The following is a 60,948-nucleotide window of genomic DNA, read 5'->3' as shown; positions in this document are numbered from 1 at the left end:
TAACGTGGAAGGAATATACGAGTGGTTTGCAAAGATGTGCCAATGCAGTAAGGGCAGGCTGCCTGCCTGTCCCCATACAGCCCATCTGGTGCTGCAGAGGCCTTCCTGCAAACCAAAACTAGGCTGTTTGGTGCGGCCTGGCTTCTGCCTGCCTGAAGTGATCTTGTCTGTGGCAGGGTGTCAAGAGAAAACGACGCTCCATCACCATGTGCAGCACAAAATAAAGGGCCAGTTTCCACATGGCTGATATGGCAGCTAGGGCTGTCAACAGTGTGACTATTTACTGTCCAGGAGAGATGGGAGCAAGAAGCCCCAAGACCTGCCTGCAGTCTGCCCAGGTTTTCCTGGTAGTAAATGCTGAACAAAATCCACAGCGCATCCACCACCAGAGATATTTTGGGTCTACCCATGGCTTTTCTCAGGAAGTTTTTTATGAAATGCCCCTCCACCACATGGAACTGTTAAGTGTTGTTCCATAGGCTTGTCCCATACGCTTCAGTATGCAAGAGTTTCCTTTTGGGCTGCAATCCAAAGGTTTTTAATGGATCTGATTTCGTGTGGAGTTCCAGGATTCTACAGCTTTTTGTGCTTTTTTTGTGCATTAGTAGAAACATTTCTTTAAAACAATTTCCTTGTAAGATTATCTTAGCTTGAGGAATCATGCTGCAGGTAGCATCCATGCCTGTATATCCCACATACTTCCTACTTTCATCCCTTGCACAAAGCTGTCATTTATGCCTCACCACACTGTAAAACTGCAGTAGGATGAGGCCGAGGAGTGTTTCAAGACAAATGGCACTAAACATATAGACATGCAGTCTGCTTCCTTTCTCAGGCAGACTATGTTGTTGCTTTTCTCTCTTTGCTTTTTCTTTTCCTTTCTACTCTATTCAGCAAGGTGAAATCAATCAGTGCTGCCAGAGAAACAGAAATCCAGCAGGCAACAGCGATGACAAGACATGGACTTACATCAGTTTACATCAGCCAGGCTCACTGCTTAGAGAGCTATTTTACTTTATACTGGAGCCTCAGATCTGAGCTCCCCCTCCTCTTTCAGGCATTTGCAATGGAGGGGATCTGGGCTTAGCCCTTTTGCATTTCTGTACAGCTAAAACAGGAGAGCAGCTCCATGACGGCAAAAAGCCTGTAAAAAGCTCCGATAGTGAGCAGATATTGGCCTGTTTGTCCTGGCTCACTGTCATGAGGGTTGGAAAACTTATTATCATGTTCCTAGTCCCCTTTGCTAGTGTTCAGAAGGTAACATCAGTGATGGAGAAGCAACCCATTTGCCCACTGACAGAAGGGCTGTACCACAACATTGCTACCAGGGCAGTACTCAGCCAGCGAGTGCAGCTGGCTGTGGGACGCTGCTCACGTGCCCATGACTTTGCTGGGCTTTAACTCTCTCCTGGTAATTGGCAGGTTCCTGGGATGTGAGGTGTTGCCCTGCAGGTGCCAGCCCAACAGACATCCTGGGAAACCACACCTGGAAGACATTTGCTTCACACAGCTATACCTGACCTCCAGGCTGTGGTCAGGCACTGTCTCTCTCAGTGCTGATAACATCCTATTTCCTCTGGCATCTGCAAACAGTTTTCATGCTCCAAAATGCAAGTCTATAATGTCCAACAAATCTTGCCAGCTGAATAGCAGCTCTGGAAAGATGTGAACCTTCTCCCCAGCCATGGGGATTAAAGGGTCTTGGCACTCCTCTGGAGACACACAGAGCTTTAGAGGAACTGGGCTCGAACAAAACAGTTGTGCTATCTAGCAGTGGGTTGGATGAACTCTGTGGTGTAGCTATTTCCTATCCAGACTGCAAGGAGGAGATGAGTAACGTGTACACAACAAAAGCAGCTGGGCAGAGGATGTAGAATACTGTTCATGTGCTTCCCCTAAATGGCAGCACTACGAGGTCTTGCATTACTGCCACAAACCTCACTCTCTTCAGTATACTTTGGAAAGCCCCATTTTCTGGAAATGGCATCACCTTCTTCCTTTTTGAAAAACAAGATAAAGCAAAACAGACCTTTGTGGTATTCAGCATGTTCCAATTGAATATCTAGCACTGCTGCGATTTCTCTGAAATGAATCAGTTGTGGCAAAGGCTGTGCAACGTCACGACGTCATTTGCTGCATGGAGAGGTCACTTGTTTCCCCTGCCTGGCCTCACCGGAGAGACCTCCAAGAGCATGAAAAAGTCAAGAGCACTTTGATGAGGGTGACTAACAAATGGACTTACTCCCCTCACTAGGAGGTCGCCCATACACCGAGACCCCCAGAGAGCGGGCAGCTGTTTTTGGGAGCATGCTGCACCACAAATGGAGCCCCAGGCAGTACAGCACTGCTGGCGGCTATGAAGGCTGCAGAGGTCCATTTCACGTCCCCAGATGATCAGAGCTAGTAATAGGGTAGCTGTGGGCACAGAATAAGGAACAGGGTACTCTCTGATACAGGGGTACAGGTTGTCTCCTAACATTTAGCCCCAGGATCCTGCCCCCCTGCATGAGTACAAGGCAGCTGCCTCTGTCTGCAGCCCAGATTTGGCAAAATTTTTAGGCAACAGCTCATCTCGCAAGTGTTGCCTGCACCTCCCACAGGCTGCTCCACACTTCCTGAAGGTGACGCCTGGCCCCAACAGGGACAAGGGGGACACCCTAAGGCATCTCAAAGGGTCAGTGCTGCCCAGGCTGTGGGGGGCTGGTGCTGTACCGGCACCTCTTAGGTGGCAAAGAGACTCCCACGGCAGCAGCTTCTTGGAGAAATGGAAACCTAATTAAGCAATCCTGCCCCAGGGGTCCCGAGGGCACAGTGGGGCTGGCAACACCTCTTGCACAGGCAGCAGCAGCCACAGAGGGGGACTGTGCCAACTCTGCCAGTTACTTCTGCCTCTTCGTATTCTCTCCTCCAGTATAAAAGCTCAGCAGCAAAATCCACACCATGGGCCACAGCAGAGGCTCCACCTGTGCAGTACCACAAGGGAAAAGGGGCTATGCTGACTACTTGCTTTCAGTTGCATCGCTGACTTAGAGGGACGATGCGGGGAGCCACTCACCTCTGTTTGCCTGTGCAGAGATAACTCGGGCAGGGTTGAGTGAGGACTCATCAGGATATCCTTCCAAATTACTTCCTCCCAGCCCCAGGAAGCGGAAGAGACACATGTGCTTTTACGGGTGAGAAAATGGCCTTCCCGGCTCCATTTGCCCTCACTGCCCTTCTCTAAATTTGCCGTAAAGCCCATTCCCCCTGGCTTCTGCCTGCGGATGCTACCTGGCTCTCGCAGTAGGACGTTTGCAGCTTGCTGTGTGTATGATGTTGTGCCATGTGTCCTGGCTCGCTCAGAATTGGGCCAAATAGTTGCACCACCTCTAAGCGAAGGAGTTATTTCCCCAGAAGAGGCCTGATCTTGTCGCCCAGCCAAGTCCATCTGTTGGCAGCAGTGGGAGCTGCGCTCATGGACAGCAGTCTCCTTTGCTCTGAAATCGGGCAGGATGAATAACTTAAAACAGCAGAAGGAACCCTCAGACCTACCCCTGGCTCAGTCTAACTGGCACTGTTGACAGGTTTGCACAACCTGTCCCCATGATTTCTCACTTTCCAGGTTACACAAGGCTTACATTATACTTAAACGTCAAAGCGGCACACCTCGAGGAATGGCTGTTTGCCTTGGGCTGCCGAACCCACGCACCCCACCACCCACTCAGCAGTGCCCACGTCCCCAGCACCGCGCTGTCCATGGCACCGTGTGTCCCACAGGGTCTGCTCCCCTGAGTCAGTTTTCACCCACCCAAACTCAGCTCTTAGCAAAACCGCAGACCCAGTGATGGGGCTGTGCTCTCAGCTGAAGGGGAAAAGGGCTGGTAATGAGAAAAACAACGGTATGCAGTGTTACCAGAGCGGGCTTTCAGAAAACCTTCCTGTATTAAATAGCTGCTCAGCTATCAAAGAAACAATGCAAGAAACAGGCAAGGGAACAGTGCTATCTGCAAAGCTCATCAAAGTCCAAAAGCTAATTCAAAATCCTTTTATGGGGATTACCAGTAAATACCCAGAATAAAGATAATACTAAAGACAGCCTAGAAGAAAAACAACATGGTATGTGGCACTGGTTAAAAGCTGTCAATTTCAGTCTGCCTCCACTCAGGTCACAGCTCTGAGGTTGTTAGGAGCAAGTTATGCCACATGGGTTGCAATGATGCGCAGTGGAGGCTCTGGGTCTTCATGGCATTTACTTATGCATCGATGAAGCCTGAAGGTCCTGAGCCTGGTCCCTGCTCTCACACAGGGCAGCCACCTCCATGGGCACACAGCAAATACCACAGCAGGGTTTTCTCACTGTCCGTTGTCCCAGGCATGAGTGCAGTGCTGCAGTAGGTACACAGGCTTTTGCCACATGTGTTTCCAAGGAAAAAAAAAACATTCATCTTCCCCTGTGGCAGTGTCCAGGGGCTTTGTCCGACTTCATCAGCATATGGCACTTTCTGTGCATCGTTTTGGCGGGAGGGCAGCCACAAAAGTTTGTGCTCCTTCCTGAGCAGGCAGCGTGGCCTGAAAGAGCAAGTCCAAGGTACACGCACAATGACTTAAATCTGGAGGAGACATTTGCAAATGCAGAGACCTGAGAAATGCTAGTCTCAATAAAGGCATTGGTTAGGAAACAGCAATTATAGCTAAAAAAGACTAATTCCAAATAACACTGCTGGCAAATATGAGTATAACCATTCAAACGAGACACAGGGAGGACACATCCACTGCCTTATGCATCATTATGTCAGTCAAACCAGAATAAAGAAGGTGGAAGACACTAGATTTCAACCTGGCGGCATTTTATACTTTTCTCCTCTCTTTTGCACTGGAACAAACGAAGACGGTGAGGAATCCAGCCCTGTGGCTGCTAGATAAATAAGAAAGCTTCTCAGGAATAGGATGTACCACCTTGTGGAAAAATTCAAGGCTAAGATCTCTTGTTTGCTTGTATTTCTGTAATAGCTGGTACCCTGCTGAAAGAGTACTGTGTTTGAACAAAAGGTCTTTCTAGCAAGTAGGAATGCAAACACCTCCAGACAGCAGACAGGCAAGCATGCAAATAAAAAACTTTTTTCATTTACTAAAATAGAAATGTTGTATATTTAATAGAAAATAAAGGAGAGGAGGTTTATTAACAGCACATTTTCCATTTTTTTCTATTTACATGCACAAACTTATGTACAAACAAGCGTGCCTTATGTTTATTTAAAATCACACAAAATACATCCTCCTAAAGAAAAAAAATCAGGAGTCAATATGAAAGTCAATATTTTTAGTTTGAAAGTGAATATATTGCATATAAATACAATATGCATGTGATTAATGTTGCTTAGCTAGCTTAAAGTTAAACCTAATCCAATATACAACTCAAATTCCCACAGCTTAATACATTTTGTGACTAAGTGGCATGCTTTAATGGCCATTCATAAAACCTAAAACACTTAGCCCCACATCCAAAAACCAGCATGTGCACTGAAACCTGGGCTAAGCCATTAAAGACATCACTGTCTGAGGGTGTGAGCCCACTGCAGCTTGTACCGGTGTTGGTGCTGGCTGCTGCGGTTCCCCTCCTCCTGCCAGCCACCAGACCCTTCACTGCTAAAGCAACAAACAAATGAACAAAAAAAATCCCCCCCAAACCCAACCCTGACTACTTCCCCTGCTTTGCAACTGGATTTAGTTTGCTGAAACAGCTTTGCAAAGGGTTTAGCAGTCACTGCAGCCAGCACAAAGGAGGGGCATTCAGAAACTGTCCAACCTCCATGGCCTCTGCCCAACTGCGCCCATGCCTTGAAGCTGGCAGGTGCTCAAATTTCTGCTGCTAAGCATCTGTTTCAAGGCATGGCTACAACTTGCACAGTCTTGTCAAGCTCAGAAGCCCACACCCCATGCCTCAGCCCGCTGGAGGACCAGCAGGCATGTTTGTCTAAACCAAGAGAGTTGCACTTTTCAGGGACACACGATAGGTGCCAGACACACAGCAACTCTTTGCACCAGCTTTCTGAATGCCAGGATAGCCAGACAAAAGCACAAGGCAGAAGACACCCAGACAGCAGCTGAACCCTCTCTTTTATTCCCCAAATTGCCTTCCTCACTGCTCTGAAGCATCTCCAGAACATCCAGCACTCCATTCCAGCAGCCCCTGGCTCCACTTATCAGGTTTCAGGCAGCAGGCTGTGGCACAGAGGCTGGACGTACCCTGAACCCAGCAGAAAGCCATGCTACACCCACCACATGTGCTGCCTGTTCCCACCGCTCACCACCCCACCAGGCATGGGAGCAGTGGGACCGGCTGGTGGTCAGTGTGATGGTGTCCATCAAGTCACCACGGCTGCCTCTGCATTTGTGCTCCAGTGAGAAGCAGGCTTTTCCCACATGCAAGTCCTCCACGAGGATGCACGCTAGCAGCACATGCATGGTTGGCTTCTGCATGAACTGGTACCTCCTGGAAACTTAGGAGAAGAGCAAAGGTGGAGAGTGCAATGTTGGTGCCTGCACCAGCCACACAGAAGAGGACATGCAACTCGTTCCCATAGATGTGCTGTTGGGCAGGGAGCAGCAGCCTGTGTCTGCACTTGGCTGGAAGAGAAGAAATGGGAAGCAAGAGGGGAGAGAACAAACGTAGATGATGGCAGTGGGAAGACTGGGCAGGCGAAGGGGGAAGCCTGGCAGAGAGACGGGCGCGCTGCGGCAAAGAGGAATGCTTGATGTGAAGGACAGTTTGTTAATCCCCTCACCCAGAAAAGATGACTCTTATCCAAAATGCAGTGAATGCACTCAGAATCTGTGCCCAGATGCATACATCAGGGATATACAAAACCCATTTATTTTCTTTTTTCACCCAGTTATTTCAGGAATGAGTGATGGAGCCAGCAGTCACAGCCAATGATTACAATCAGCAATCCATTTGTATTGTTTCCATTTCAGACCGAGAAGGAGATAATTTGCCTTTGGTTCAGAGTAAGAGAATGCTTTCTTCCCTATTTATACTGAAGTAAAATAACTCCAGATTCATAATTTGAATGCTTGGGGAGAGGCTCGAACGCGGCTCCCTGGCTGAATGCACCTATTCGTTCATTAACATGTAATGCAGACATGAAGATTTGGCAGCCCTGACTACCTGCTTTACAATCCTGAAACAAACATATTCTTTACTTGAAGTCTGGGTGTAGGCAGGAGAGCCTTATTAGGGCAGCCTAGTGATGCCTAGAGTACTTTCAGTTCCAGTTCTCACCAACAGAAGTTGAAAGTCTTCAAAAGCCTAACTCCAGTCAGACCTTCAAACAGTACACAGTAGCCAGAAACTAAGTGTGTGAAATCCAGACTTGGTATTTTGTTTTGGTTTGGTTGTTTTGTTTTTTTTTAAATCTGGTGCAAAAATGAGAGGTTGCATAGTCATTGATTCCTGCTGGTAGGAAGTATCAGAAAACACGCAGCTTCTCCCGCAGCCAATTCTACCTACAGTTAATTAATTAACATGGCAAAAGCAAGAGCCCAAATATTCAGATGCTCTAAATAGCTGCTTGGGATAGCTTGCCAGTCTGGCAGACGTAGGGCACAAAGGTTAAAGAAACATAACTGAGAGACCAGTTGTGTACCCAGTCTGTACAAAGGAAAATTGTGGGTACTTAGAAGGAGCCAATAAAATAACTTGATTTTTATGGCTAAGACTTGCCATCAAGAGCACCCAAATACACTTGCTACAAAGGGTTTTTGTCAGAGATCCGAAATGTATTAGGTTATGCATTACTTTGGCATACATGCTCCCTTTTTACAGGATGCTGGTGCACGTATGACAGCCAGGAGGTCGTGCTGTCATCCAGAGGGACCTGGTCTGGCTGGAGAAATGGGCCAACAGGAACTTCATGAAGTTCAACAAGGAGCAGATCGACGTCCTGCACATGGGGAGGAGCAACCCCAGGCACCAATATATGCTGGGGGCTGACCGGCTGGAAAGCAGCTAGGCAGAAAAGGATCTGGAGGTGCTGGTGGACACCAAGTTGAATTTGAGCCAGCAGCGTGCCCTTGCCGCAAAGAAGGCTGTGTCCTGGGCTGCACAGGGACGAGTGATGCCAGCAGGTCAAGGGAAGCGGTCCTTCCCCTCTGCTCGGCACTGGTGAGGCCACCCCTCGAGCGAGTCCATGGAAATGCCACAAAGATGATGAAGGAATGGGAGAATCTGACATATGAGAAGAAGCTGAGAGAGCTGGGACTGCTCAGCCTGGAGAAGAGAAAGCTCAAGGGGATCTTATCCATGTGTGTAAATACCTGAGGAGGGTGGAGGAAAGGAGGTGGAGCCAGACTTTTCTTAGTAGTGCTCAGTGACTGGACCAGAGGCAATTGGGCACAAACTGAAACACAGGAGGTTGCCTCTGAACATTAGGAGACACTTTTGCTATGAGAGTGACCGAACAGGTTGCCCAGAGAGTTTGTGGAGTCTCCATCCTTGGAAATGCTCAAAACCTAACTGGACACAGTCCTGAGCAACCTGCTCTAGCTGACCCTGCTTTGAGCAGGGGGGCTGGACTAGGTCTCCAGAGGTCCCTTCCAACCTCAGCTACTCTGCGAGCCTGAGACTCATGCCTAATTCTTTGTGGGGAAAACTGCACTGCAGCTCCCTGACAGCAGCATATATATCTACTCTTGGATGGACAAGGGAGCAAAAGGTTCTGTGCCACAAGGATGCTCATGGTGGCCTATTTGGTGCTGTTTGCAGCAGCAGTGATATCTATCTTCCACTGAAGAATCCGATTCTCAGTTTTACTGAGAGGATCCCTAAGGCAGCATGGACCCTCTCTGGTGGGGAGTAGAAATTTCTTTGTCACACAAAGTTTTCTTACACTGGTGTCTTCTGATTCATTGCCTATGGACTTGTGGACATCTGTAGAGTATTTCTAAAGGACACACAGAAAGTAACTAAGCAAAGTAAGCCTGTCACAAAAAACCTTCAACAGACCATCCAGGAAAAAAATGTTAAGGATCTATCAATTGGGTGGACAGAGGAAAAAGGATGGCTGTGATTTAGTCAATCTGATCAAACTCAAGCAGGCAGTCATGCACTTTTCTCCCCTCAAAACAATAGGTTTCAGCTAAGTATGGAGAAAAGTCCAGGAACCTGAAACATTGCTCAGAAGATGGGTGGCAAGGACTGCTGTCGTTCACGGGAATACTACAGTGAGACTCTCCAAACAACCTGTTTGTCTCTGAACAAATGCCAAGTGAAGCTTACCTTTTTTTTTCTGGTTCTGTTGCCACCTTGGCAGAAACCAGTTCGCAGCAAGGGACTGCCAAGCATCAGCTGTGTCAGACTTACACCATCTGCACACTGTGGTACATGGAGATAACATTCACCAACCAGGACTCAAGTGTGCCCTTTAGTGCCCTCTGATTTTCATCCATTGCTAACAGCAGGGAGGAGGTGGCAATTTTCCTTTGCTTAGGTGAAACACATTAATCCACTGATTGCAGTGTTGCAGTTGGAGCAAATGGCTGTCACAGATGCAGCAGGCATCAGAAGTGGCTGCAGTGCAAACCAGGTGAAGGCACATAGCACAGAAGTTCTGGTGCAGAGCAATGAAATGGCAGAGCTTCAGTCCCTTCAGACACCTTGCCACTTCCAGCAGCCCCAAAAAAGGAGGAAAAATGTGTCCATCCTATTTATGATGACATCAGCTTCCTGGGGAGAGGGAAGCTCAAAACAGTTCACAGCCAAGAGGGGGGAAAAACAACAATGTGATGTTGGGAGTAATAAATTGACTAATTCCATAATGCTTTTTTAGAGGGGAAAGCTACTGGGTTTTGGAGGTGGAGGAAAAAGGTTAGTAAAAAGGGCCTCCTTTAGCCTGTAAGATACTTTTTTTTAGAACGTGATCTGTGTTTATACTTAAAGCAGCAGCAGGAAATGCTACTCATGCAGTGCAAAATGGCATAATTTTGTGGCCAGCAAACTGGCCTCTGTGGACCTGCAAAACAGCTATCACCACCCATGCCAGCTATTTGAAGGGCAATTTCCCCTGGGATAGCTGTAGCGCTTTTATTTTGAACAGCTCTATGGGTACACGGCCTCTGGGCATAAATCTGCCACTGGGCTTAGGCTACTTCGCTGAAACTCTGCAAAAACCAGCCTTGAGACAGACCCTATGCACAAGTGCAGCCTTTCCTGCTATACTGTCCTGGTTTTGGCTGGGATAGAGTTAATTTTCTTCCTAGTAGCTGGTACAGTGCTGTGTTTTGGATTTAGTAGGAGAATAATGTTGATAACACACTGAGCTGTGCCCCCAGCTGCTCAGGGACTGGCTGGGCATCGGTCAGCAGGTGGTGAGCAATTGCATTGTGCATCACTTGCTTTGTATATTCTTCTTTTTATTATTACTATTATTATTATTTTATTTCAATTATTAAACTGTTTTTATCTCAACCCATGAGTTTTCTCACTTTTACTCTTCCGATTCTCTCCCCCATCCCACGGGGGGCAGGGAGCGAGCGAGCGGCTGTGTGCTGCTCAGTTGCCGGCTGAGGTTAAACCACGGCATTTACAGACTTGGTTTTATTACTTTATACATTGACAAAGAATGGGTCCACTGTTCAACAGCAACAGACTGCCTGCAGCAGAAATGCACCAGCTTCTCTGGTAATGATAGAACAGAGGGCTGGAAATGCCAAATTCCACTTCTGGTGTTCATTTCAGGTACGGCTTTAAGCAAAATGAAATCATCTCTTTAGCCATCACCCGCTGCATACAAAAGCAATGTTTGACAGGCAAAGCACGAAAATATTATGCAGTTGTATTCTGGCTGCACAAAGACTGCCTTTATGAAAGCATCACTGGATGTCAAATATGACTGTTCACTCCTAGCAGAGTTATCATATTGCTGACGCATTATGATGAGATCATTGTTTGTGTCAGTCTGCATACAGACAAGATACACTTTATATTCACTTGCAGTCATCATTGACCATGTGCTACACAACTCTGCTTAATTGTCACCATAATTGCAGGAGGATGCCTGAAACACACCAACATTTTAAGTTTGTGCTATTCTAGTATCTGAAAGTAAGAGGGTCACGAGTCCATGCTACCAGGGTTAGACAAGTTGTACACACAGGACAACGCTCATTCTAACATCTGCCAGCTCCCTTCTCCCTCCCTGATACACTGTCTGCTTTAGACAAATGGACTCCCCAGGTCCCATAGCATCAGCAGGGACCCTTCACAGTAGGGAAATCCACCAGCAACAATTTCAAGAGTAAACGCTGTCATCTCAAACTGGCAGTGGAGATGGCTGCACCACTGGAGTGGCTGCAGACACTCCCAAACTTGGGGAAGGCCCACATCTGTTTGCTCGAGCTGTAGCTCCCTCCCTGCTCAGCCAACGGGCCAACAGTGACATACCATCCTTATGCTACAATTCATCTGCAGGAGTTTGAACGCGACTGAACACTCCAAGACACAGGGAGCCAAAATGAGAAGGTCTCTGAGTGGTGTGTAACCAGGCAACAACAGCTGCAAGTTCTCATGTCTTGCTACTCAGCTGCAGGGTGGGCAGCAAACCCTGCTGGCTTGCTCTCCTCCTTTGCCAGCTACAGACTTGCAGCCACATGACATAACCCTAAAGCAGATCTTGCTGAAAGCCCCATATAATTCAAGGGAAACAGGCTTATTCTAGAGAGCTAGCCTTGAGGAACATCTCGGAGGACTCAGCCTCTCTCTAAGCAAGAACCCTTAAAAAACATTTCTAAGGTTTCACCTCTGTGATATTCATCCTTATTACCCAACATGTTGCAAAAGTGCCTAGATTTGCCTGTGCTCCTTCACTCTGGAGCATTAGTCACAGACAAATTTAACACTGCATTCACTACAGTTCTCTCCCTCTTTCTGTTCTTTCTCCTTCCTGCACATTTCTGTCCAAGGGGAAAACTCCTTTTACAAAGACCTTCAGAGACAAAACAGTTGTCCCATGAGGGAAGAGCAAAAGCCAGTGAAACTGAACAGAAAGGAGGCAAGTGACAAAGCATACGCCTTGCTCAGATTTCGGGGGGCTGCTAGCTAAGGAAGCAGAGCCTCTGAATTCTCCCTCAGTGGGGAGTTACTGAGATGACCCAAAAGGCTAGATGACTAAAACAGTGTTCAAGCTTACAAGAGTCCAGAAAAAAAACTGACATTTTTTGGAGCCTTCCTCTGTCTGCTTACTGAGAGATGAAACGAAACTGTATACTAGCCTCAATGGCTCATGATTTATTTAACTTTGAGCTGCTGGCTTTTTATATTAGAAAAACATTATTTTACCTGTCTGGTCCACCTATAGAAAAGAACAGGCTTGTCAAATCCAAGGCTTCTTACAAGGTTTTATTTTGGTATTAGTACATATATAAAAGTTCATATATAAAAATGTATGCACATATAAATTTGTGTATTTGTATGTATGTGCAAGTAGAAAAATAAATTCAATTATATATACTGACAGAATCCCCCAAAGGCTTCATAGTTTCTCCATATTCTCTCCATATTCTCTCATTTCCACAGGGTTAGGGGGTCGCTTTTGAATGCGTTACTACATTTTATGTGTGTACTGTACAGGTCTTCTGTTGTCCCAGCACCTCCCCCAGTATTTTGGTATCAGAGAAAGGAAGGAGCCACTGCCACCAAAAATAAGTTACTGTTGAATATGTAAAAATACACTCTTCCAGGCAACAGGCAAGCCTTAGAAGAGGAAAAGCTACTCATCATAGAGTAAGGGCAGGGGGGGAAGACTGGCAGAGCTTTAGATTCATTTGGGCTCACTGCAACCCTGTGAGCAGATCTAAGTTTAACACAGGCCCAGAGGATGCAAAGCCCAAGTCAAGAACAGTAACTCACTTCATGCCAAAGCCCAGTGAAGAGATTTCTTTTGACAGCTCCTGTTTCATGCTCCCAGTGAGCTTACTGGCTTCCTGCACTGACCTCCCCCATTCACCCACAAGTTGGCCGCATATAAAATGGCCATTAATTCCAGCTGACACATGGGTTTGGCTGAGGCCCTTCCTTCCTGTCAGCAACGGGGAAAAAGCTGGGGGCATGTGTGGCAGGATGAGACAGAAACAACAGCAATCCACAAACTTCCATTGTGCGCTGTCTGGTTCGCACCTCAAAGTGATCATCTACAGTCACACCAACATTTAGGCAAAAATAGTTAGAGCTGATTAAGATCAAGAAGAGGAAGCATATTCTCCCCAGAAGCAGGAGCCACACAGTAAGTAGCAGTCCACTCTTGATCTGATGAGAATTTAAGAAACAAAGCATTCCAAAAGCTGTGTTGGAGAGTATTAGAAATACTACTTTTCTTTTTTCACCGTCTCTTAGTTTACAAGAATAAGCTGATTAGTTATTTTAACCTAAGCTAAGTTGGAAGACAAGCATCACAAATGTCTTCCACTGAAAAGGCTAGTTAGACACACTGCTTTCCATATACAGACTGCAGGGCTTCAGGACAGTTAGAAGAACATTTGCAAGACACTAACCTAAAACTGCGTTTGGAAAGGAAACACACTGGACATAACCTTGCAAGGTCATAGCTGAACACTGACAAAGCCTTCGGATCCACAAGGCTGGCTGGCTCGGTTGTAGCTGAACAAGATGGATTTGAAGGGAGAACTGGACACTGACCTGCATGTAGGACTCATAACTGAAACACAGCCAGCTGCCGGTAGAAACTGCTACAAAAGAAGAAACGTTTTCAGCAAAGATTTGCAATATAGTCAACAGCAGCTTTCTACATGAAACAGGTAACCAGACTCTTAACACAAACATGGCAGTGGCTAAACTGGCCTGAAGTGCTGCATTAAACTTTGTTTCCTTACTGAAAGGTTCAAACTCTAAGGACCAGACAAATAAGCAGTGAAAGTGGAATGTGGGGAATTCAGCCATAAGAATTATCACTTGTTCTCAATTGTCCGATAGCTGGCAATGGAAATTTGTTTGTGCAATGCAGAAGAGATAATGACCTTTAAAGCAGTCCAACTTCAAATGCTCAGGATCTACAGGATACACAAAGCCAGTGGGGTTTGATTCTGTGGAGTTTTTGGGGTTGTGTATTGTTGTGGTGTTTTGGGGTTTTTTTATTAAAAGCATATCCCAAATCACCAATTTGAGTTACAGTGTAGTTCTACAACACTAAGGTAGGAATCATACATGCCTTCTCCAAAGCCAACATGAAGGTAGAGATGACTTTCCTGAGAGAAGTTCTCATCTGCAGATATGCAGCACTTATTCTTGTGGGGCAGTTCTGTCATGAAATTTAGTTTATTTTAAGAGCTAAGAAAACACCTTTATTTAAACTTGTGCATTCACTCTGAATATCCAAGTTGTACACCCATGCAGTATAATCTGACAATTAGTTAGAAAATTCAGCTTATGCATTCTCAGACCCAAAAGCTGGATTAAGTTTGAAATTATTGCCATTCTATACACTGCCATCCTCTTCCAAGTGTTATTATTTAGACAAGCCTAGAGAGTATTTAAGCTGAAGTCACTTTGTGTAACTATAAAAGGTTTATCTATTGCCATACAAAACTTTAGGTTTCCTTAGCCTCAATAACCAGAATCAGTGTCACAGCTGTTGGGGGACCAGTTCAACCCAAAACAGCTGGAGCTCAAACCCACCTTAAAATTAGATGATCCAAAATCAGGTGTGAGGATTAAAAGAAGCCTTTAAGATGAATGAAACAGCTTTCAGAAGTGCTACATGAAAGCAGGTGGTTAGAAGGAGACAAAACTTTTCCAGCTATCAAAACAGACTGAGAGGAAATGGAGGTAGTCAGTAGTGTCAGGAGACAGAAGAGTGGCAATGAAAGGAATTCAAGTGGGAAAGATTTCATTTGAAAGCACAGAATAAAATCAAAACATTATTTAATAGTAGGCAGGAAAATAATAAAAGGACTCAAGAAAGGGGATTTGGGTATTGTGCTGTATGGCTGCAAATGTATTGAGCACAAAATACACTCAGGAATATTTAAGTTTCTGTAAGTAGTTTTCAAGTGATTCCAGTGGTGTTTGTTTCTGCCAGGCCTCCCAGATTCCAACAACTCTATTATACACATGGTCTCTTACTAAGTTTCACATGAGAATCTTTGTGTGCGTTACGGAAGAGATAAGAAAAAGCCAAGCCAGATGACAGAGCAAGCACAGAGTGCTTTCTTGGTAGAGTACCTCAAAGCAAAGTATCAACACTGCTCCTCAATTTTAACATGTTTTGTGGCAAAGATACCCACCTCTAAAATCTGAATCTAGGCTGACTATTTACAGTAGATACAGAACTATCTGTTCAGTTGTGAGGTTTTTATGCACTGAAGTTATTGTAAAAAACTAAGGACAACTCAAAATCAGATTTAGGCACATGTAAGTTAATTTCAGCAAAATATAAAATCCAAAACAAATGGTCCAGGTGTAAAAACCTCAAAAGAAAGGCACATCTATTTATTGCTACGAAGATTAATTAGAAACCAAATCTATCAAAACTGCCATAAATACTTAAGGCTGTCATGTTACAACATCACTGAACAAAGGGGAAAAAAAGGGTATTCCAAACAGATTGTATTCAAAATTTATTTTTTAAATAAAAGAAAAAACAAGACAATGATTTTAAATAAACATAGTATATTCCACATATCTGTAGATCAACACAACTTTACATTAGCCATTTTTAACTTTTAGAAGTTCTGTTGCAGCACCTCCTACAACATTTGAGTGTTGGTTTCCATTTCATAATCAACCGAACAATACCCAAATGAAACTATTTGCTTAAGTGAAGCTTTATTTTTCATGACCAAAGATGGCTCTACTAATACAAAAGCACCTGTTAAACAATTATCCCCACCTAATTTTTTTTAAAATGAAGTCTGTTCAGCCTTTTTTTTGGTTCTGTTCCATTGCCTGCATAGAAATCCGCATAAAGCTAAGTTGCAAGCTAAGCTTCACTTTAGCAGTGCAATGAATGGCATCAAACTTCATGAAACAAATGAAGATACAAACATTGTCAGCAAAATTCAACTATGTAAAAAACAATATTAAAACCAGAATGTTTTCGTGGATCACAACTAGACTAGCTTTCAAGTGTGCAACTTTCCTCAGGAAAAGTGCTTCTTCCTGATTCACATGAAAAGAATGAAGCATGCATCAAAAGCCTTTGTTCATACAGAAATGCCCATTAAAAGACTTCCATGGTATCATAAGGCAAAAGAGATACTAAGGTGGATGAAGCATTTTGGCCCAGAATATGCTTTACAACACATACATACACACACATTACACTTGTGTAGCATATGGCAGGTAAGGGATTGGCTCAGTAAGGTAAAAATGTCCATTTTTATAAATACATGTCATTATTGCTAATATGCTACACATTATCATCCAACTTTTAAAGCTGCTTTGTTGGCATTAGCCTTGTAATTAGCAGCTCACATTCATGGTGACAATATGCTAATTCCATCTGAAGAAAAGTAAAGCAGCATAAATACAATTATGAAAACAAAAGGCTTATGCAACATCCCTCTCTAGCTTTGCTGTGTTTTTTTAATTAAAAAGTGTTCAAAGAAAACAAGTCCAGTTCACCACAAATTAGGAAGTCTCACAATGAGGTTGGAAACCAAGCTACAGGGAGCAGAGAGGGGAAAAACACGGCATGCATTATAATCTCGTCCTTTTAGTCATACCACTGGAATACAAAAGTCCAATTTAAAGGCTAGACTAACAGTAGAAGGCAAAAAGCCAAGAGTAGACTTAGTTTGATATTTAAATTAAGATTATATTTTTAATCAGTAACAGCAAACTCACCCGGCCTTTTAATATATTCACAATATCTACTGCAGTTGAATACTTAATTATGACTAGTATAGGTATGTATGTTCACTTTAAAAAGATATTAAATACCTGCATCATGAAATTACATTCTTAAGACATTGTGTAAGAAAATAGCTCATGTGTGAAGTGTTTCTGAAATGTATTTCTGCTCCCTTCTACCACCTACTATGTCCCACACACACACACCCCCGCCGCCCCCACCCCCCATCAAAGCATTCACTCACAGGGAAAAACAAACACCCCTTAAAAAAGGATGGAAATATTGAAGGGGACCAGCTTGGCTAGTTACAGCACAGTGCTTAACGAGGTTCAAGACAGAACCAGATCAGAGTTGGCCAAAAGATGCCCACAATACATGCCTGACCAGTAATTCCTTCCAACTCATTCTATCAAACTCAGTCCACTTTTGGTTCATTGCAATGACGAAAGTATTTCATATATACATATAAACACATGACTCCAGCTTTACTTTAGTTTGTTTTTGCAAAGCATTTTTACCTTTCCATTCATTTTGTTCTGCAGCAACTACAAGAGGTAGGCATAAAGCATTTAAGAGCTTCTTTCCCAAGGTCCTGTTACTAGCTCAATTCAGTGGGATAAAACAGAAATCAGCTGTACTTCTGTGATTTTACTAGGTACAGCCTTGTACAATCCAGCTGGAAAATAGCTATGTGAACCCTGGATTTGCTAGGCTAGCACACCGTGGCAGAAGAAGCTGTTCATATCCAGGAGGATACTTTTTTTTTAAAAAAAAGAGTTTACTGCAGAGCATTCCTATAGAAAGTAGATGTCAGGACCAATTCTCTCCATTTCTATTTGTACATAGGAGCAAGGTACCGTTTGGCCAAGACTACAGATGTATTTTTACAGATGCAAGTGCCATGCAAAAATAAATTAAAGAACAGATACCAAAACATACAAGTAATAAAACTACTGAAGGTAGATTTTCTTAAAAGTATTTATATAAACAATTTATAATACTTTTCTTCCCCCCCCCCTTCTCTTTTTGACATTCACAGTTACAAAGCTGTGGCTATACATCAAGAATTTCTTCTGCAGTGCCTCCACAACGTAATCTGTAACGTCCTGTCCTCCAGCTAATAGTGGGGTCCCACAAAGCAGATAGGAAAATATAAATTGTCATGGATTCTCTGATGAACCAAGCTACTGCATAATCAAGTTTTGAAAAACACAGAGCACCACCCTAGGAATATAAAAAAAACAAGTATATCAACATACTGATTATCCAAAAGGAATTTTAAAGTAATTTAAAACATTTGTGTTACAGATAAATCTGTTCTAAAGCTTATTATACAGATTTACATATCAATAGTGTATTTTTTTATAAGCCAAGAACATCTTCCTGTTCAAGATATGATTATCCATATTAAACATGAGGAGCTCGACAGAATGACCCAGAAGGTTTGAAAAGAGATTTGTATGTAGAGCAAAAGGCAAGGAAAAGTATGACAATTTCACTTTTTTCTTTTTGAAGCTTTGTAAAACTGTGTTCAAGCAGACACTGGGTTTTTGCCACAGACGCCAGAAGAACAGCATCTGGACAGAACACTCCTGCACATTCCCAGAGGAGTGAAATTCAAATAAACAAGCCTTTGGCCTATCGCATAGGAAAAGTGGGACTACAAAAAAAGCTTATAGCCTCTCTATATTTTCTGCTCCTTTGAGAATTTCCAGCTACATGCAAAGCTGGAAATTGAAGAGGCTTCAGAAGACGAAGAGTAGGCACAAAGCTCTTTTACATGGTGTGCATGGTGAGAAAAGTAATCAGAAAGGTGACTGTTAAACTGACCTTCTGGAGTCCTACAGAATCAACACAAGGCCTAACTTTTTTTGTTTGTTTCCAATATGTGATAAGACTACCAAAAGAATATTTTTCAGTATTCTGAGAACTGTTTGATAAGTTTGAATACACAAGTAACTATGGATCAGATTTGGATGGAATATGGTCACAGCAGAAAGTAGTCCAAATAGTTCTTACAGCATTAGAAGAACAAATGCAGTTCTGATTTGTGACATCTTTCTACATTGAAAGTTTTGAGGCCTCACTTCTAGTGATGGGAAGATTTTATTTTTAGGAGTAGGCTACAGTTGTCCTGTAAAAGTTCATTACCACCAAAATAGAGTGAAAAATATACTTGAGTACATATACACCTCAATAAATACAAGACAAAGTGATAACTAAGATAAGAAAAAAAAAAACATGAAATCCCACAAAGCTGCTGTTCTTGTACTGTTAAAAAAAAGCTTAAAATTTCTGGATATGCCTAGGTAGAGCAGACTGGAAACATGAAGATTAAGGGGACAGATATGCAAACTTTCAGAACCTAGGTAGAGGCAGATGCATATAGAAAACAAAATTACACACCAAGCACACTTACTCTTTTTCATGCTACTGTAACTGAAGCTGGAAGACTGAGAAGTAACAGGATTTGACCTATTATTTCCTTGATGTCAAAAGAATTATTTTGGTTTTATAATTAGGCTTAGCTTTTTGCTGAAGTAGATGGCACTAGTAACTTTAATAACCTCCAAAGAAAATGAAGCTACGTACCTGAACACCTTTTAGTTGAATGTAGTCAAATATAAACCACGCCAAGCAGTGACACATGAAAAATACCATTATATCCCATCTAAACACATGATGAGCTGCCCATCCAATAACTAGACTGGCAACAAAGCACTCTGAGATTGGCTCACAAATTATTGTGGCAGGCAACATATTAATTCGCAGTTTGGCCCACCTAGAAAAAGTCAAACAAATCAGTTTTGACTATGCATTATTCTTTATGTCCTCTTCCCCCACCTCATCAAATGATGAGCCATCGTGGTCTTTTCTGACAATGTTAGTTTAATCTCATGTAATTTACACCTCCAAATAAAATACTGCAAAAATTCTCCCTTTCAAAGATACTGCAGATAGCATTTAAAAGGTACTAAGTGGGTTTGTTTAGGCTTTTTTAATACTTGTATCAGTCATACTTCTGTGGAAAGTCAGTGCCTCTCTCCCAACACTAACAAGAAGCATGCATCAAGCTGTGCACTGGAACTTCAGCATTCTGGACATTAGATCAAATTAGCTTGGAAAATGCATTCCCTCTCATTATCAGGTTATCCACATCAGAAGCAGGTGACGGGGTGGGTGGGAGAGGAAGCAAGGATTAAAATTTTACCTGATCATTCTGGACTGAAACTGAGAAATAGAATATGAACCAGAGTTTTGCATTGCAACTTGTGTGGCCATCGCAAATTTCCAACCCCTGAAAAATGAATGTATCATATAAAAAACATGCAAATAAGAGATGCAAAAAACAATTAGAGAACAAACAGCCAAGAATTTTATTAGGCTTGAAAAGTTTCTTTGGCATACGTGCCATCTTACTACAATGGGTATAAGCAAAGAGATTAAGTGTATTTTATCAAGTCTTTTCATTGGAAGAGAGCAAATACCACTTGAGTAATACTTAAACCAAGTTCTCAAACTTTTTTCTAAAGGAATTGACAATGATATGGCTTAATTATTTCTAAAAGACTATATTGATAGGACAAAGCGCATGTCATAAGCATGTTTGCTGCATACATATGAAGCTGACCTGAAGACCTATACTTACAGTATGTACCATGTGTTTAAAAAGATTTAAATTGCACTTAAAGCAATAAGCTTACTTCAGAGTCATCTTACCGGTCAGCTATAGCTTTGGCCATAAAGTAATCTTCAGCAATATATTGTGCAAAAGCTATCAGTCCTCCAGCTTGGTCCAAGACATCCTTCCTCATCAAGCATGACATTCCTGTTACACACTTAAAGCCAGTTAAGTTGGCTGAAATATATGACCTTGGATGCGAAGTTCCAAAATAAACCTGCCAAAACAAGATAAGGCTTTTAAAACTTTACATGTATTTACGCAAGTGCTACTCACTGACAACTTTTACTCCAAAAATGTTTAGAGGGCAAAAAGTGCTAGACATGGCCAATTATGATGGTATATTTGGAAAGATCTTTACCACCAAACTGAGAAATCTAGTAGTGATATTGGCTGCATTTTTATAAATCTGTAAGTGGGTTTTAAATCCATATATTAAACTACCATATTTCATTTGATATTTCTAGTTTATTGAGGTTGTTCTCAGGGAATATATAAATTAAAAATCCATTAAGTAATTTACTCATCACTAGGATTAATATATTATTTGGTGACAGCTGACAGACATGCTGTCTCCTTCCTCTTACAAAGATTAACTTCATTACTGCATACATGTTCTTAGAAACTTATTATATGGTTGTACAGAAGCAGGGGAATTTTGTTTACTTAATGTACTTGCAACCAGAAATAACAAAGAAAAAATTCACATTGTGAGTGAGTCTTTTTACAAGATTCAATAATTTAAAACTAGGAGTGTCCTATAAAAAGACAGTGGGAATGAGTGCTAGTACCTCTCACTACTATTCTTCGAATAGATGGCCTTCACACTGGTCTTACTAATACAGTAACTCATTCAAGAAGAGGCATGCTCACCTTCCAGTATACTGGATCCAGAAGCAAAAAGCTCTTCCAAGAATAAAGAAGGAGGAGTTGTAATTCTTGCTACTGTAGCACGTAGCAGTACTAAAAGCTTTGTGCTATAGCTCCTTGCTCTTCTCTTGTAAGAGGAAATTCAGACTTTGTGTCACAAAAATCAAACGAGCTGCCCTCTGTCCATGCAATGAAGGAGTATTGAATTTCACTGCACTTTCATTTCTCACACTTCTGCCTTTGACACACATTAGCTAGCCTTGGGGCCAAAATGCCTTATATGTGCCAGCTTAGAATAAAAGATAGTTTATTAAATCACGTGCCTTGAGACACATGGAACAAACAAGAAAACTCAACCTCTTCATTCTACAAAAGAGAACTTACTGAGAAAGAAAAGAGGGGAGAATAGGACAGAATGAGTGATACGAAGATGGCGGATAGGAATCAACTGTTCACTTTCTCTTCCAAAACAAGTATTAGGAGACATGAAATAGCACTATAGAAGAACAAGTGTCAGTGAACAAGGTGGTGGTTCCTGTAACAGATAGTAGATCTATGGAACTTCCTGGTAAAGACAGTTATAGATGATAAAAATCTGTATGGACTCAAAGAAAGGATGGAAAAGTTCATGTAAGAAATCTGTTCTTACTAAAATACTACTATATTAAGGATTAGTAAATATACAAGTCTACTTCCTGCTCAGGAAGTCTCTCAGCTGAAAATTGCAGAAAGTTGAGACAGTATTACAGGAGAACAGGATATAAGCCTTGCTTGTGTTCTACTCTCCTCCAAGGCTCTGCTTATAACTCCTGCTAGAAATAAGATATTGTGTGAGATGGACTTTGCTCTGACTTGTCTGAAAAGGAACACAGAAATGGCCATGACACCAAAATAGAATTAATGGCCCTTCCTGACTAAGCACTAGAAAGAGTTCTTCAGTTTTAATAAATTTTAAAGATTACAGGATGAAAATGACGGGTTTTATTTTATTACTTGTATTGTAAACTTAAACATTGAATCAATGTTCAGAGCACCACAGTAAAGTTTTGGAGCATTTAAAAGTTATCCTAGATAGTTTGAAGTGTGACTGCAGCTGAAAATAAACATTTCTTCACTCAAAAGGTACAAGAAGCACTATACAACTTTTAGTCAGCAAGGTCTTGCCAAAAAAAAAAAAGACACCATTGCACTCACCTGTTCAAGGGTAGCAGCAAAACCCTGTCTGTCTGCAACATAGGGAAGCCCATGGACCAAGCCTACTTTTTCAGTCATTTGATTGGCCATATCTGTCAGCGTGTCTGGCATTACTAAGTGACAAATAAAAAAGACAGTTCAATGAGCTGTCATTAACAGGCTACTGTAAAGAGACGCTAATTCTCATTCTATTACCAATATCAAGAGCACACACACTTTGATGCACAGTATTTTGGAGCAACAAAGTTTCAGAAAAATAATAATACTGATTAACACAATTTTTATGATCAACAACAAGTACAATGGAAACAGTTTGAACAGTATTTTTTTAAATGGAACTTTCACCCTTAATTAGAGATTAAACATTTTTATACCATTAAAATATTTTTTTCCAGATTTCTAACTTTCATTTCTATTTGTATTCTCAGGCAAAATAATCTCCAACAACTGCTTGCCTATAGGGATTAAGAGCAATATAACAGTCAGCAAATTACAAGACACACCTACCTCTGATTCCACTATCACAAATCCATATGAGATCATATTTGGCAACTTCATAGCCAGGCATTAAGTTGTTAATCTTGGGGTTGATGCCAACCTTCTTGCCACCTAAAAAATACAAACATCATACACAAATAATGTATGGGGTTTTTTTAGAATTCAGACTCAATACTCAAAATATTTAGATATATTAACTGAAGAACAATAAGTGTTTACCCATCAATTCTTAAAGTCCACTTTTATGAAAAGAATTTAAAATTTAAGTATTCTTTCACTTCTATATTTTAGATCTTACTACAGTTATGGAGAAAATTAAAAAGGAAAAAATATTTAAATGCTTTCTCAAAATGGCAGGGTAACAAGGTTAACGTAATTAAAGGGCAGTAGAACTACAAAGTTTACTACTACATTCTGTAAGGTAAATATTCTCTACCTCTTATTTCTTAAAGACTACTGATTATGACCATTATACCCTACAGTAATTTTAGCAGAAAAATGAAAAAGGAGCAGAATAAAGTGAGACACTCTTTTGCTCCTGACAGAATGGCTCAGTTTGTTTCATGTCAGAGAAAAAAAAAAAAAAAAAAGACATTCTACTACCTAGTTCTAATATGCCTTCCCTCCTCTAATTCAAATGTAAAGTGAAGAGAGCCCTACAGTCTAAACTGATGAAAAAGGATTGTTGCAGGACCTCAAGCTCAAATACAGCCACAACTCCAAGTCACTTCCTGCACATTTGGTTCAGTGCAAAGACAGGATTTAAACTGCTGTATTTGAGACTTAGAAGGAAAAAGTTGCGGGGTTTGCATAAACCGTTCTTTCTAGAGTTTTTTTGGACTGATGTCACAGATTGTGACTGCAAACTTACTACTTTACCCCAAACAGATGATTAAGCTACAGAAGCAACATGGACCGAACAAGGCAACTATTTATTTTAGAATACTGTATATGGAGTTGAAGACCTAAACATTTTACAAGTAAGGGTCCCACCTTCACGTTGCACTGCTTACCTATGAACAGTCTAGCATCAACATTCGGGTATTTGCCAAGGAGTTTTTTGCACACATCAATAGCTGGATCATCATGATCTTGTACACAGAGTAGTACTTCATACTAGTAAAAACAAAAATGTATACACATATGTATATATTTACACACACACACTTAACATCAATATGGTCTAGGGAATAAAGCTTAACAGTGTACCAAACTGGGGGAAAAAAAAAAAAAAGAGCACTGTTAGAGAATTAAAAATAAAACCAAGGAGGTTGTTTTACAGCTAAATAAGACTAATTTTTAATGCACAACCAAGTACTTGTGAAAAAAGAACCAAGCCTGTATCCCAATAAACTCTTGTACTGAGGAACATTAATTTTCCTGTTATTGGAAGGGTTTCTATTAGGCATGAAGCAAGACATCCCGGTACACAAGGTAAAATTTTTATTTCCACTTCCATTTTTGTCCACATACAAATCTTAAATCCAATCTTATATTCAATGAAATTACAGCACACAAAATATTAAAGGAATGATGTTATGATACACTTGACTGCATACCTCTGAACTACACCTTCCTTTCCTTTGTAGATGTATATGCAGAACAGAGTTGGAAGACAACCCACAGAGACCAGTACGTGTACGCTTAATTGTATAATAAAGCTAAGCTCAGGAGCATGTATATGCATATGTAATGTATATGTATTTTCCTCATTAATAGAATAATGGTTAAAAATCAACAAGAGGTAAAGAAAAACTGTAGCTGTTTCAGCCATCAAGCTACATGCTTGTTACACATGAGCTACAGTGGATGAGGAAACAGCATTTTAAGAATCATTCAATGTTTTGAGACAGCTTTGCAAGCTTTGATGGAGAGTCATGGTTTAACCCCAGTCGGCAACCAAGCTCCACACAGCCACTTGCTCACCCTCCTCCTGGCCCTGGTGGGATGGGGGAGAGAATCAGAAGAGCAAGAGTAAGAAAACTTGCGGGTTGAGATAAGAACAGTTTAATATTTGAAATAATAGAATAATAATGGAAAGTAAAACAACAAGAGAGAGAAACAAAAACCGAGGGAGGGCGGGCGGGCGAGAAAGAGCACGTGAGCAAGAAAGAAGCGATGCAACCACTCACCACCCGCCGACCGATGCCCAGCCAGTCCCCAGGCAGCGACCTCTGCCCCCCGGCCAACTCCCCCCAGCTTATATACTGAGCATGACATCACATGGTATGGAACGTCCCTTTGGCCAGTTTGGGTCAGCTGTCCTGGCTGTGCCCCCTCCCAGCTTCTTGTGCACCTCCTCACTGGCAGAGTATGGGAAGCTGAAGAGTCCTTGACTTTGAACTAAAACATCGGTTTGTTATCACATTATTCTCATGCTAAATCCAAAACACAGCACTATGCCAGCTACTAGTAAGAAAATTAACTCTATCCCAGCCAAAACCAGGACATGGAGGTATTTCTGTTTCTGCATTAACAGCAAATTCCTTGACTGCTCCTTACTTGATACAACCTTCCTCTCTCCCTGTTAAGATAACTTGTTGTAATAGTTCAGTAATCAGAGCTCCAATCCAAAGAATAAAATTCAGAAAATGCAAATTTCTGATCAAGACACCTAGAAGCCATTTTTACAGTCCAAGATTTAAAAATTCAATCTCATTAAAAACAAGTTTCTTGGAACTCATTTGATATAGCAGCTGTAAATAAGAGTCCCAACTAGTGTTCAAAACAGTTCTTATTCTCCCTTATACTATTCTATCACCTCACTAAACTTCATTTTCAGTAAACTACTTCAGCAAAAAGTAATCTGAACTTCAAAAGCTGCCTGTGGGCTCAATGATGACAATATCTGATGTTCTTGTTCCGTAAGAAGTATTTCATACAACAGAAGACACTAAGTTAAACAAATACATTCTTTGAAGAAAAAATAGTATTGTTAAACACAAAAACACGCAACAACTCTAACTGCATTCAGAATATTGTGGAAACTTAAAATCATTAACCACTAAATGGGAGTTGGTAAGAGACAGTCCAGTGTTAAAAACCATCAGACAAACACATCTCTACCTCTCAGAACACAAACTCAAAGCCAATTTGCCTAAAGAGCAAACAGTATTTGATTCCTATCATTTTACCAGCATGGAACATGGAATTTAAAGGGTAGAAGACCTGTCTCATTAAGCAGACAGGTCTTTCCACCACAACAGAACAACCCTGACAACATGAATACCATTGAAATTACCAATTGAAGAAATTAGTTCTTTATTGCTCATCCAATTAAATATGTAAAAGAACAAATATTTTTGCTAGTAATTAAATAATTAATCTTCAATCCACAGTTGCAATGACACTTCTATATCTCTATTCTCCAAGAAATTCAACCAGAAATAATAAAAAACTTCGACATTGCAATATTTGAAAACAGAAAAATTCACAGTAAATGGCCTTTGTATGCAGTAACAAAGTAAAGAACAACAAAAACTATGACTAAAGCAGAAGAAATACAAAGATGCTTATCTACATAAACATTACAATCAGGTTCATTTGGACACACCACAAATAGAAAGATTTCTGCCAAAATTACGATATGCACAGTAGGTAAGAACTGTTCACTGATGAAGATACTACGTATAAGTCCTGCAGTTTAGAAGCTGCATAACTGGCTTCTACACAACACAAGATTATTTCACACAGGGGGTATCACAAAAGAGTTTCAGAGAATCAGTATCACTGCAGGTTAAACTCAGCTTCACTGGAACAAGTTTACGATTATTCTTTCCTAATAATTTTTCCCTGGACAGCTGAACTTTGAATACCAAGCAATACTGGTTTTTTGATTTTTGTGGTGTAATGTCAATCTCTCAAATGAGTTATTTTTGTAGTTATTGTACTGATGTGTTTTCAAACAGTTTGGGGATCTTGCTTGTACTGTATGATCTGTGCCCCAGTAAAGTCAAACATTCATACCTTCCATTTTCACTCTCCTTGGGAAAAATATGATTGCCACTATTGTTACCCGAAATTCAGATTTGTTTGGAGTAGCAATATTTTAGGATTGCCACCCATATGTGTAAGTTATCTTGACCCTTAGGTCAAGACTATGTCTCATAAAGCAAGATCCAGCATAGCTGCTGTTCTGAATTCTCAAACAAATAGCATTTGTAGTCAAATGTTTCAGCTGCATAATGTTTTGATGCTCATTATAGTAATAAAACAGGTTAAGATACTGCTGCAGCTTCTTTGCACTGTCTGCAATATCAGCGTATACAGCATGCCTGAAGTACGCTTTAAACTTATCTTGGCCACGCTTAATCCTTATTGCACTTTTGTTGCATTGAAAGGGATTCAAACGTTCATGCCTGAAGCTTTTCAAAAGGCCCCAAGCTTCATTACAGAAGAACTATCCAACTTGTAATAAGTTTCAAATGGTGGGGTTTTTTTGTTTGTTTTACCCTGCCCACTTAGGAGTTAGTTTAAAGCTCTCAGTCAGAATACACAAAGGAAACTCACTGTACAGCTTACACATACCTTTGACCTTTTACAACTCAAGTTGCAGTGTCAGAAGCAGTTTTGAGAAGAATTGAGATAGGAGATATGCAGTATAAAATGTAGTCCTTTTTCCATCCACAGGAGCATACACCAAATAGTGAATGATGCAGCAAGCATGTGCGGATTTCTCCTTTAAGTTGTAAGCTCCTTAGAGCAAGGACAGCATCTGACACACTTATCACTTACGTTACTTATCACTTATATTACAAAGTCAAACAGTGTTCAAGAGCAAATGTAAGCTTTTATTAACCATTTGTTTCCCAACACCAATAAGTGGCTTGGAGACTATCCTACCTACCAACAACTGGTGAGGTACACCACCTAATCATTGAGCAATTCTTCGTTAGATGAGCCATCAGTAAGACCCACCAGAAAGTTTCAGGCTATCAGTTAAGAGAACCTTTCAGATTCTCTTTTATTTCCTTTTAGAGAACCTGTTACAGAGAAGTAGTTAATTGGGGAGGGTGTCTGGCCTCTCAAATGATCTTTTATAGATTGAAGGGTTTCATACTGCTATAAACAACACTGGAATAATGGTGAAACAAATCTTAGTGAAGTGCAGACTATGTTTCATCCCTAAGCCTTGGTTGTGTTTCTTTATAGACAGCTTTTTAAAAAGCAGTAAGTTTTGTTTGCACCATGTAAAATGTGTAACGATGTATTCCCTGTGGAAGGAAGGACAACCCAATACACAATCAAGTTGCATAGTTCTAGCCCAAGCTACTGACAGGACTTTTGGAGGGTGGGAAGGAAAAAAAAAGACACTAAACAGTATACATACTTTCGGATAATCCAGTTCAAAGAAGGTTTCTAAGTTGTTGATCAGGTTAGGATCCACACCTTTTAACGGCTTTAGGAGTGAAACACCAGGAAGCTTGCTATATGGCTGTTTGTCTGTGGCTTTCTTATTGAGGTGGAGGCGTCTGTAAGGAGAAATAACATACACCACCACATAAAGAAAATATGCTAGAGAATTCCGTTCAAAATACAGTCAGAACTAAGAAAGCTTGGGAGTTAAAACTGCTGCAAAAAAATTAATTTTGGTTGTAGAAACAACAGCTATTTTTATATCTGACAGTTGCTGTCAGAGACAATGCCTAAAAAAACCTTAGCATTGTATGTAGGTTAAATTAAACCTTACTCAGACATTTCAGATTAATGCATTTTGCACTATGCATTTTGAATAGTATCACTTTTTTCAAACTACACAGGAGACAAGATTTTTCTGCCTTCCTCCATAGCATTAAAATTCATAGTATTATAATAAGATATTCAGAAAAACTAATTTACTGCAAACAAGGCAAAAAAAGAGAAGGGTCAGGTGCTTTTACCTGCATTAAGTTATGCATAACTTAAAGCAAACTGAAAGCACAGGGGAAACAGTTGATCCTACTGATCAATTTGTTAACAAACACTTGCAAGAAAAGGATAAGGATCAATCAACTGTAGTATAAAAATCCTAGAAACTGGACATCAGGCTGGGTCAGAAGCATAGATATACTGCGAACACAATTCCAAACAGTCACTAGTATTTCAGCAATGAATATACAAAGTAAATTGACGATCATGTCACAACTCACTAATATGAATGTTTAATCCTACACTCCTGTGAATGAATGCAAAGTTAAATTCTGAAAGCTTGACAGGCCAGTATACAATCAAATTTGCATCAAGTAATATACATATATAATTTAAATAACTGGAGGAAAAGTATCTGCTGAAACTTAAGATTTGCAAATTAGTGTATATACTGCATACTGTAGTTCTCTAGCATGCATAGTAGTCAGATTGAAAGAATATTTTATTGCAGCATGTACCAAATAGTATCAATTCTTAACTTAAAAACTTTCACACTTTAAAATTCACAAGATGCTGCCTCAAAAAAACCAAAAATGTGAATAGGGTTGCTTCATGGAGTGCTACATTCTGAATAAATGGTAAAAAAAAAAGTCAAGTTCCTAGGAAGCATGCTCTTGAAGAACGTGCCTGACCAAGTGAAGTTACTGAACTACAAAGCAGCTCCACTAAGAGATTCCAGTAGTTCTCTAGAGGGTTTTTTTTTCCCTGAAACGGGACAGTGACATCCTTACATGTGTTACCTCATCGCCTTCCCCCCCACCCCCAGCACGCTTCTTTCAGGCAGGTTTGCAGCTGGACACCAAGGGCATAATGCTGTTGCAGAACATAAACAATGGGCTCACTAAAAAGACAGAAGGACAAAGCAGATGATGTCCTTGTACTGTTACTGAGCCCAAGCCTGGGCACTGCAGAGGTAAAGTGAAATAGTCTTGCCAAGCAATTAACAGCCAAGGGACAGTCAGACCAAAGTAAAAAAAGCAACAGTTCAGATAGCTACCACAGACAGAGAAAGACTTTCTTACCAATTTTCAAAAACATAAAAGCAAACAAGGGCTTTAGTGCCAATAAGGAGGGAGAGTCTCAGGAATGGAACTTTGACCAGGAGGAACAAAAGGTAGATAATGCAAGGGGAAAAAAAAGTACTCCATTTAAAACAGACTGTAGCAATACACATAGCTTTGTACAGAGGCAAAAGCCTTGATGAAGAAGAAATAAGAGAAGGAAGTGGCAGAGTAAATGGAAATGAATAAGAACAGAAAGGATGAAGACAGACTTGAGGCAGGACTGTGATAAAGAATAAGCACCAAGTGATAAAACTGCAGAATCTTGCAAGGCATCATGTTACAAACCATGCTGACACATAGGATTATGCAGGTGATTGAATCGCATAACGAAAAGCCTACACATGGTGTAGGAGAGGGAAACCTTGGAAAATAAGCAAATGAGGCACGCAGCATTGTCAGGATCCATTCAGCTATGAAACACCATACACTGAGACTTTTGACAGGGTATGGCAAGACGGTCTCTAACATGCTATCTTAAAAATAAGAGTCCAGTTCACGTTCTATTCATAACGCTGCACAAAAGTGGCAGCCTGCCATCCTGAAGCACTGTGGTATTGTGACACTAAGGTAAAGCAATTTCCACACCAGTAATTGCAATGCCCTGTTAGACTCTACAGAGCAAGAGGCAAATTAACAGTAAACCAGATCATTTTACACTGAGAAGGACTATTTGTGAAGTGGCATATTCTGAAGAAGAATTAAAAAGTTACAATTGAAAACCTACCATCACCAGTGAAACAGACCAACTATTATAAAAAAACCAAAACAAGTTACAATATTCAAATTAAGGCTAACATTTAACACAGATGTCAAAATAATACACTAAATATAAACAACATCTAACACTGTTGATGCAGGTATGTTCTAAATGAAGTTGTGTGTTACAGAACATGCACCAAAGTCTCCAAAGTACAGGTAAGATGAAGTAGTAAGTTCGTATTTTTGAGCACTAACTTGTGCTTGTGGTGGTTCAGTTCTCTCGGACACATGTTGTGATCACAGTGGTCTTCATTACCACAGAGCACGTATGACATATACAATTCAAAATGATAAAGGAAAGCAATCCTTTCACAAAGTTTGTATCACATATAGAATATTACATATTATTTTGCATTGCAATTAGCCCAAAGCAGTCAAAAACACTAACTATACAGATGTACTTGCTTAATGCATTTTTTTCCACCTCTGCCTATGCAGTAAGCTGCAGAAAAACACTACACCAAGGAATGTATAACAACTTTGAGCTCTGAAACACATGATGGCAGAGCACTATTTAAAGGCACTTTCAGATCTTGTGTGTGAAAGACCAGTAGCCAGGTTATTTATAAGCACTTTTGCGCTTACATATATTAAATGGATCAGCCTGCAATCCCTAGGTAGTGAAACTGTGAAATTCCTTCTAAGCAGTCTGGTGCTGGTGTACATAGGGGGGGAAAGAAAAAAGCAGCAGGATGCATAATGGTGTCAGGAGCTATAGTTCAGCTATTCTGTATCATGTAAGAGGCATCTGCAAAGTTTTCCTCATACTTAGTTCCTCAACACAGCAGTAATTAACCCACAGAAGCAACTGTAACCTGGATTTCTTCTCTCAGCAGAGGAAAAATGTATTTCCAAAGACAAAACACAGGCTACTGAGTTATCACTGCCCAGTATACTACATGATAAATTCTTGCTAACCTGTATCAACAGCAAAACTGTTGAAAAATCTTCTTGCTAACCTGTATCAGCAACAAAACTTTTTTTTTTTTAAAGGCGAAGACTAAGCTTCTTCCCCTCACCTCATTAAGGGCAGCAGAGTATTCTAGCAAAACCAAAAAGCTTGCTACAGTTGACAGACTGCTGGGTCTCTCAGCCAAGATAGTAACATATGACATTTAAAAGCAGCTGAAAAACCCTAAACACTCTTTATTCACTCATTTCAACCTTCCCTCAGCAGCTACTTGAAGAATTATCCTACTAGAGGGAGGTTAAATAATTCTTGGTCAGAAATTTGTAACAGATACTTAAATATTGCAAGACAGCACTAACAAGGCACAGGAAGCACTGAAGACATCCCTTGAAGGCTATGGTTCCACAGGCCATCGAGAGAAGCTAGCAGATCATTACTTCTGAAAGGGGCTGTTTTCCTGCTTCTACTTCTGAATTTACACACTCCCCCCTTCCCCAGTTTGTTTTCATGTTCGTGAGCTGAACCATCTCACACAGGTGTTTGGGGAGTGTTGGTCTGCCATGGAGTAACAGACAGGAGATGTTGAACAGGAGAAATAAAATGTAGGATTATCCTGCTTCTTTTGGCAACAGAAAGGTAAAAAGGATAAGTTCTCCCTATCTTCCTTACTTTTTATACATATCTTGTGTTAAAACATTTCCAAAAGTAGGTACCTTTATGCACAGAAGAAAAAATGAAATTTGCTACGGATACACCACACTGGTCAGTGCATTAAATACAACTGAAAGATTGGAGGAGTCCAAAAGTATTACAGACGACCCCTAAATTCATGAAAGGGTTAACAGCACCCTTGCTTCACAAAGACTAATACTAGCCCATTTAAAATCCTACCACATTAATGTAACGGCATAAAGACAATTCCACATAAGAAGGAATAGATAACTGCCAAATAAGTTTCAGTTTCTCACAGCAGTAACTTTTTATACAGTCATCTGACCATTTTACAGTTAAGTAACCAAGAACATTTTATATAGAGAATGCACTTTTATATATAAAAATAATATATGCATAATCCTATATTCATAGATGGAATAAGATTTTATTTATATACATCAGAGTCATGGATTCAAGACAGCGTTTGGCTTGGGAGCTACAGTGCAAGTTTTTGCCTGCTTGTGAAGGCAGGAGGGAAGGGGTCTGCACGAGCAGCCTTTGTCATAGCTCTGGTCTACCCCACCAGGAAGGAAAACAAGACACTTGGGCATGGAGGGAGAGAGAAGCACAACAGCACTCTCTGCAATGACACAACTAAGTCTGAATGACACACTATTATCAAGTACTTATTTCTCATACTGCCCTACCCAGACTTAAGCACACAGGCGTACTAAGCACACAGGCGTACTACTGTGCATTAAGAGGCCTACTACGCTATTACTGCTTTTTAGGGACCTCCTAGACTTCAGACAGATTTGAAAATTGCAAAACAGATCAAACAAACCAACATCACCTCCTAGCAAATGGACAGAATTATTCTTAAAGCAAGAATTAAACACCTTGATGTTGTTTTTAACCTTCTTCCCCCTAGAGTGGAGTTTTGTAACATAGCCGAACCAACTTAACTACAGGCTACTGCTCCCTCTTGCCTTCTTTTCCCTCTTTCTGGGATGTGCTGTGTTTCCCAGTGGTGCTGACACTTGTCTGATCCCACAATGACCTAGATGAGATACCTAAACCACCACATAACTATTACCCCATTTGTAATGTTAGCATTTTGTCAGTTTAATTTAGCAAGTATACAGTTTGAAAGGACATGGCAAGATCATCATGCAGCTTCACTAGCAGCTAAGATTCCCCAGTGTTTCTTCTCCTCTGTGCTGCCATCAACACCAGCCAAACAAGACATTGTGCCAGTACCAACGCAGGTACAATCTTGCTTCAACTCACTTAATAGAAAGTTAAATCTGGCTTTTTTCCTCCCACTTCAGGTTGTCTTCTGCCCAATTAGAGTTAGGGCACCTTAGGGAAGGCTGCAAGAAGCTCCAGAGCATGTTCAAGAAGGTGGTTGTGAATGTGCTGCCAAGATCATGGGAGAAGAGGAGGACTAGGGTCTCCTTCCTCCTCAGGTTTCAGCAGCCTTCCAGAAGAGCTGAGCTGCCCACAGATGAGCAGCATAAGCCCACTCACCATGGAGTCAAGAGGAGGACCAGTGTCAGCACAAAGGAAGCAGCACGGGCACAACACCACCTTCTAGAAACATACACAAGGATTAGGCCCAGTCCCCTGAAAACTCTTCCACAACCAGCTCTGCATCACAGTTTTCCTTCACAGCATTCACTCCCTTATAGCTTGGCTCCCTGCCCTTATTTGCCCACCAGAAACAGCTAACCAGATTACTAGCACAAAATACTGCCAGCATTCACAAGTGACTCTTGAAGTAATACTTAAGGCATGCCACCCTTCTACCTCTCTTGGCTGAAAGGAAGACATCGCCCCATAGAAATGTGCTGGTGCCAGTTCAGGACACCTTCGCTCAGCTGCTGGCTGGTGTCAACCCAGCCCACCAGCTATCCAGAGTGTTCTCAGGTAGACAGTCTTCCCTATCCTCCACTCGTGCCCCTTGCTTACATCCGATTCAACGGCCATATGGACACACGGCAAGTCAATCCACCCACCCACTGACCTAACAGCTACACAAGTGTCAGACCTAACAACAGGGAGGACCAGAAATGCACAGCTCAGGACAAGTGGAAAGGACTTAAGAGGAAACCCTAATGTCACTTTTAGTGTGACAGCAATTGCAATTAAAAACAATTAACATGTGACTTGGCCTTGATAAAATGCTCAGAGATAGAGGAAAGTAGACAAGTCTGAAAGAAGGAAATGGTGGGTAAGACTCAGGTGCCCACTTTGTAGTACAGACTTCTTGTGGCTGTCTGCCAGCAGAGAAACAGTCATAGGTTTGTGCATGCCTGCAAAAAAACCTGAAAAAAATGTAATCCTACTGTTTGCATACTAGAAATTTATGTTGAAAAGCATGCTGCAATTGGTTAGTGCTTCATCACATGCCAGCTGAGGGTAGAAGGCAGACCAAACATTTCATTCACTTGCAATGCATATTTTCTCCTGTACTACACATACCCCACAGACAAAAAAAAAAAGGACCTTAGAATGTAACGCACTGAAATCACAATGGGTAATGGAGAGGAAGGGGAATGATTTAAAAAAAAGAAAAAAATAAGCTCCAAAGTACCAAGAGTCAAACCTTTTCCACAAAAAAAAAAAGTCAAATTAAAGGTCTTGAGACGGAATTGAGTAAGAAAGAATCTAGACTGTGATCATTGTAATTTTTCAAAAAATAAATATTCTCAAAAACCAAACATCAATTTGCTCTTTCAGTTTGGGAAGTAGTAGTTCAATCAGCGGTTAGTAATGAAGACAAATAAAATCATACAAGGCAGAACAGTAGGAATCCTGTCTAGTGCTATTTGACATTTTGAATTTGAAATCTTCATACACAGCTGAAATTCTTTAAGAAGCCTCTTCCAAATGTTATCACAAAAGTCATGTTCAGTAGATGCAATCCATAACTTGACACAGTCTTTTTTTTCAAGGGGGGGTGGAATTTAAACTTTTTTCAAACATGTTTTGGAGTTTTAAGTAGGAAAAAACCTTATCTTTCAGGAAGAAGAAAGAGCAAACACTACACACCTCAACTTAAAACCAGCAAACACTCCCTTTTTTTAATCTAGAAATTCTTCTTCTACTCCCCTCCCTGCCCCCACACCTTCGCGATAACAGAGAAACAAACAGGCTCCCACACAATAGACTGTAGTTAAACTTGAAGTAATGGGAACCGTTTTACTGTCCGAATCCTAGATAGTTCACAATTCAGGAAGCTGAAATGAAATGTGCTTAACAAAAACACAGCAAGCTGCCTACAACACAGCCATTACTGGACCATAGTAAGCATTAAAATGAACACACAGTTTTTCCTTGTAGTCTATCTGCAGGCTGCCATCAAAATAGCAATTCATTCCCTGTTTCTGCTTTCCCACACCCTCAGCCTACTGGTGGCTATAAAGCAGTCAGCACCACAAGATAAATTGGATCAGTCTGCTGATCAAACAGAGAACTATCCCACAGAAAAAGCTAGCTTGCTGATCTGAGTCACCACATAGCCACATGCTCACTAAAGGCAGACTAGAATGGCAGAAATGTTTAGAAAGGTGTAGAGGTAGGAGGGGATTTGGATTATCTCTCTGAGCATCAAATCAAGAGCCACCGAGGCATAGAAATAGAAATGCTTTTTGATACAGACTCCTCACAACAAACATTATGCAACTTCAGATAACTGCATCCAGCATGATTTGTGTTATATTTATGAAAGCATCTCCAGCGGATGGCAGTAACTCTGGGCCAGATAAACCAACCACAGCAAAGAGCTTTTAGAACAGGATCAATCCCTCAGTGTTAAGTATGGTATCTTTCAAAACACAAAGCCTTAGAACATTTGTACTCTGAGAGTATTCAATTTGTTTTTCTGACTTTTATTTTGCAAATCTATAGGATTAAAATAGCTCAGTCCTATTCATTTCATAAGGCACAAGTTTAAATAACATCATTTGCTAAACATTAGATAGTGTGCTTCCCACAGGCCCCAGGTTGCTGCTTACTGCTCCCTTTGTGCCAAAGATCCCTGCCACCCATCAAGATTTTCCAGTTTCTTCTCCCTAAAAGCTTCCAAATCAGTTAACTGCCAGTAACAGAATTGTGTTAATGACTAAACAGAAACTACAGTAACGAATCATAAAGCGGATACCATGCCAATATTTTTTTCTTAATTTTCAGTGGATGACAGGCCATTTTTTATTTAAGTCAGCTGCAAGTATTTCCAGAGTACAAAACAGCATACCACTGAAGCAGAAACCTTACTCAAACAGCAATTCACACAAGTTTGAACACACAGTCCCAGGCCCTATTACCCCCAGTTGGGGTAATAAAAAAAAAGCTATAAGCCTTGTCTGGACTACATAATTGTCAGTGAGACAGTGTCACTGCCCTCGTGCTGTAAATGCCTTGGAGAACTTGAATAAGTCTCCTATAAGAACATCAGAAACTGAAGAAAGTAATTATAAAAAACCTTCCAAAGAAAATGTCAAAGTAACACTTCTACACTCAACACTATATTTGACAGCATTTCGGAAGAACGGGGGGGGGGGGGGTTATGTTTCCAACAGATACAAACCAGAAAAACTAACTTGGTAAATTTCACCTGTCTTCTCTATAAAAACAAACACACAACACAACACTTGGTTCATAGACTCTCAAAAAAAAAAACAAACAACATTTACTTCCCTCACCACTACACAACCTACATAAAACAATCTGCTTGGAAATGCTGTTATGAAACATATGTTATCATCTCTCTTAAAAATGCTTGAAAGGAATCGTGGAGTATCTTAATTTTGAAACCCCTCATTAGTATTTCAAAAGGTTAACCAGTACAACCCTTGACACTGTATTTCAACCACCCACTGTACCACCTCAAACTGTGCAGTCAGTGTAGCAGGCAGGGGAAAGAATAGCAAAAAACTCCACAGACTCCTTCAGCCTGAAAATCCTGTCTACTTCCCCCTCTCCCCTAGCCCATCAGAGAGATCTGTGAGGATGAAGGCAGGAAGAATTTATCACTTTCTAGTTGCTACGCCTCTTATTATTAACATTCAACACTTCAAAATATATGTTCTCATGAAGGAGATGAGTCTGAAAGTTTTCTACCTCTTTTTAACCCAGAATCTTACTTTAGCAAGACTTGCAAGAAAAATGCATGTTGATTTAAGCTAAAAAAGTATTTCACTAGAAAGTGCTTATGATATCTCCTCAATAACAGCTCAGTACATTGACCAAAATCTAATTTTCATCAGCTTGATTATTCTATGTCTAACAAGGTGTGCATATGACTACAGAAATAGTTCTTCTGCTTCATAATGAAGTGTAGCACACTACCCATTATCAAACCAAAGCAACAGTCACCTGGGAAGTCATTACTATACAGGCATATTGAACCAAGACCTCAAGACAAGCACTTAATAAAAATAGGACACTTGCAAACAATGTAAAAATGAATGTTTAACTTCATTTACAGACTCCTCCTCATGGACTGTACTGCTGACAAAGCTGAGATGAGCCCTACCAAGGGAAACAAACAAAACAGAACAGTCTTTGGTTTACAAAGAAGTTTTTCTGAAGAGGAGGCCAATAATTCAAGTGGCCTAAAACAAACCAAACGAACTACCAGCACAAATTGGCAAAGATATGTTATTAGTTATCCCGCTGTTTTAATGAAAAAAAGATTGGTCCACTAGAAGCACCTATCAAATGTTCAAAAATTGCTTTAAGAAATACAACAATTCCAAAGCAAAAAGTTACAAGTAGCATTGCCAAGATAGTCCTAATCTTTTCATTTGTACAATGCTTCACTTCAGCTTTTGATCTTTGTCTACACTTGTAAACATGTTTTTACCTTACCTGTCCAAAGGACAGCATAAGACTTCCTTTATGCATGCTACAACTTCAATAATTTGACTCAAGGTATGAATTAGCCCAGGCCAATTATGAGAAGGTATAGTCTAGCCTAGGTACTCAGCAACTATTATTGAAAGCAATATATTTAAGATAATGCAAAACTATTCACCTTGCAATTAGCAAAATTAAGAGCTTTTTTGATCTTTAGCAAAACATTTCTCACAATAAAGTAATTAAGTTTCTTTTAAACCATAGTCTTCAGTAAAATGCAAAACCAATATTAAGTGTGTCAAAACCACAGAACCTCATTTCAGTTAAAATGAAAGGTAAAAACCCCAGTGAACTCTGACACCACTATTTGGCATTATGCAATTCCCAGGGAATGATGGACACAAATACTGAAGGGTGCTGTAGTAAACCAGTAAAACTAGTTACATACTTAGCATGCCACAGAGCAGTTCTGACAGAAAATTTCACAAATTAATTTTTAAAGTCACTTATTATCTACCACTCTACTCGCCCACCTTAATCAAAAAGTTATGCGTTTATGGAAACATGGTTCATGTAAAGGCTCAACTCCTTCAAACTTCTTTGAAATCTTCATATCCTGACAAAAGCTGGCAAAAAGATTATATTCCTCCTCATCTCACTGCTCAGCTTCTTCCACTACAGCTGACATACAAGGCTGGATGCTTTTTTGCCCTCCAAGAGCTCCAATTGCTCCAGTAACCCAACCCATTTCATTTCCATCTTACATACTCTAAATCTTGCAGTCCTCTATCTTCCCCTTCCAAGCAAACCACTCAAACAGATGTGGTTTGTTTTTAAAGCCCACTTGCCACATCTATTGCACCATCTTCCCTCCTCTTAACATAAGCATACCATCCAGTCTGCCACAATTCCTCTCCTTTAAATCTACCCTAGACAGTCTTTAATCTAGGCTTTGGTTCCTTGCATTCTGTTAAATCATTCATGCTCAGAGCCACTACTACCATCCTGTCACCCCAAAGTTTACAGCCTGTATCTTATCCTCCTGACTCACGCTATTAAAAAATTGGTCTTCCCTAACTGCCTCCAGCATTATGGGTTTTCTCCCACATTGTTATCACTCTCAGATTTCTGGTTCTGCACTACTTTGCTTTCCCTAATTATTAATCTTGTAATACAGAAACTCATTCAACCACAATCTTAGTATAAATAACTCAGAAATTAACTCCTGCTTTCTCCAGATCTGTCTTCCCCTAAGGATTATCTGAATTTAAGTCTTGTGACTACACAGTGTCAGGTAAATTTCAACTTGTTTAAAATAAGCAATATACACAACTTGCATGCCTCCACACAACCTCCTTCTCAGTCTATCGCTCTGTAATAGTCCAGGCAGCAGCCTGGGTGTCATCTTTGACAAAATCACAGAACAACAGAGCTTGGAAGGCACCTCTGGAGATCAGCCACTCCAACCCTCTGGCTCAAAGTGGGGTTAACTACAGTAGGTTGCTCAGGAGCATCCAGTCAGCTTTTCCCGTCTCCAAGGACAGAGCCTCCACAACATCTCTGGAAAGACTGTTCCAGTGTTCAACCATGAAAGTCTTCTTTTGTTTAAAATGAGAGTCTTCCATTTGAATTTGTGCTTGTTGCCTCTCATCCTGTCACTGGGCACCACTGAGAAGTGTCTTGCCCAGTCTTCCTCACACCCCTCCACCCCCCCAAAAAAATCAGGTATTTACACATTGATGAGATCACCCCAAGCCTTCTCCAGGCTGAACAGTCCCAGTTCTCAGCCCCTCCTTGTATGTCAGATGCTGCAATCCCACCATCATCTCCGTAGCCCTAAGCCAGACTTGCTCCAGTACATCCATGTCTCATACTGGGGAGCCCAAAACTGTGCACTGCGCTCCAGACATAGCCTTACTGGTGCTGTGTAGAGCGGAAGGATCACCTCCCTCAACCTGCCAGCAATGCAGCCCAGGATGCCGTTGGCTTTCTTTGCCACCACAGGCACATTGCTGTTCATAGTCAAATGGCATCCACCAGCACCCCCAGGTCCTTTTCTGCCAGCCTGCTTTCTAGCCAGTCAGCCTCCAGCCTGTGCTGATGTATGGAGTTATTCCTGCCAGGTGCAGGACTTGGCATTTTCCTTGGTTGAGCTTCATGAGGTTCCTGTCAGACCATTTCTCCAGCCTGTCCGGGTCCCTCTGAATGGCAGCACACCCAGCTGGTTTATCAGCCACTCCTCCCAGTTCTGTATTGTCAGCAAACTTGCTCATATGTCCCATCTTCCAGGTCATTAATGAAGACATCAAAGACTATTGGCCCCAGCACTGACCCCTGATGACTTTGTGCATCTCAAACTTAGCATCCCTTCACTGGTTTCCATCTTTTATCACAAGCTATCACTATCCTATCTATGCACTATGCATACAGCAAGCTGCTGAAATTTGGTCCATCTTTGAGCAGGGGGTTGGAACGGAACCTTCAACAGGCATTTCCAGCCTGAAGCACTCTGATTTCCTTCACAGTGCTGAAAAACTGTCACCTCTGTCTCTAAGTTGTTAGAGAAAAGTCTCAGCCACTTGTGTGTTCCCATACCCTGCCATTTTCCTGTGTTCCTCCCCAATAACTGTACTTGACTTCATATCTTTGCATTGCTATCCTTCAGATTTGCCTCTGCTACGATGTTGTCATTCACTTGCTGAGTAAAAGCAACCCATCAAGTAGTATGGATGTAACACTCGCAGCAAGTACCTTAAGGTTTCTGCATAAAGTCGAGTCCATCCTCAATGCACAGATTATTGGAGACAGGGTTGCTGGGAGAAAGAGCAGGAAGATGAAAGTGTTACACAAGATCAAACAGAAGCCTCTGATAACTTTCCAATTTTTCATGCTTCTCCAATATCCCAATTTGTGGTCAAACATCCAAGTCCCTTTTTGCTTGCTTTTAACCCTCTAAGAATTTTTGCAGAAAGAGATTGCTAATACAGATCATGAGCTTGCTCCATTCCCTTTTCCACATATACAAGATCACAGACAACAATCTATTGTTAAAGTTACCAACATTTTACATCAAGCTTGTGATCAGCTACGTAACTGGAAAAACTATTTACCCCGAGGTAGACAACCTGCATGGAAAATTTCAGTGGTTCAAGTTCAATAAAGATTCAACTGAGGAATGAAGACAAACCCAAGAACAGATGTGGCATTCTGCACATGCTAGATGTCTTCCAGCCACTTCCTGGAGAAGCTCCAGTACAATCACACTTCTCAGTTTTCTGTTTGAGTTTGATTATCAACAAGAGGGAAGGGTACCTTTAATCTCAGAAACAAGTATTTGCATTATCTCCAAAGTCTATCAAAATGTTAGTTCACTTATGCCTGGTAACACTTTATAGTAACAGGCGAGTTCGCTAAAAGATCACTTTTTAAATTAGATCTATACTACACCCCCTCCTGGCTCCTATGCGTGACAAGACTGCCCCTGAAACACTTCCACAAACCAAAAAAACCTGCAACCCTATGACGGTAAAGTGAATAACTACTACTGCTCTTAACAGCTACTTTAGCCAATCTATTGCCAGACACTGACAGTGGAAAATAAAAGACAACCCAAAGGGAGAGACAGCCCCACCAACAACCAAAAAGGTCAAAAGGAGATAACAGAAGACAAGCAGAGAGGTCACAGAACAGAGCAGGGTAAGCCTGGACACAAATCATGGCCTGAGCAGCAGGGGAGAGACAAAGAAAAAAACAGGGTGACAAGACAATCAAGTAGGGCCAAGAGAAACAGAACTGTTACCTTCTTAAGAATGAAAGGTCACAATTACTATACAGTGATAGATTATTAACCAAAAGATCAAAATGACTTCACATAAAAAACAGAAGTCAAACATCAGCTACGTGGGGTTTTTTGTTTTGGTTTGGAAGGCACATTTAGAAAGCTCTTCAACATTGCAGAATTACTTCAGGAAACTTGAGTTTCATGCATCTGTGCAAACTGAATTTCCTCCTTGTGTGCATATGCATTACACTAAGGCTATTAATTACTTCTAGTTACATTCAGGTGTTTTATTACATTTATATGTTTCTGAAAGTCTTGGGTTTCACTCAGCAGACAAGGCACAATGGGCCCAGTTACATTCAAATGCCACATGAATGCAGAATTCATTTCTTCATTGACTTATAGACATCAACTTACAGACAATTGTTTTAAAAAGCTAAAACCAGCAATATGTTTATCAATTAAATGACATGCGCTACCCTTCCCACTTATACCTGGGAACCAAGACAATGAACAACCTCAGTATCAACTGATCATGAAGGCCTTGAAGAAAGTGATTTACATTAAGTGCTATAATTAGAATTGCCACTGACAACTGTTACAAGAACAACAGAGACTAAAAACCAGAACATGACTCCATGAGTTCAGTTTTGTGGACCAGGCAAATAAAGTGGCAAGACAAACTGCTTAAGAGATTTACTAAAGTTTTTCTAGGAAGTCTGTGGCAAATGCAATGTTGCGTGCAATTCAAAAATTGAATTTTACTTCCTTAACTTAAAAGCCGTTCTATTGCCTCTCCTCAGTCCCAGAATAACTTTACAATACACACCTCTACTTGGTATTCAAGTTAAAATAATCATCAACAACAAAAAGTAACAGTGTTATTCAGAGGCAAAAAATATAAAACCTTTCATTCATTTTTAGACTAAAGTTTAAAGACATAATAGGGAAACTGAGATCAGACTGATTATGCTTAAATAAGGCATTTTCTAGGTTTTGCAGGCTTTGCTTGCCGACTTTATTTTAGAAAGAGGCACACCATGTTCAGAAAGCTCCTATCGTTATTAAACTAGTACCGTCTATTTTGAAATACAGTTAAAACAGCAAATCCACTGCCACAGATCTTGCTAGCCAGTGATTCAGAGTTACAAGATATGTTAGAGTGCCATAAACCCCAAGAAAACAGCTTTAGGCTTTTTTTATTGTTACTTTTTCCCTGATTTCACAAGACTTCTGTTCTGCTCTTTGCACGTCCTTAGAATGGAAGTTAGTAAGAATCATTCAATAACTATTTTGATAGACTGCTAAAATATCAAAATTTACTCCTCAGTTTCCTGAACACCACCTTTAGCCAATACTATAAGTCTTTCTTCCTTATTAGCACATCATACACACTGTCTTCCACTTCAGATAGAGCTATACATTTGGTTTTAGTTCTGAAAGTTCATTTTAGTTGTCCATACAACTACACAACTTCAGATGTTTTCAGAGTCAGTATATCAGATAATCTCCAACACTGAACTCTTCCTACTGGATCAGCTGGGTGGCTCAACTCCAACTGAAGAGCCTATATGCAAGCAAGGAAGGGTCTTAGTCAAGGTCCCGAGTTGGGTATATAGGATAGCAACTCAAACAGGTCAAGTATCACAGCCTTACTATGAAGACTAATACATGCAAACTGCACTTTATCTAATTATAGCTATAAAAACCTGTTATTTGGTCCATGTTTATTGCATTTACTTCACTGACTCAGTATTACTGAGAGAGCACCAAACCAAGACCCATTTCATAATCACATAGATCAGATAATTTATGAAGATTGGCCTTTTGACTTAACAGAGTGGATATCTGCATTTCGTTGCTTCAGCCCACCTGTTTATTTTAAAGGAGTATGAAATCAACCCATCCTACTATACTTATTTATAAAACAAAACCATTCAAAGTGGGAAAGGGCAGTAGGGGAAAGAGGTGGCAAGAACCAGATTTTGCAAATGCAGTGTGGAAGAATAGACATTCTTCCTCAACTGAAATCTTATACAGTACCCTAGATATCCAAAACCTACATCTTTTAAAGCAATTACAGCACAAACCAACACAGCTGAAATGCTATCAGGACCTTAACTTCGACAACTGCTGACAGCACTTCCAGACAAAAAAAGCTTATTTTCTTGAATAATCCCATTTATCTACTTAATTGACACATGCTCTAAGTATTTTGCTAAATCAAACATCTAAAATACCAATGGGGAACCACAGGAGGAGGACTGCCTAGGCCACAACAGCTTTGCTGACACATTTCAACATTATCTTAATACTCCAGTGGCACAGATCAGCCCTTCCAACTCACCAGTTCAGCATTGCTAGACGTGGTGCTGATCGAGGACAAACAGTCCCTACCCCAATGACTTTAAAAAAATGTTAAACCAACAATACTGTTCACAAAGAGAAAACAGGAAGACTAATTAGTTCCATCTTTCTTCTTCACTTCCTGTAACAGATACAGTGTAAATAGTTTTCAGTATATGACAAGCATCACATAATTCTACTCTAATACAGCATCCTCCCACTGACATCAAAAGGAGTTTTCGTCTATGAGTGAAGACCCCTTCATACCTCAGTGGTTTAGGAAAGGGTGCAGGGTGATGTGTCCACTGTCCAGGACAAAACAGTCTCTGAGATGAGGGGCATTAGTAACAGTGTCCAGCCACCAGAGTTTTCAGGCCATGGCATTGACAGTCACCATCTATCTCGGGTCCCTTCCCCATGAATGCGCTCCAGCAGTCAAAGCAATCACAGTTGATTACCTCCTTCTGCTAATTCCCTTCACAGGGTTATCTTGCTTGCAGGACCAGGCCATTCCTCCACATACCATTCCACCAGACAACCGCACAGGCCTCCTCCCTTGTGCAGAGCAGTGCTTACAAGTGGCACAGGCTCCAAACTCATGAGAGCAGTGCTTTCTCCAGCCATCAGCTATATCCCACCAGCTCCAGTTTCCCAGCACCACCACAGCCACTGCAAGGAAATCTCCCTGGGATGGCTGCTGTAGGTGTCCAGCATTTCTTTAATTTCAGTACAAGCAAAGGGCAGCTGCGTGGTCACGCTATGGGGAGCAGTAGTCCTGTTTCCACAGATTTGCCAAATCACTGTAACTGGGGCAGCTCTTCCACAACAGCCTGCCAACCCAGCACAGCTTGCAATTTGGTCACTTCAGTGCTACCAGCTGCTCACCTCCAACCAAGGGCCACCTTTTCGCACTGAACACTAAATACCCCTGTTACCACCAGCCCATTATTCTGACAAAGACGGTCAGCTCCTGGCTCTGGACCTGCTGAGATGGTATCTTGAGAGCCCTACTGGAAGCACACTTTTTTCCAGGGGTCTCACAGGTTGGGACAAGACCACCCCAATTCTTATCCATCCCCTTCGCAGCTGGCAAGTTTTCCACCTGTTGACACATTGTTTGCATTAACTTCCCATACACAAGACATACACTTGTAACACAAATTCCTAGTAACAAAAAAACACAACCCCTTCCAAGTTTCACACCACTGAAATACTCCAGCCCCAGGCCACATCAGGTCCAGCTGCTACCTGCATTCCCCACCAACTACTGTCACGGGCAAAACAGTCTCAACTCAGGGATTTCTCCTTACTTTAAATTATTGGCAATTAAGAGACAATTAAAGACTGATCTGTTGAGAAAAAATTGAGGAAAAAAAGGTATTAAGAAAAAAAAAAAAAGGACAAACCACCAAACTTTTAGGAAAGCACTTTTCGTCCTCCTTCCCCAGGCTCAGCTTCAGTCAGAGACCTTTCCTCCCCACCTTTCTATCTGAACTGCTCTTGTTTTCACTGCTCCTTACACTCAATCCCTCCCAAGCCCTTCAGCGAGGTGACGCAGAAGGCAAGGGTCAGTGCGTAATGGTTTTTCTGCCATGCCTTGCTTCTTACTCATGTTCCTCCACTGCTGGTTGCTTCTTAACTGTTACTTTGCTCCAGCAGGTGTACCTGGACTGGAGTGACTTACCTACAGGTCTGCAATCCCTCTGGCAGAGTCTCTGCCCCAGTACGGGTCTGCCATGGGCTGCAGGGGTGGGTCACCCACAGGCTGCAGTCCCTCAGGGTGTCCCCACTCCAGTATGGGTTGCCCACAGGTTGCAGTCCCTTCAGGGGTACGTATACATGCTCTGGCATGGCTTACCTGCAGCCCACAGTCTATTCAGGAGTGTCTCTGCTCCAGTGTGCAGCCTCCACAGGAAGCAGTCCCTTTGAGGGTGTAGCTTCTGTGGCATGGACTGCCCGACAATGTCCCCTTCCTCTGGTCCTCCTCTGTTCTCTCCTCTCATGTCTCTTAGCGTATCTCATCCTTCTTCCTCCTGTTTATCTGCATGTCTTCCCCTGTATGTCCATTTGTGTCTCCTGCCCCTCACAGCTGCCACTCTTTCTTAAAGATGTGTGTGGTGCTGCCGCTCATAAACTCATCTGATAGGTTGAGGTTTTAGCATGCAATGGGTTGTTTTCATCAGTTTCAAAGCTGTCCAGAATCATCTGTGCCCATGGTACTCCACGGTCACTTCCCCCACTAGGCACCCTTGCAGCTCCCCAGTACCGAAAACCTGGCATTTGTGCCAAAGACAACCCATACAGCTAGTTTTCAAGAAAGAATTATCCAAGTAAATATAAGATCTAAAGGCAACTGAACTACAGTACAGAAAAACAATTAAAGCTTATAAGTTATTTCACATAAAAAAAAAAAAAAGAACAAGGCAACCATGACCAAGGACAGCAGAAGCAAATCTCTAGCATCCATGAATTCAACAGGAGCTTTGCCTTCAACAAGGGCTGGGGTTTATCACAGGTACCTATCAGATGCATGTGGAACAGCAAGAAAGGAGAACAGATAAGCAGAAGCAAAGCAAACAGAAATTCAGATATTTCCTAATACCTGTAGTGACGCAACAGTGGCCTTTTATTTGAGAGAGTAAAAACATGGTCTTCTACAGAAAGAGAGGTGAATTCTTAATCCTTTCCCCACATACCCACAGACAATTCCTCTGCCAAGCTCAAGCAGGAATCTGCTTTGTTTGTCAGCCACCAAAATGCAAACACTCCTCACAAACTTTTAAAGCATTTTTCTTTGCTTTAAGAGTTCCAAGACGGATCTGGACACACTATATATACTTCTTTTTGCTAGTACTACCATTATTTCTCAAAAAACCCCTGTACTCATAGCTAAAATTCTGTCTGGTCAAGCACAGGGTACTGCGCTACTTCAGTTGTTCTACTGTACACTCGTTGCACAGTCAAAAAGCACACATTTTATAACTGCTGTGCATGTTGGTCTCCCACCATCAGCAGAAAAGCCTCGCTTTACAGGTGTACCAGCAAACAACAAAACCCAAGCCTCCCCTAGCAGTGCTAAAGGCAAAGGAGCGATGACCACGGCGCAAAAGCAGGCGGCAGAAGCCTACAGAGAACGGGCTCTACCCGAAGACCGATGGCGGGGTAGCAGCTATGCCCTCACAACAGCCGGCCCGACCACCGGGATGCGCGCCGGGCCTCACGCCGGGGGCTGCAGGACGCAGGCGGCGGGCGCTCCCAACACGCCGGCCCGCAGGTGTGCCGCTCCGGCCCCACACCAGGGGAAGGGAGGCGGGGGGCTCCCCGTGCCTGACGCCTGGGGGGGAGCTGCCGCCGGCCCGCGGGGGAGGCGGTGCGGTGGCGGGGGACGAGGCCCGCTGCCCTGCTCCTCGGCGGCGGGGCCGCCCTCGGCGCGACGGCGGGTGGGTGGGTGGGGTGGAGGGGGGCGAGGGAACAACGCCGGCGCCGCCGGCGCCACCCCCGCCGCGGCCCGCGCTTACGTGTAGATGATGGACATGAAGTGCATGAGCCAGAGCACGACGAAGAGGATGAGCCCGAAGATGGCGAGTCCCTCCAGGGCCAGGGCCAGCACCGCCATCCCCGGGGCGCGGCGGCCCGACCAGGAGCCGGCGGCGGAGCGGGACCGAAGCGAGGGAGGGTCGCTCGGCGGCCTGTCGGCGTGCGGAGCGGCGGCTGCCGCGGACGGGCTCTCGAAGCGCCTGCTGCTGCTGCTCCACCGGCCCGGCGGCCACCGCGCCGCCAGCCGCTCGCACACTGAGGAGCCCCCGCCACGGCCCAGCCCGGCCTTCCTGCCGCCGCCCGCCCTTCTGTCAGGCGCAGGCTCTGCCCGCCCCCCGCTGGCGGCTGGCCCCGGAGAGGCGGGGCGGGGAGTCACGGGGCTGGCGCTGGCGGCGGGGCGGGCGGTTAAATCCGTTACCGCGCCTCCCCTGCCCGGGGCGCAGGGCAGGGCCCGGCCCGGCGTCTCGCAGCAGCGCGGCGTCTCGCCCCGCCGCCGGCTCGGTGACCTTGGGGGCGTCCCCCTCGGGCCAGGCCGGGCCGGCGGCACCAGGCGGGCGGGAGCGAGCGAGCGAGCGAGGCGCGGGGCTGGCGGGGCGGGGTGCGGTGCGGTGCGGCCCGGCCCGGCCTGGCCCGGCCCGGCCCGGCGGCCGCCGCCGAGGAGGAGTGTGGGAGCGGCGGAGGCGCTCGCTCATTGTCCTCAAACTTTGCTGGTGGCCTTTAAAAACGCTCCCTGCCCCGCAAAGGCGTTGTCGCCGCAGCTGAGGAGACCGCAGCCCTTTATCCACCGAAGTCGGGCTCGGGGCAGCCGGTTGTTGCCGAGCTGCTCTAGCACAGATGGGCTGGTAGGGCTGTGTAGCCTTTGTTATTTTTTATTTGTTGTTTTTGAGTCTGAAAGCTTTCTCGGTGACCTTGAATGCTGCAGAGTAGGATTGCTATTTGCAGCATAGGTGTGCGCCTGGAAGTCACCGACGGTGCTGATCCTCCCTGAGTCAGACCAGCCGCCGAGAGGACTGGGGCAATGCCAGCAGCCACGCTGCAGCTACCATCAGCCGGGCCCATACAGTCATAAAGTAACCTGGCGACGACCAGCCTTGGCTAGGTTTGGGTTAGTGCCCAGTTAAGGAAAGAGTCTGTTGCACATTACTAATCATCTAAGCCATCTAGTCTTGCCTTTATTTCATTACAGTATTTATAGCGATTCCTATTACTGTGATGTTGCCCCCCTCTTTGAGGGCATTTGTATGAAGAAACTTCCCAGCACTTCTGCTCAACTTCTACAGTTTACACTAGCGGTTTGGATCTGGGGTCAGAAACGTCAGTTCATCTCTTCTGCTGATTCTGTAATAGGCAAACATGCATTGCATTAAGCATTTTAAATTTTACTCCGTTAATCTGGGGTATGCTGCAGAAAGATAAAATTACTTGAGCGCCTGTGCCTGCATACTGAGCTTGCCAGATGCAGGTTAGTTCTAGTCTGGAAGAAGCATAGCCATACATAAGAGATTATGGTTACCTGTACGTGAGAAGGTACACTTTCTCCGCAGGACTCTTGACCAGTAGCACAAGCTGAACATTGCAGTGTATGCACACTCTCTTAATATATTTTTTTTCTTTCACAACTCTCAATTATTAATGCAGATGAAGGAGTGTTCATAAATTCTGCTTAAGAGCTCAGTCATGGTTTTTGTAAACATTCTAATCACCATAATGCTTTGAAACTGCAGAAGAATTAGGTTTCAAGGTAGCTCTAGTTGTGTATGAGAAGTTAGGATGTAGGGATTTAAAGGCAACTTACTGTCAGAAAAGCTAGGATCTCACATTATGTGGCAGGAAATTGACTAAATTTAAATTAAAAGCACAATTTAAAATTGGAAGTGAAAAGCTACTGATAACTCTGGTAAGAACAGGTGAGGTATCAGTCCATCCTAGAGCCAGCACTGCCTGTGTAGTCTGTTTCTGCTTAACGTTAGTTTCCACATAAATCATGGTGGCCAGCAACATACTTTTACACTGGCTTCAGTGTTTTCTTAGGAAAATTTCCTTAAATTTTCAAGTAAAACAAATTACCTTAATTTTCAAATTCCCCTATCACAGATTGTGTTCATATCTCATTTGTAACTGAAAGTGGCGGTCAGTTTTTCACTTTTCTATTTGTTCCTGCAGCTACAGTCTAACGATCACATTTATATTGACTTAAGATCATCTCAATGAGCTTTATATACATTTTTTTTTTAGCCATGATTTGAGTCGTCATGCTCAATTTTGGCACTGTCACAAGACTAGTCTAGCCAGACAATTATGAGCTGATACGTATGAATTGTTAGAATATAGCTGATATAACCCTTGTCTGGTTGGATTGCATCTCTCTTCCAAGGCAGAAACAGCCTATGCAAAACAGTATCTTGCATTAAAATATGACAGTGCAGTGAATGTAGGAAGATTGAGGGCCTGTCTTCAGCCGGTTGAGCAAATAATCACAGTTTATTAAACTTTTTCTGGTTTTGAAGAAGTATTGAGCTGAAGCAGTAAAGCTTACTCTGTCCTAGAAGGTGTTTGCCTGGGAGATTACATTGACAGGCTGCTTATTTTGCAATAGCTAGGGTCAATGGGTCCATGCAAACAAACCTTGCTGAGGCTTCTTCATAAATAAAATTAATAAAGGTTATTTAACCTGCTACTGACTCCTATACTTCAGCAAACCATGAGCATGAACGAGCAGTCCTCAAACAATATTGCGCAGGAAAATGCCAAGCTGGCGTAAATAACTTTGTTTTAGCAAAGGACCCATCTTTCTGCCATCGTCTCTGGGACAGCATTCTGTCCTCCTGGCTTTGTTGTATGGGGAGAAAGAACGTCTCTCTCATGAGGGGTCTAAGGTAAAAAGCTGCAGCACCCAACACTCAAGTCGATGTCTGGTTTAAAATGGGAAGCTGCAATATACTTTCAGGACATTCTTTGGGAGCGTGGTGGAGGAAACTCAGGTAGGGTAAGGCCTTTGACCTGAAAAACTTCTCTAGTCAAACCCTGCCACGTGGATTCTTTAAGCAGGTATATTAAGCTTAGTGAGGGAGCAAAGAAAAGAGTAAAGGTCCCCTGGAACAAGGGGCCACCTGGAGCTGTGGCAGTTCAGTGGTAGAGGACGTGCTCCCGGTCTCCCCTCTCTTAGTGTGGAGTACAATGATTCACAGAGAGCAGTGTTCTTCAGATAGTGCAAATCTGCCTCCTCCTCAAAGATGCCTCATCCTCAAAGATGCCTCATCATGCCTCGGAGGCATGGTACACCCTGGTGTTTTAATCAAATGCTTCGGACTTATGCTAATGTGTACTGTATTTAAATTAAAAACAAACAAATGAAAAACCAACCCTCCCATGTGCTATAGAGCTACGGTTCTTGGTTCATTCATCATTTTGCCAAAATATTGATGAATTTAGTTAACAGTGTTTGTAGCTTTTTTGCAGACTGAAAAAGAGTAATTTAATAGAAATCTCCTCCCTAAAGGGTCCTAAATGGCCTACATATGAGACTTGTTGTTCTGACAGCAGAAGTGATGCAATATAAACACTCATGTAATTATGAACTGATAAAAAGGGATATGTATATTAGATCATTAGCAAAAGAACATTTGTGTGTTAACCTATAGTGATACTGGTATTAGTTCTGAGAAGACTCTGGAAACCAAAACCACAAGTTTCTTTTACTAGTACATCTGTAGAAGCTTTTAACCCCTACACAGACTTTTCAGTTTCCTTCTAAACCATCAGAGTTTCTGTCAAAAAACATTGTTTACATATACTTTGGAGAGAAAAAATCGTGATTTAGTTCTCCATCTTCAGACAGCAAAACAGTTTGTCACCTGAATTCCAGTTAAAATGTATTTAAAATCTGCTGAAATGCTATTTCACAGCTTGTGTGTGCCTTTGTTAGTATTTCCAAGTATACACTCCCCAGTTCACTGTACTATTACTGTTTCTGTTCAGAATGATATCACTGAGGTTCTGGGCAAATAGAAGGCAAGAACAAATTAACTTTCTCTTGCTTATGTGCGTTTTTCTTTATGAAAATATGGAAATAAGGGGACAGATAGTGCAAGTTTTCCCTGTGCATAATGCTTAGATCCATTCATGCATCTGCGCTCTGAAACTGCTTTGTAAAATACCTTATTATAAAGGGAATATGCATTGGTAGGAATCGTGTGTCTTTGAAACAAAGTTTTAAGTTTTAATAATTTAAACTCTGAAAAGTCTGCGTCCAAGGCCAAGCAGGATGTTAGGTATATATGTAACATTTATTAAAATACCTTTTTTGTTCCTTTTCTTTGAATTAAAGAAATGTGTATATTACTGCTCAGCATGTTTGTTGTTATACAAGTGTTCTGTCTTGCAGCTTCCTCTTGTTTAAATCTCCTTTGTTTAGATTATGAAAAAAAGTATGCAGTCATTAGTTGGGTTTGATATAGAAATGTATGCAATTGCTCTCTGCCTGTTAGTCTCCCTGCCTAAGTGAGTTCGGAATTTTATTCAAGTCTTAGAGCACTTGTAAATATTGAGGAAAAGTCTGTCTAGTAGCAGGGAGAGAGAGACCCAACTTATCGGACAACTCTGCCAGTATCCTCTTTATTTGGCAGTAACAAGCTATCTAATCAGCATACGTCAAGTGGCCCATGAGGTTTAACAAATGCAGTTCTCGGTTAGCCGTAGCACGGGCTGTCTCTTGTCTGGTAGAGTGTCTCAACAAATCAAACACCAGAAAAATTAGACACCAGGGCTCTTACAAATGCCCAAGAACAGAAAAAGTTAAACCTACATCTTGCAGTGGAACCTCAAAGTACAAATCTGTGAGGAATGAGGCTTCACTACTTTTGATCTCCGGAAATCTTTTTGTAAGAGAACATGAAAGCACTTTTTAAAAAAAAATTCTCAAACAATCTTGTAAGATCCATGCAAATGTTTCAGTTACGTGGTATTTTTCTTGAGAAACTGATCCAGGTCTCTACTAACTTATAAACCTTCTCCCAAGTATTGCTGCTGAAAACAGCTATGCTTACACAGGCAGCATTAAACTATGGAATAGCTGGCGAAGAATTAAATTTAGAAAACCAAAGTAAATAATTTCATAGTCACGGAATAGTTGAGTTTGGAAGAGACCTCTGGAGATTACCTATTCCAACTTACTGCTCAAGCAGGGTCAACTAGAGCAGTTTGCCCAGTTTGGAGTCGGTCTCCATCTTCATTACTCCCCCCCACCAGGTATTTGTGCACATTGGTAACAATACCCTGAGCCTTCTCTTCTCCAGGCCGAACAATCCCAGCTCTCTCAGCCTCTCCTCATATGTCAGATGTTCCAGTCTCTCCATCATCTTTGTGGCCCTAAGCTGGACTCACTCCACTGTGTCCATGCCTCTCCTGTAGTGACAACGCACATACTAATGCAAAGCAGGACGCTGTTGGCCGCCTTTGTCACAAGGGCATGTTGCTGCTTACAGCCAGTTTTGTGTCCATCAGCACCCCTGGGTCCTTCTCTGCAAAGCTGTCTTCCAGACAGTTGGCCCTCTGTGTACCGGTGCCTGGGATTGTTCCTCCCCAGATGCAGGACTTGGCATTTCCCTCTCTTGATCTTCGTATGGTTCCTGTCAGCCCATTTCTCCAGCCTGTCAAAGTCCCTCTGAATGGCAGTCCACCCATGCGTGGTATCAGCCACTCCTCCCAGTTTTATATCATCTGCAAACCTTCTGAGGGTGCACCTTGTCATTAATGAAGATATCAAACAGCATTAGCCCCACTATTGACCCCTGATGCACTCCAATAGTGACTGGCCCTCAGCTGGATTTCTTGCCAGTGATCACAAGGCTTGGAGCCTGGCTGTTCAGCCAACTTTCTGTCTACCTCACCATATCCTTATCTAGTTCATTCCTTGTCACTTTGTCGATGAAGATATTGTGGGAGACAGTGTTGAAAGCCTTGCTAAAATTCAGATTCACAGCATCCAGATATCACCCCTTGTTCACCAAACCAGTCATCTGGTCATAGAAGGCTATCAGGTTGGTTAAGCATGATTCCCCATGCATAAATCCATGCTGACTACTCCCAATCACCTTTTTGTTCTTTATATATTTAGAAGTTGTTTCCAGGATTAGTTGATCCATCACCTTCCCAGAGATTGAGGTGAAGCTAATCAGCCTGTAGTTCCCTGGCTCTAACTTCTTGATCTTTGGGAAAACAGGAGGGATGTTTGCTTTCTCCTAGTCCTCAGGAACCTCCCCTGTTCTGCCTGACCTTTCAAAGATGATCAGAAGTGGCCTCATGATGATGTTGGTGAGCACTTGTGTGCATCCCATCAGATCCAATGGTCTCGTGTGTGTCCAGTTCAGTTCAGTGTTCCCTAACCTGATCCTCCTCCACTGAAGGTAGGCACTGAGTACTTCAGTATTCTCCATGTCCTTTGTCACCAGGTACCCTCCCCCCTTCAGCAGCAGTCCCACATTTTCTATGGTCTTCCTTTTGCTACAGGGTACTTGTAGAAGCTTTCGCAGTGTCCTTCACATTCCTCATCAGATTCAACTCCAGGTGGACTGTGGCTTTCCCTACATTCTCAGAGAGTGTGTCTGTATTCCTCCAGGGTTGCCTGTCCTGCTCCCACCTCTTGTAACATTCTTTTTTATGTTTAATTTTGGTCAGGAGCCCTTGCTCATCCATGCAGGCCTTTTCAACCATTTTCTTTCATAGGCTCTGAATATCTACCCTTTCTTTACTGCTTTTCCCTGACTCTCCATTGAAGTTCTTACTCTTCACTCTGGAGGCCCAGTAGAGCTCAATCTTCCTTGCATATCAATGGCTCTTTCTCCTGCCTTACCCAGTTTTGTTGTCCTCTTTTCTGAGTCTCTTTTTATTCAAACGTACTCTGTCCCTGCTTGCTCCCTAGACTACGTTCTGCCACGTTTCACAGGGGTTTGTTCTCCAAGGCCCACCCCCAAATGTGTTTGCTCTGTCTTGTCCTCTGTTAGGTTTCTACTAACAGGTTTCTACTAACTAGGTTTCTACTACTCCAGAAACTCTGGAGTTTCTCCTTTTAATTTCCAATTATCAATGAGCAAGAAAAATGTGGATTTGTTGTAAGTAAGTGTTAGCTCCTTTTTTCCATTTTCATCTGCCCTTTTTTTTATTCCTTTACCTTCCCTTGTCTCCATTCAGTTTTATTGTGAGATTTTCAGGATAAGGATAATTTCTCTAAGGTGAAAAGACTTTATTTTCCAATATACAGACTGCCACAAAATTGTTCTATCTACATGACAGTGTTTTCTTTTGCTTTTAAAAAAACATAATGTCCTATAAACAAATTGCATGCTCCTTCTGGGGAATATCATGCTATCTTCACCTCCTGGAGAACAAAACCATCTGGCCACAGTATTTCAATTATTGCTGAGCCACAGGCTAAGGAGGATGGCCAAGACTCTCCCTCTGTGGTGATCTGAGAAAAACGGATGGTGATCAGGGGTGGGAGGATCTGGTTGAAACATCTCGATATCTGTGATATTCACATCTGAAGTTTTTCCCATGGAATTTATGTGAATCCTTCGTGGACAATGATATCTAAAGTACAAAAGGAAACAGTATATACATATTTGTAGGGTCAGGGGTTTTTTTAAAGCTCTAAATCCTCTCACTTTTGGGGGCTAGCTTTGTTTCAAAAATAATCGCTCTGTTCCAGTGTTTAAAAAGTCACCCACCTAAGGAATATTAGGCAAACAGCTTCCCTTTAAGAGCTAAATCTGTTTGCAGGTATGTCCATGGAATTTTACATGCTGAGTAGAATATATGTCAAAATATAATTGTTTTTTTATGACCAAAAGAGACACGTTAGAGAAATATTGAATATGAACAGAGAAAGGGAAAGAGAAGGTCATCAGGTCTTACAACATTTTGCTCTGTTTAGATAATGTTTTAAATTTATGTTTTTCATTAATAGTTCTGAGAATAAACTTTGTTTTTTTCACAAGTATCTTCAAAAAATTTTTATTGTTCATTGTCCAGTCAGATACACACTTATGCATGGACTTTTCACTCTGACTATAATTTATTTTTTTATTCATGGTGCTCAATTGGCCATTGACATCAACTCATAATGGTTAATGTCCTATATGGACAACTCAGTTTTATAAAGATAAGGAGAAGAATCAAACAAAATTGCAAATTGATTAGATAGGTAAATCTTGCATGACTTTTAGAAGAGCAAGCATTCATTCAATGGGAGAGTTTCCGAGAGTTTCCATCAATACAAACATTCTTGCAAATAAAAATCTCCCATAAATAAATGCTGAGTGCAAGTTAAAAAGCAGACTACCAATAGAAACGTGTAGTCAAGTTTCTTTTTTCAAACCTTGGGAAGGGCAGTCGAGCACAATTTCAGAGTCTTAGTGGATTCAATAAAGGGAAAGTTGTTCAGGGAGTTAGGAACGAAAGGCATCCAGCAAGGGCTAGAACTGGGGGAAAGAACTTGGTCTTGGAGCAACAGAACAGAAATTGGGGTCAGAGGGCCCCCTTGGGCTAGAGGACCAAAAATATGAATGCTTTTTTAAGCTGAGAGCAAGAGCCAAAAAGGGAGAAACAAAGGGAAAACATGATAGGGGAAACAGAGTCTGTCCACAGAAGTGAGCTAAACAGTGATGTTTCATGACTGAATACGACACTAAATTTAATGTTTGATGCTTCCATCAACAAATGTTTGATGCTTCCATCAACAAATACTTGATGCTCCAAGAATACGAATAGATACAAGTAATATAGCTAGATGTATCTATAGATACCAACACAGAAATTAGTCCTTAAGAAAGCAACTGGTGCACTCCGGGGCCCCAAGACTGGAAACCTATGGTACAAAAATGGCGGCTAGGGTGGGAGGTGGTTCCTGAGTTCAGTGGAAGCAGATCCAGGAGCAGTTGGAAAGCCCCAAGTCCTTTCTCACTACTACAGCCATGAGAGCCTGGAAGCAAAACTGCCGTGGCCAGGTAGGTGAGCAAAATCATACAGATGTTTTGGTCCTTACCTATCAAAGCACCCCAGTATTAAGGGAGTGGAGGAAATATGTGCTTTGGAAAGATATCTGGCTTAGAAATCAGGTTCAGCCCTGCCTTGAAGCAGAATGCCTGGCAATTTCTAAAGTCCACAATTAACACATTGATTACAAGATATCTCTTGTGATTGAATATAGTCATCAAGACATCTCACAGGGTTTCCTACTCATGTCTCAAGGGCTAGAATTACAGCATACTCAACTAGCTTCGTCAGCGGCATCCCTAAGGAATGTCTCCTTCCCAAGCACCTGCAAAGATATGAGCTGTATTTGTGTCTTCCCCAAATGCTGCACAGTTGCCAAGCCTTCAGGAATCACTCTGCACTCCTGTATGGAGTGCTGAGATCTCCTTCCTGATATCTGCGAGTATTTGTATGCAATCTCCCAGAATTTGAATGTGGATGCAGACTGAAAATGGAAAGAAAGGTTATGTACGAGTAGCCAGAACTCCCCGAAACATCCATTCTACCTGTATGCTTGGTTCTCATTGCAGAGAGTCACAGATTCATAGCAGTGATTGAAAGGGACAACTTGACTTGTCCAGCCTTTACCTGGGTGCTGCTGAAAGAAACTGAGGACAGTGTAGCCTGAGGATAAAAATACACTGCTAAAATTGTTAGAGGAAAACTCATCTGGCTTTTTCAGACTGCTTTTTTAAAAAAAATTTTAGTAGCTATTACTTTAGTGTTTTAGAAACAGTTGTTTCTAAATAGTTGTTAATACAATATTTCAATCAATCAAATATGAATGATGCCAGAGTTGCTCACTTGGCTTTTACTGCTGCTTCTCCATCTTACCACTTTGCTTTCTGACATCCCGGTTTCCTTATTTTGTGAACCCAAGCACAAAAATAGAGCTCTACTCAAAGGAACGTGATAAAAACTGCTGGGCAAATAATATTTCACCACAGTCCTGGGCAAGTTTTCCCGACTCTTTCTCAGGAGCACCTCTTATTAACCATGTCATATACAGGTACACATCCTGCAAAAGCAGTACCTGCATTTTACCTGCTGTTTAACAGAGTTGCAAGTAACAGTCTGCTCTATCTAAGAAGTTCTGGTGTCCCAAAATGTGTTTATAGCGTAGTCCAGACCTGCTATTTCAAACAGAGAAATGTTTTTTCCAGAAGAACACAACCACTCTTGTTGTCGGCTTGCAGTTGCACAGCCATTTTCACAATTATGTGCTGAACTGGGCTAATAGGTCATTCTGACCTCAGTAGCCACTCCTGCACAGCTGGGAGGTGCACAAAGTGCGATGAACCGAGATTAGCTGAAACAGTGGGGAGTCCTTCATGCACAGAGTTTCAGATCGGCACCTCAGATGTTCTCACCATGCTCACCCAGATCACAGGGATCATCTATTCTGAGCTATGCCCATTTTCCACAGTAGTTACAGGCTCTGGCTTTGCACAGGGACGAGCATCTAGTTAGAAGCAATGACAATGGGTAACTAACATGGTGAGCTGACCTGTCTGAGCTGCCAAGTTTCCTGTGATGTCTTTGTGGTCCTTTGTATTTGTGCTGCGGTTATTTAATTATCACTCTCACAGTGAAGCAGCTGTTAAGTGGCTCAGAAGACTAATATACATTGAGTCTAGACAGGCACAGTTTGAAACCAGAGTTTTCAGTTTCTCTCTAGATAACCTATGCTATCTGAGTTTCTGTTTCTAAAAATATTCAACATTTCCACAGCATCTTTAGGTTCTTTGCAAATGGAAGATCATCCTTAGTTGTGTTGTTACATCCTGCTTGACATGAGTTACTCCTTAAGAAAGTAGGGAAAGCTCATGGGGAAATTAACAAGTTTCAGTTACCATTTAAGCCCATTACAAAAGCCCCACAGTTTAATGCTCTTCTAAATTTCTTTGCAATGGAATATTCTTATAATTAAGCACACAGCAGGTGAGAGAGAAGGCTGAGCTTTGATGCATTACAAAGGAGGCAGCTCTGAGAAAAGTCTGAGAACTCCTGCTTTTTAAATAGTGATTTTATAAAATCCTACGTACGTTTTCCTTTCCCTAAGCAGAACATATTTTTGTTTATTTCTTGTAAATATTAGGTTTTTAGGTGTTGTGTGAACTGGGTGCATACTGGGGACTACTACTAGTTAGAAGAGATGTGGGATTACTAGAGCTCTTAGCATCACGGTCTTTTGATGTAGTGACTTCTGCTTTTACTCAGGAGTTTTTTCCCAGTTCAGTTCTTGACATTGACCCAGAGAGTGACTGTTATATAAACATGTACAGAGAGGAATGGATTTGATTTGGTATGGATGAATGGCAGAATGGTGTCCAAAATTATGCCCCTGAAATGGAATATATACTCGCCTGCTTCTGGAATCAACTGCCCTTAGCAGCCATCAGTGTCTGACATCAGGCAAACTTACACTTGTAAGAGCAGAGTCTTGCCAGGAACAGAAGTAGAAGCAGCTGGTTGCTGTTGTATCAATGTTGGTGATAGCAACCTGGACATCAAGGAAGAAACAGTGGGAACAGCTGCAGGATCCGTCAAAATTTAGCATAATTTGTTTCATACATTGAAAAAACTGAACAAACAGATGACTGAGCAATTTCCCCCACTTTCTTTTAAAAGACCTCAGCCCAGAGTATGCAAGTGAAGGCCACAGGATTCACACTTGATTTTGTCCTTCTGCTCGTCTGTCTGTGCCAAAAAGCCCTGTGGTAGACAAAACTGCTCCTGAATGGGTCTTCCCTTGAGTGAGCTTGGTGATGTCGGGGAAGCGTTGGTCTGGGAGACACAGCTGCTGTGTGCCCTTTGCCTAAGGACAAGTTCAGTCCTTCACCAGTAAATCATAACTGGATGGATTACCTGAAATACAGGGAACAGGTTCATTCCACATACTTGTCATCGTGAGTCATTGTTGCATTGCATCATGTATTCCAACCCTGTGGTGTCAGTGTAAGGTGTGACGGTTAATTTTGGTAAGTAGGAAGCAAGTGTCTACAAATTACTGCATCCTCCAAAAGGGGCTATTACAAAATTGAATCTTCTCATCCATTTCTTAGTGACTTGCTCTGGTTTTTATTACAGTTAGAGGTTCTTTTCAGGCATTTAATTGTGGTAAGTTTGGATATGGAAATACTGTATTCTGTTTCTGTGTATCACACCCTTAAGGACCTGGGCATCTGTAGAAACCAGTAGGCATTTTGTCTTCAGCTGACTCCATCAAAGTTGTATCAAAAACATTTTATGTACCCCCTCCTGGAAACCTTGTCTTTGCCCTTTCTTTTTTCCTCTCAAGCAAAAAGAAATATTACTCAGGCAACAAATATTTTGTGTGTGTGTGTTTATGCGAGTGCAAACATTAGGTATGGCTAAATGGACAATGTTGTTTGGCAGTCTAAGGACATTAGTTTTCCTGCACATGTGTTTGTTTGTGTGCTCAATACAGCCTTACCTTGCTTTTCACTGGGGTGTGACATGCTCTGTTTCTCAATGCCATGAGAGAGCAGGAGGCTCACCTAAGAGGTTTATGTCATACGAACAGGTGTGGCTTCAAAAGAAACTCCAGACTGCTTCCATAGGAACTTATTCATCACAGAGTCTTTTCACAGTTATCTACTCGTAAGAGTGGAGCTGGTAAACAAGCTCTCATGGGGCAATAAAGCTATGCCTGGCATGAAGTAATCAGTTTTCCCAAAAGGCAGAAAGAAAAACTCAAACTGCTCTGGCTGGTTCAGATATTCACATGGCAACTTACTCTTTGGTTAGAGGGCTGTGTGGCTTCTCTCCATCCCTAGGGAATAGCGAGCAGGTGCCAGACCCTTCATGGGGAGCAGGCACACCACACAGGGTCCGAATGCAACCTCCCCGAGCATCTTTAGGGAAACCTTCTAGTAAGGCGTAAGAGCACAGGCCACTGGTGTCCTACAGGCAGGGTTTGGCACAGTGGTACGAGTCTACCCTCTAACACTGGCAGGTTGTAGCTGTGTTAGCATCAAGGCTCCAGCAAG

The 60,948-nt window shown here is 42.0% G+C and overlaps 1 protein-coding gene across 1 annotated transcript; it reads right to left on the bottom strand.

Annotated features, from left to right (window-relative positions):
* Window positions 1-15,593: 15,593 nt before the first annotated feature.
* UGCG (UDP-glucose ceramide glucosyltransferase) lies at window positions 15,594-48,146 on the bottom strand. Its single transcript, XM_076362541.1, has 9 exons — window positions 47,887-48,146; window positions 28,415-28,556; window positions 24,099-24,201; window positions 23,095-23,196; window positions 22,588-22,700; window positions 20,562-20,740; window positions 20,053-20,139; window positions 19,434-19,623; window positions 15,594-18,065 (listed from the first exon to the last, which is right to left on the bottom strand). The coding sequence occupies exons 1-9, from the start codon at window positions 47,982-47,984 to the stop codon at window positions 17,895-17,897; spliced, it is 1,185 nt and encodes a 394-aa protein (XP_076218656.1). The 5' UTR covers window positions 47,985-48,146; the 3' UTR covers window positions 15,594-17,894.
* Between the last annotated feature and the right edge of the window lie 12,802 nt (window positions 48,147-60,948).

Source organism: Aptenodytes patagonicus, chromosome Z (assembly GCF_965638725.1).
Source record: "Aptenodytes patagonicus chromosome Z, bAptPat1.pri.cur, whole genome shotgun sequence".
In the NCBI taxonomy this organism is placed as follows: Eukaryota; Metazoa; Chordata; class Aves; order Sphenisciformes; family Spheniscidae; genus Aptenodytes; species Aptenodytes patagonicus.
This window is presented reverse-complemented; position numbering and strand designations above follow the sequence as displayed.

Bases quoted from the DNA above. Each gene is read 5' to 3' on its own strand.
- UGCG (XM_076362541.1), bottom strand. From the start codon at position 47,984: ATGGCGGTGCTGGCCCTGGCCCTGGAGGGACTCGCCATCTTCGGGCTC. The intron at 28,557-47,886 runs GTAAGCGCGGGC...TTCTCCTTACAG, and splicing joins TTCATGTCCATCATCTACAC to ACGCCTCCACCTCAATAAGA. The intron at 22,701-23,094 runs GTAGGTGTGTCT...TTTGTCACTTAG, and splicing joins TTGTGATAGTGGAATCAGAG to TAATGCCAGACACGCTGACA.